Source organism: Engystomops pustulosus, chromosome 3 (genome assembly GCF_040894005.1).
Source record: "Engystomops pustulosus chromosome 3, aEngPut4.maternal, whole genome shotgun sequence".
Classification (NCBI taxonomy): domain Eukaryota; kingdom Metazoa; phylum Chordata; class Amphibia; order Anura; family Leptodactylidae; genus Engystomops; species Engystomops pustulosus.
This window is the reverse complement of record NC_092413.1, coordinates 223,216,551-223,288,639: the sequence shown is the minus strand read 5'-3', so window position 1 is coordinate 223,288,639 and position 72,089 is coordinate 223,216,551. Positions and strand designations below refer to the sequence as shown.

General features: G+C 43.4%; 2 protein-coding genes across 2 annotated transcripts; both read right to left on the bottom strand.

The window, feature by feature from the left end:
- Positions 1–28,186: 28,186 nt before the first annotated feature.
- Positions 28,187–28,942, bottom strand: LOC140122979 (olfactory receptor 2A14-like). The gene has a single exon (XM_072144228.1). It carries the CDS (start codon positions 28,940–28,942, stop codon positions 28,187–28,189), a length of 756 nt encoding a protein of 251 aa, XP_072000329.1.
- A 39,664-nt stretch (positions 28,943–68,606) lies between these two features.
- On the bottom strand, positions 68,607–69,545 carry LOC140122978 (olfactory receptor 2A12-like). Its single transcript, XM_072144227.1, has one exon. It carries the CDS (start codon positions 69,543–69,545, stop codon positions 68,607–68,609), a length of 939 nt encoding a protein of 312 aa, XP_072000328.1.
- Between the last annotated feature and the right edge of the window lie 2,544 nt (positions 69,546–72,089).

Sequence of the window (72,089 nt, the reverse complement as noted above, 5' to 3'; positions counted from 1 at the left end):
AAAAAGGCATCTAAGCCCTTCTTGAAGCTCTCTGCTGTCCCTGCTGTGACCAGCGCATGAGGCAGGCTATTCCACTGATTGACAAAACTGTTATACAATTTAGAAAGTTTAGGACCATCTCTCCGGTCTCGAACAAGTTGCTACTTGCCATAGATACCTCTAAGTCCCATTACTTCATGTGCAATAATAATTAATTTTTTCTTGTTTTAACCCCTTAAGGACGCAGTCAGTTTATAGCTTAAGGCTCAGCACCAGTTTTTGTATTCTGATTTGCGCTGCTGAGATTGTTTGTTTTTTCATCACATGTTGTACTTCATTTTAATGATTTTGGCTGATAAGTTTTGCATTTATTAAAAAAAAAAATGTGAAAAATTTTAAAATGCAGAATTTTTGGAAAAATGTTGTCATGGGTGTCCCTGTGATCCACGTATCGGATCGCAGGCACACCCGTGCCCCTACCTCGGCGCCCCATCCCCCAGCCCTTATTTACCTCTCACCGCTCCTACTTCCAGACTGGCTTGTCGGAGAGCACATTCCCGCTACCTAGGGCACCCGTGCCGGCTCTCGAAGATTTTAAGTGCCAGTGCACCTCTGATTGGCGCTGGCACTTCTGGGTTTCCTATATAAGCAAGCTGGTCCCAACATTCCCTGCTGGAGCTTTGAGCTCACAGACTTAGAGAAAGCTTCCCTTGTGATTGTTCTTTTTCCCTTTCCTGTTCTGCTTTGATCTCCAGTTGTGACCTCAGACCTGACCTCTGACTTCGCTCCATTGCCGCCAGTGCTGACTATCTGTCTGTTCCTGACTCCAAGCCTGCATCCCGAATCTGTACCTCTACCTTGGCTGCCACCATGGGCTAGTCGTACGCCGCAGCAAGACCATCCTGCTTTGCGGCAGCTCTGGTGAGAACCGGGTGCCACTTAAATTCCGGGCCCAGGTTTCGGCTAGTGTCATCTCCCGCAGTAGTCCAGGGTGTTCACTGACCCTTAGTCCTTACAAATTTGGCATTTTCAAAATTTGAAATGATCTAATTTTCAGGCAGATAGTTTTAACACCTAACTTAGTTTCTGTATAACATTTCGCATATGTCAACTTTACATTTTCATTATTTTTGAAATGTCTGGTTAACTTATTTAGATGTCACACGGCTACAAATCGAATATCAGTTTTCCATATTTTCAAGGAAATTTCAGAATTGACTTTTTTAGGGATTATTTTTTGTTTTTAATGAAATTTGAGATATATAATATTATAAACCCCCTAATACATCAAAACGTTTTCAATTCTGCACCCCTCAAACTATCAGGAACAGCTTTTAGGAAGATTGTTAACCCTTTAAGATCTTCATAGTAATTAAATCTATATGTAGGTGAAATTTAGTAAGGTTTAATAGTGTTGGTAAAACATTTATTTAGCCCTAAAATTTACTTGTTACTAAGATAAAAATAGAAAAAAAAACATCTTAATATTTGTTATGCACTTTCTCCCCTGTACGGAGACACCCCACATGTGGACGTTACTTGTTGTAGGGGCGCATGACGAGGCACAGAAGGGCAGGAGGGCCCTGCATTATCCATAAAATCTAGTGTTTTTTAGGTGGTTCATGGTGCATTTTTAAGTACAGATCATTACGATAACCATGATACTAAATTTCTTTATTTTTGTTTACATTTACCGTATATACTCGAGTATAAACCGACCTGAGTATAAGCCGAGACCCCTAATTTTACCACCAAAACTGGGAAAACATATTGACTCGAGTATAAGCCGAGGGTGGGAAATGCATTGGTCACAGACACCCCCCCCCCCCAGTATATAGCCAACCAGCCCCCTATAGTATACAGCCAGTCCAGCCTGCCCCCAGTTGTATACAGCACTGCTCCCAGTAGTATACAGCCTGCCCCCAGTAGTATACTGCACATTTTTTGTGCTGAAAAACTCGGCTTATACACGAGTATATATGGTAACTAATTTTGTACATTAAAACCTCATTCCCCATTGGGAAAAAATCTTACATTTTTGGATCACCATTTTCCAAGTAGCTTAACTCTTTAAATTTTTGGTCTATATAGTTGGATGAGATCATTTTTTTGCGGGGCATGTTGTGCATTATAAATAACAGTACAGTTTTTTTGTATTGATACAGTTTTTGATCACTTTATTTATTTAATTTATGTGGGAAAAAATAAGTATAAATCATGTACAAGTTTAAGTACATTTTTATTATGCCGTTCATCGTGTTGTTATAATAATGATTTAGTTTTATTGTACGAGTCATTAGGGATGTGGCAATACTATGGATGTGGGGTTTGTATGGTGATTTTCTTATGTAAAGGGTCATGTGTAACGGACCTTTGGGGTTATTAGTTCATTTTTATTTAATCATTTGATAGGCTGATGCATTGCATGTAGGGTCTCGTAACAGGACCTTACAGGCATTTAACATTGGACAGCCATGGGGGTCTTAGCTCAGACCCCGTGTTTGCCATAGCAATGATAGACACCTCTTCAAAGTGCTGTGGGGTGCTGATAGCGCAGCCATTTAAATGTAGCTGAATTTAAAGAATTGACTCCCCGCAATTGGCGCTCGCTACGTCCACAGGTGTTACTAAGGGCTGTCAGTGGTAGACATCCCACGACTTCTGATGCTGTTTCAGCTCCAGTGCAGATGTGAACCGGCATCGGCTCAGCTACATACTAGTACGTTGTTTAGCACCAACTGTGGCAGCCTGTGCCGAACTAGTGGGAGAAGGGAATCTGTCATTTAGATGTTTAATTGACTTCCTTTATATGTGTTTCAAAGATGTCTCTTTCCATGGGATTAGATCCACTGTTCTTCGAAAAAACAATTTTGTTGCCCTCTGTTACTAAAGATCTAGTCATGGAGGTGGGAACATACAGTCAAGCTACCCTGCCTCCTAATGGTACCACCAGCTTGGAGCAAAGGGGGGAAGATTTATGTATTTGGTCTAAATTTCTTTTTTTCTACGGAAGGCCATGATTGTGTGCCCCTTATTACCCAGGAAACAGTGGGATTTTGAGGAGCACTCACCTTGTGCTCTTCGTGTGGTAATCATGATGAAGGTAAATTTTGCACAGGATATGCTGATACATTAAAAGCAGAAGCACTTCCACATCACATTAAACAACGGGGTATTGCCACCCAAATATAGCGTTACTTCAATCCTTGAGGGGTCTTGTTTTTCAAATGGGCCACCCTTTGGAAGTTTTTTACTGCCCACCTATATTAGGGGCTCAGCCAACATGACATAGCGCCTGAAATCTGTTCCAGCAGTTTGTGATCATATGTGGGATATTACTGCATTCAGGAGGAACTGTGTAACACACTGTGGGGTGCTTTTACTTCTTTAACCCCTTCTTAAAATAAAAATTTAGGGGCCAAAGCAAATTTTTTTTAAAAAAAAGATTTTCACTTACACAAGCTAATGTAAATTATTTCTATAAAACATCTGTGGTGGTAAGAAGCTCGTAGATAAATTCGCTGTGTGGTGTTGTTTCCATAAAAGGACCATTTATAGGAGGGGGGGGGGTCATAGTTCTCGAAGCTTAGGAACCTTTTAAATACCGTATATAATCGACCCTGAAAACAACATCATCGCAATCTGCATTGTAAAATCTCAATGGCTCCATCTGTTCTGATGTGGCCCCTAAAGTAGTTTACATTGACATGTGGGGTATTGCTCTAATTGTAAGAAACTGTACAACGAAATCTGAGATATGTTTTCTCACTTTATCCTGCATGAACAGTAAATTTTAGGACTAAATAATCCTTTTATTGTCAAAATTTAAAAATTCCAAATAGAACCTCCATTTTGTTTAAATTCTTGTGAGATGCTTGAAGGGTTAACAAGCTTAGCAATGATATTATAAATAGTTTGAGGGGTGTAGTTTTAAAAATTGGGTTATTTTCAATAAATAGAACTTTGAAAACCCTTACGAGGATGAATGGTGCTCTAAAAACTTTGAATATGAATGGCAGCTCCCTTGACATCAAGCATGACCTACAAGAAGCCTTATGACATGATGCGGGATTAAAACTAAAGCATTATATCTATTCCAGTGGGAACAGACTCCCAACTGTAGCGCTGTTTCATCCTGATTGGGTCTCATCAGTACAGTGGAAGGATCTGGTTTGGCTGGGTGAAAGGCTTGTGACTAGGTTCGGGAAGTAAGAGTTCTCCTTACGGAGACTGCCAACTTGGGCCACTATGTAGGTGGAGCCTCATAGCCATGGATGTTCCACTAGGGGGTTTCTGGAAAAATATGCAAAGTTTTCCAGGATGGGATAAGGAAAACCACACCTGGGAAAAGGAAAATCACAGGTGAAAATGAGCTTAGTCCTTAAAGGGTTAAAGACTTGCTCTAATTGTTATGCTTTTTGCAAAATTAAAAAAGCTTTTAATAGAAGACCCCTTATAAAGACTGAAAGAATGAGGGTCTCAAGCCATCGTGTTGTGGTGAATCAGGTGAAGAGATTTAAGAATAAAGAACTCCTTAGTTGAGGGCTTGAGACATCACAAAAGGTTAGATATGTGAAGATATTATTTCAGAATTCAAAAGTGAATTGTTGTTGTCGGTATATACTTCTAGAATTGCAAGGACGTGGGTGTTCCGGCGATTCACTAAGGTAGTGCACCCGATGTCCACCAGGTGTCGCTGCTGCGCTGAAGTCTGCTGGAGTTCGCTGGAGTTCACCGTCCTATCTTGGGTGCAGGTAAGCGTGTGTCAACCGACACATTTTTTTTAAAAAAATTCAGCGTTTTTTCCGAATCCGTCGGGTTTTCCGACGGTCAGGCCCCGATTTCCGTTGTGCGCATGCCGGTGCCGATGCGCCACAATCCAATCACGTGCGCCAAAAACCCGGGGCAACATAGCGATTTGCGCCCTTAGTAAATGACCCCCATTATGTTCAGTAACACTGTAGAATCATTTTTATGTTACATGTTGTTCTAGCTCGAAGGTCAGAAATTGAGCTGTGCAGCTGGTTCATGCATTCATCATAGGACAAGCATCCACGTCTTTTCACACCAATCAAAGTAGAAAAGGAGGAGATTTGTCATGGAAAATGAGACACTGCCCTCGTGTTTTGTGTCCTAGTGTTTGGTGTATTTTGCTATTTTATTTGTACTTTAAGAAGCTAGAATCTTGTTGAGAGTACAACTGATCTTGGCAGGATTTGATTCTCCGAGCTTGTGATATTAGTAACTAGAGATGAGCGAGCACTAAAATGCTCGGGTACTCGTTATTCGAGACGAACTTTTCCCGATGCTCGAGTGCTCGTCTCGAATAACGAGCCCCATTGAAGTCAATGGGAGACTCGAGCATTTTTCAAGGGGACCAAGGCTCTGCACAGGGAAGCTTGGCCAAACACCTGGGAACCTCAGAAAAGGATAGAAACACCACGGAAATGGACAGGAAACAGCAGGGGCAGCATGCATGGATGCCTCTGAGGCTGCTTAATCGCACCATTATGCCAAAATTATGGGCAACAGCATGGCCATGACAGAGTGACAGAATGAGGCTAGATAGCATCTAAAACATCCAATAATTGACCCTGACACTATAGGGGACGGCATGCAGAGGCAGCGTCAGCAGCGGCTGGCTAGAGAGTGGCATGGCGACATACCCTAAATGGACTCAGGCTTCAAACCAATGGGTGGCAGAGAGGAACCAAAGGAGGTGAGCAAGAAGCGCTCAAATAATATCGGTACATGATAAAAGTTTGCCAGTATATTTTGTGGATTACACAGCAGGGTGGCGACAAAGTTAACATGGAAGCCATGAAAACAACCCAAAATTCTGCCTGACACAGCTTGTTTGATAAGGGGACCATGTATGGAGGCAGTGAACTAGTAGTAGATTAAAGGTGCTGCAGTTAAAACTATGTTAGTTGGATCTTGGCATGGAGCTGGCGCTCCGCTGCCAGGCGAGCTTTCGCCAATCCAAGCCCCTGTCTCTAGGCTACTCCCCAAACAGCACTTCTGAGAACCTTTTGTATAAGATCAAGTGTAGTAGCGTTCTTATAAGTTTAGGATATGGCGGGTGAGGGGAATGTAAACAGATGCGCAAGAAGCGCTGAAATAATATTGGTAAATGATTGGCATATTTTGTGGATTACACAGCAGGGTGGCGACAAAGTTAACAAGTTTTCTTGTGGAAGCCATGAAAACAACCCAAAATTCTGCCTGACACAGCTCGTTTGATAAGGGGACCATGTATGCCTACAGTTCATGCCAGTCGCTGCACTGGCTGAAAGTCTCCTTTCGAATACAGTTTAAAATAATAACCCTCATCCATAAAGCTCTGTATAATGCTGCACCCCCCTACCTCTCCTCTCTTATCTCAGTCTATCGCCCAACCCGTGCTCTTAGATCCGCCAGTGATCTTAGATTAACCTCTACCCTAGTGCGGACCTCCCACTCGCGTCTCCAAGACTTCTCTAGAGCTGCACCAATTCTATGGAATGCTCTGCCCCGGACTATCAGACTAATACCTAACCTCCAAAGTTTCAAACGTGCTCTTAAAACCCATTTCTTTAGGCAAGCCTATAACACTCATTAACTGCATGAAGTTTTAACTCTTCTACTAACCCGTCCTGTGTCGTCCTCCCATCTGTTATCCAGCAACCAACAGGCACCAGACTTCTCTGCAGTCCCATTCACCCTGGACCTGGTATATAAGATGACGGCTGAGTGGTTCAAGCGACAGCAATTCCATTTATTATATTTTGTTCTATTCCCTAAGAAGAATGGCTTGACCATTAAATATTCTTTTACCTCGTGTTACCCCATCATCTTCATAAACCGTAAGCTCTGGCGAGCAGAGACCTCACTCCTGTTGTTCCATACAAATGTTGTGCTCTGTTACATTACATTTGTATTTGTTTCCTATGATTTGTAAAGCGCTACGGAATATGATGGCGCTATATAAATAAAGATTATTATTATTATTATTATTATTATTATGGAGGCAGTGAACTAGTAGTAGATTAAAGGTGCTGCAGTTAAAACTATGTTAGTTGGATCTTGGCATGGAGCTGGCGCTCCGCTGCCAGGCGAGCTTTCGTCAATCCAAGCCCCTGTCTCTAGGCTACTCCCCAAACAGCACTTCTAAGAACCTTTTGTATAAGATCAAGTGTAGTAGCGTTCTTATAAGTTTGGGATATGGCGGGTGAGGGGAATGTAAACAGATGCGCAAGAAGCGCTGAAATAATATCGGTAAATGATAAAAGTTTGCCAGTATATTTTGTGGATTACACAGCAGGGTGGCGACAAAGTTAACAAGTTTGATGTGGAATGCCCTGTAATAGCTCTTGGGCGGTGTGCCTTTTATCGCCTAGGCTCAGCAGTATGAGCACCGCCTGCTGTCGTTTAGCGACGGCACTGCTGCTGTGCCTAGAGCTACCGACTGATGGCGCCATGCCCACGGATGGTAATTCGGAGGAGGAGGAGGTGGTATAGTAGGCCTTTGAGACCTGGACCGAGGTAGGCCCCGCAATCCTCTGCGTCGGCAGTATATGACCAGCCCAAGGGTCAGACTCGGTCCCAGCCTGCACCAAGTTAAGTGTAGTAGCGTTCTTATAAGTTTGGGATATGGCGGGTGAGGGGAATGTAAACAGATGTGCAAGAAGCGCTGAAATAATATCCCTAAATGGTAAAAGTTTGCCTGTATATTTTGTGGATAGCACAGCAGGGTGGCGACAAAGTTAACAACTTTGAAGTGGAATCCATGAAAACAACCCAAATTTCTGCCTGACACACCTCGTTTGATAAAGGGACGATGTATGGAGGCAGCTATATGGACGACTTTTGGAGGTAGCAATGGAGACAACGTGTGGAGGCTGCTATGGAGACAATTTAATTTGGATAGTGCCTGTATGTGGCAGTCCAAAAAAGTTTTCAAACCAGAGGAGCAGGTAGGTGGCCCTCCAGAAAAATGAAACAGATTGAGTGCCTGTATGTGGCAGTCCAAAAAAGTTTTCAAACCAGAGGAGCAGGTAGGTGGCCCTCCAGAAAAATGGAATAGATTGAGTGCCTGTATGTGGCAGTCCAAAAAAGTTTTCAAACCAGAGGAGCAGGTAGGTGGCCCTCCAGAAAAATGAAATAGATTGAGTGCCTGTATGTGGCAGTCCAAAAAAGTTTTCAAACCAGAGGAGCAGGTAGGTGGCCCTCCAGAAAAATGGAATAGATTGAGTGCCTGTATGTGGCAGTCCAAAAAAGTTTTCAAACCAGAGGAGCAGGTAGGTGGCCCTCCAGAAAAATGGAATAGATTGAGTGCCTGTATGTGGCAGTCCAAAAAAGTTTTCAAACCAGAGGAGCAGGTAGGTGGCCCTCCAGAAAAATTGAATAGATTGAGTGCCTGTATGTGGCAGTCCAAAAAAGTTTTCAAACCAGAGGAGCAGGTAGGTGGCCCTCCAGAAAAATTGAATAGATTGAGTGCCTGTATGTGGCAGTCCAAAAAAGTTTTCAAACCAGAGGACCGGGTAGGTGGCCCTCCAGAAAAATTAAATGCATAAAGTACTATAGCTAGATCCAGTGGGCCCTGTCAAAAAATAGCCAGTTTCCTCTGCTTTAGTGTACAAAGAGGAGGAGAAGGAGAAAAATGAGGAGGAGGAGGAGTGCATAAATTATTCAGGTTGAGCTTCCTTCACCTGGTGGAGATTGGAAATTATGAGAAATCCAGGCTTTATTCATCTTAATAAGCGTCAGCCTGTCAGCGCTGTCAGTCGACAGGCGTGTACGCTTATCGGTGATGATGCCACCAGCTGCACTGAAAACCCGCTCGGACAAGACGCTAGCGGCAGGGCAGGCAAGAACCTCCAAGGCGTACAGCGCCAGTTCGTGCCACATGTCCAGCTTTGAAACCCAGTAGTTGTAGGGAGCTGTGTGATCATTTAGGACAATGGTATGGTCAGCTACGTACACCCTCACCATCTTTCTGTAAAGATCAGCCCTACTCTGCCGAGACTGGGGACAGGTGACAGTGTCTTGCTGGGGTGACATAAAGCTGGCAAAAGCCTTGTAAAGCGTACCCTTGCCAGTGCTGGACAAGCTGCCTGCTCGCCTACTCTCCCTCGCTACTTGTCCCGCAGAACTACGCACTCTGCCGCTAGCGCTGTCAGAAGGGAAATAGTGTTTCAGCTTGTGCACCAGGGCCTGCTGGTATTCATGCATTCTCACACTCCTTTCCTCTCCAGGGATGAGAGTGGAAAGATTTTGCTTGTACCGTGGGTCCAGGAGAGTGAATACCCAGTAATCGGTGCTGGAATAAATTCTTTGAACGCGAGGGTCACGGGATAGGCAGCCTAGCATGAAATCTGCCATATGCGCCAGAGTCCCAACGCGCAAGAATTCACACCCCTCACTGGCCTGACTGCCCATTTCCTCCTCCTCCAACTCCTCCAACTCCTCTTCTTCTGCCCATACACGCTGAACAGTGAAGGTCTGAGCAATGCTCCCCTCTTGTGTCTCGCCAACATTCTCCTCCTCTTCCTCCTCATCCTCCTCCACCTCCACCTCCTCCGATATGCGCTGAGAAACAGACCTAAGGGTGCTTTGGCTATCAATAAGGGAATCTTCTTCCCCTGTCTCTTGTGACGAGCGCAAAGCTTCCGACTTCATGCTGATCAGAGAGTTTTTCAACAGGCCAAGCAGCGGGATGGTAAGGCTGATGATGGCGGCATCGCCACTGACCATCTGTGTTGACTCCTCAAAGTTACTCAGCACCTGACAGATATCAGACATCCACGTCCACTCCTCATTGTAGACTTGAGGAAGCTGACTGACCTGACTACCAGTTCTGGTGGAAGTTGACATCTGGCAGTCTACAATCGCTCTGCGCTGCTGGTAAACTCTGGATAACATGGTTAATGTTGAATTCCACCTCGTGGGCACGTCGCACAACAGTCGGTGAGCGGGCAGTTGGAGGCAGCGCTGCGCTGCCCTGAGAGTGGCAGCATCTGTGCTGGACTTCCTGAAATGCGCACAGATGCGGCGCACCTTCGTGAGCAAATCAGACAGATTGGGGTATGTCTTGAGGAAACGCTGAACTATCAGATTTAACACATGGGCCAGGCATGGCACATGTGTCAGTCTGCCGAGTTGCAGAGCCGCCACCAGGTTACGGCCGTTGTCACACACAACCATGCCTGGCTTCAGGTTCAGCGGTGCCAGCCACAGATCAGTCTGCGCCGTGATGCCCTGTAATAGTTCTTGGGCGGTGTGCCTTTTATCGCCTAGGCTCAGCAGTTTGAGCACCGCCTGCTGTCGCTTAGCGACGGCACTGCTGCTGTGCCTAGAGCTAGCGACTGATGGCGCCATGCCCACGGATGGTAGTTCGGAGGAGGAGGAGGGGTGGGAGGAGGAGGAGGCATAGTAGGCCTGAAAGACCTGGACCGAGGTAGGCCCCGCAATCCTCGGCGTCGGCAGTATATGACCAGCCGCAGGGTCAGACTCGGTCCCAGCCTCCACCAAGTTAACCCAATGTGCCGTCAGCGATATATAGTGGCCCTGCCCGGCAGCACTCGTCCACGTGTCCGTGGTCAGGTGGACCTTGTCAGAAACGGCGTTGGTCAGAGCACGGATGATGTTGTCTGAAACGTGCTTGTGCAGGGCTGGGACGGCACATCGGGAAAAGTAGTGGCGGCTGGGGACCGAATACGGAGGGGCGGCCGCCGCCATGAGGTTGCAAAAGGCCTGGGTCTCTACTAGCCTATAGGGCAGCATCTCCAGGCTAAGCAATCTGGAGATGTGGACATTAAGGGCTTGGGCGTGCAGGTGGGTTGCACTATATTTCCGTTTCCGCTCCAGCGTCTGGGGTATGGAGAGCTGAACGCTGGTGGATGCTGTGGAGGATCGTGGAGGCGACGATGGGGTTTTTGTGCCAGGGTCCTGGGCAGGGGGCTGACTATCAGCTGACACAGGGGAAGGAGCAGTGGTGTGCACGGCCGGAGGTGAACGGGCTTGGTGCCACTGAGTGGGGTGTTTAGCATTCATATGCCTGCGCATACTGGTGGTAGTTAAGCTAGTAGTGGTGGAACCCCTGCTGATCCTGGTTTGGCAAAGGATGCACACCACAGTCCGTCGGTCATCCGGTGTTTCCTTAAAGAACCTCCAGACTTCTGAAAATCTAGCCCTCGCCGCGGGAGCCCTCGCCACGGGAGCTTCACTACGTGACACATTTGGCGCTGATGCACCTGCTCTGGCCCTGCCTCTCCGTCTGGCCCCACCACTGCCTCTTCCAACCTGTTCTGGTCGAGGACTCTCCTCCATCTCAGAAGCACTGTGTTCACCCGGCCTCTCAACCCAGCTTGGGTCTGTCACCTCATCATCCTCCGATCCCTCAGTCTGCTCCCCCCTTGGACTTCCTGCCCTGTCAACAACTTCACCACTGTTTGACAACCGTGTCTCCTCATCGTCGGACACCTCTTTACACACTTCTTCCACTACGTCAAGAAGGTCATCATCACCCACAGACTGCGACTGGTGGAAAACCTGGGCATCGGAAAATTGCTCAGCAGCAACCGGACAAGTGGTTTGTGACTGTGGGAAGGGTCCAGAAAACAGTTCCTCAGAGTATGCCGGTTGAAATGCCAAATTTTCCTGGGAGGGGGCAGACTGGTGGGGAGGAGGCTGAGGTGCAGGAGCTGGAGGAGTGCCGATTTCGGTGACATAGGTAGACTGCGTGGAAGACTGACTGGTGGACAAATTGCTCGAAGCATTGTCGGCAATCCACGACATCACCTGTTCGCACTGTTCTGGCCTCAACAGTGCTCTACCACGAGTCCCAGTAACTTCAGACATGAACCTAGGGAGTGTAGCTCTGCGGCGTTCCCCTGCTCCCTCATCAGCAGGTGGTGTCTCACCCCACCCAGGACCACGGCCTCTGACCCCTGCAGTAGTTGGACGCCCACGTCCCCGCCCTCGTCCTCTACCCCTAGCCCTCGGGTTAAACATTTTGAAAATGAAAGTTATAACTTTAATTTTGTTTTAACTTTTTTTTGTGTTTTTTTGTGTTTTTTTTTTTTTTTTTGTGTTTTTTAGTTTTTAAAACCAAACGATGCTATCCTATTGCTATGGCTATTTTCTAGCCAAGTATGAAAGCACACTGCTATGCCAGATGAGATGACGCTGAGTTATAAAAAATAAACGTAAAATAAAAAGAAACTGCCAGACTGTGCCTAATTGAAATCCAACCCCTAATAAATTTTCCCACTTCGGTCTTTGCGATGGATATGTGCGTCACTAAGCGCTAAACACAAAGGTCGCAAGTCTCACTACGAATTCCTCACAATTTGCTAGTAGATGCACTGCAGCAAGTACAGCCACCAGCAGATCAACCAGAAATAAAATATATATAACGCTATTGTAGGCGTAAGTAAGCCGTTTGGATTCTCCTATGGCTATTTTCTAGCCAAGTATGAAAGCACACTGATGAGATGACGCTGAGTTATGAAAAAATAAACGTAAAATAAAAAGTAAATGGCAGACTGTGCCTAATTGAAATCCAACCCCTAATAAATTTTCCCACTTCGGTGTTTGAGGTGGATATGTGTGTCACTAAGAGCTAAACACAACGGTAGCAAGTCCCCCTGCAAATTCCTCACAATATGGTACTAGCTGCAAATAAAAAAAAAAAAGTATAACGTTATTGTAGCCCTAAGAAGGGCTGTTGGGTTCTTGTAGAATCACTCCTGCCTAACAGTAAGCTAATAGAACACCCTAACGCTTTCCCTGCAGCAGCAGCAGATCTCTCCCTAACGGCATCCAGACAGAGAATGATGCGAGCAGCGCGGGCAGGGGCTAGTCTATTCCAGGGTCACCTGATCAGGCCAGCCAACCACTGCTATCGACGTGTAAGGGTACCACGTCATGCTGGGTGGAGTGCAGAGTCTCCTGGCTTGTGATTGGCTCTGTTTCTGGCCGCCAAAAAGCAAAACGGCGGGAGCTGCCATTTTCTCGAGCGGGCGAAGTATTCGTCCGAGCAACGACCAGTTTCGAGTACGCTAATGCTCGAACGAGTATGTTCTTATCTCTATTAGTAACCTGTTATTTGGAACCGCATGGAAATCAAAGGCGGAGTGCAATTTCACCACAGTTCCCGTTCATGATATTATTGATGCATTGATCCCAAAAATAAAAATAGAAATTTACTTAATCACAGAGGTGCAAAAGAGGCATAGCAAAATACTGGATTAAAACTTAAAGGGGTTGGTCCACTTTCAGCAAATAATTGATATTAATTGTATTATAAAAATTATACAGTTTTCCAATATACTTTCTGTATCAATTCCTCATGGTTTTCTATATCTCTGCTTGTTGTCAGTCCATTGGAAGCTTCATCGTTTACAACTAGTGGGTAGATATCTGTCCCTGGTCATGTGATGTCCCACAGATGTACGAGTCATTATAACAAACAGCTCTACAGGTCGTCTGTAACAGCACATGACCAGGGATATAACAAGCCATACACTTGTGTGACATCACATGACCAGGGATATAATGAGCTGTGCACCTGTGTGACGTCACATGACCAGGGATATAACAAGCCATACACTTGTGTGACATCACATGACCAGGGATATAATGAGCTGTGCACCTGTGTGACGTCACATGACCAGGGATATAATGAGCTGTGCACCTGTGTGACGTCACATGACCAGGGATATATAACGAGCCGTGCACCTGTGTGACGTCACATGACCAGGTATATAACAAGCCATACACTTGTGTGACATCACATGACCAGGGATATAACGAGCTGTGCACTTGTGTGACGTCACATGACCAGGGATATAACGAGCCGTGCACCTGCGTGACATCACATGACCAGGGATATAAAGAACCGAGTGCCTGTTTTACATAACATAACCAGGGATTTAACGAGCTGTGACGTCAAATGATCAGGGATGTCATGAGCCGTGCCACTGTGTGTCATTACATGACCAGGGACAAATTTCTAAACTCTGGAAGTAAAAAATGAAGCTTCCATTAGAATGACAACAAGCAGAGATTTAAAAAAACAGTAAGGAATTAATACAAAAAATATATTGGAAAATTATATAATTGGAAATTATTTTGCGACATTTGCTAGTGAAGCCAAAAATGTTTGGCAAGTCCTACAAAAATAATGACCCATCCTACAGATAGATGAAGGCCTACCAGGGATCATCAGTGACAACCCTCTTTAAGAAGAGATCGCTCATTACGGACCACGTACTCAACATTGTCCCCCCAAACATGAAGGTACATGGGGTGTTACAAAGAAGTCTGGTATGTCCGCAATTATAAATAGGCAAATAATTTATGAGCAATGTCACAGGAGATATATTTGAAATAGCTGATTCAATTAAATATAAAGCATCTGAGTGAGTAGATATACTGGTTTGGTTTTAATTCCGTATCATGTTATTAGGCTTCCTGATGGTCATGCTTGATGTCAAGGGAGCTGCCTTACAAGGTAGCTAAAAGAGGTGTGGATTTCCTTATTTCTTGACTCCAAACTGTAGACAGCACTGTTTTGACCTGCTTGGGTCTCTTCTCGTTTGGCTGAGTGAGAGGCTTAGAAATGTTAGGCTACATTCACACCGGTGCACGGGAGAGGAGTGGGGTGTAAGTGCTGCTCACCCCCTCCCCTCTCCATAGAAATACATGGCGCACTGCGTTGTAATATAGGGTAAGACAGGACATGTCCTATCTTTTCCTGGGTATGGAGCAGTACGGTGACGCAACCAGCACGTGTGCTGCTCCATGCACCCATTGCCAGCCTATGGGGAACGTAAAGTGGCCATACACTCACCGGCCACTTTATTAGGTACACCATGCTAGTAACGGGTTGGACCCCCTTTTGCCTTCAGAACTGCTTCAATTCTTCGTGGCATAGATTCAACAAGGTGCTGGAAGCTCCTCAGAGATTTTGGTCCATATTGACATGATGGCATCACACAGTTGCCGCAGATTTGTCGGCTGCACATCCATGATGCGAATCTCCCGTTCCACCACATCGCAAAGATGCTCTATTGGATTGAGATCTGGTGACTGTGGAGGCCATTTGAGTCCAGTGACCTCATTGTCATGTTCAAGAAACCAGTCTGAGATAATTCCAGCTTTATGACATGGCGCATTATCCTGCTGAAAGTAGCCATCAGATGTTACAGGGTACATTGTGCTCATAAAGGGATGGACATGGTCAGCAACAATACTCAGGTAGGCTGTGGCGTTGCAACGATGCTCAATTGGTACCAAGGGGCCCAAAGAGTGCCAAGAAAATATTCCCCACTCCGTGACACCACCACCACCAGCCTGAACCGTTGATACAAGGCAGGATGGATCCATGCTTTCATGTTGTTGACGCCAAATTCTGATCCTACCATCCGAATGTCGCAGCAGAAATCGAGACTCATCAGACCAGGCAACGTTTTTCCAATCTTCTACTGTCCAATTTCGATGAGCTTGTGCAAATTGTAGCCTCAGTTTCCTGTTCTTAGCTGAAAGGAGTGGCACCCGGTGTGGTCTTCTGCTGCTGTAGCCCATCTGCCTCAAAGTTCGACGTACTGTGCGTTCAGAGATGCTCTTCTGCCTACCTTGGTTGTAACGGGTGGCGATTTGAGTCACTGTTGCCTTTCTATCAGCTCGAACCAGTCTGCCCATTCTCCTCTGACCTCTGGCATCAACAAGGCATTTCCGCCCACAGAACTGCCGCTCACTGGATGTTTTTTCTTTTTCGGACCATTCTCTGTAAACCCTAGAGATGGTTGTGCGTGAAAATCCCAGTAGATCAGCAGTTTCTGAAATACTCAGACCAGCCCTTCTGGCACCAACAACCATGCCACGTTCAAAGGCCTCAAATAACCTTTCTTCCCCATACTGATGCTCGGTTTGAACTGCAGGATATTGTCTTGACCATGTCTACATGCCTAAATGCACTGAGTTGCCGCCATGTGATTGGCTGATTAGAAATTAAGTGTTAACGAGCAGTTGGACAGGTGTACCTAATAAAGTGGCCGGTGAGTGTATATACGTGCCCCAATGGTCGTGTGAATGTAGCCTTAAACATACTGCAATCTCCAGGCATGTCTGTACCATACATTGTGATGATGTCTCCTGCTACACCTTCTATTCTTGATCTAATGTATGCTACATCTTGACTATGGCTTTAAACTCCATCAAAACTTGTCAAAACCTGATGCTGTATGGGCAGCCTTAGAAATGGCTCTGCAAGGGGTGTTTAACATTTTTTTATTTGAAAAAAAGAAAAACGCAGCACATTTTCAAGAGCACCTACGCCATGAGAAGATCCACCCCCCTGGCTAGCCGGCATCGTGTCCATTGTACTCATCTAAGCAGATCAGAACTGTAAATGTTGTCAGAAAACTTTTGTTGTTGGGAGTTTATTACCTAAACCATTGGCTATATTGATCTGTATGTTGTGTATTGGTGCCCCAAAAAAACCTTTCTGCCACAGAGAGGGACAACGTGTCCCTTTACCAGTCACTTCATTTTAAACAGTTCTGCCTCAGGGTCCGAGGAAACATGCGAAGGAAAATTCTATCAGTTTTGTGATGAAAGTAAAATGTATAGTATGTAAAACGCAGAATGTATAAAGACCATCATTTTGAGTGAGTGAAAATTCACAATTTTGCAAACTCATTGCTCGAATATCGCCCCAAAATATTTTATGTCAATGGCAAGAATACATGCAAGGTCCATCAAGGCTTTGGTTTCAGGCTCTGCAAATGATGATGGAATATTTTAAAATATAAAAAAACTTGCATTTCAATTGATGATCAATAAACCAGAATTCCCCACTGACTCCTAAACATGTCCTATCCTATGTCATGGAGGACTTTCCCAACATCTTCATAATGGCTCCTTTGACGTCTCTATTATTTAGACTGTAAATGAAAGGATTGAGCATTGGAGATATAATGACATAAACGATTGAGACGTATTTCTCCTGGTTTGATGAAGCTTCTGTAGAAGGTCCTAAGTAAGTGACCATCCCGGAGCCAAAGTACAAAGCAACCACCGTGATGTGGGAGGTGCACGTGGAAAAAGCTTTAGACCTTCCTGATGTGCTGATCTTCAATATAGAACATATGATACAAGAATAGGACATCAGAATAATTATAAAGGGGAAGAGAAGTGAAATAAAACTGAAGAAGAATGTGACAGTCTGAATATTATGGGTATCTCCACAGGCTAGCTTTAAAACTGATAAGGCCTCACATACGAAATGATTGACGGTGTTGGGGTAGCACAATGTTACCGGCATGGTAAGTGATGGGAGAAAGACAAAGGTGAAACTGAATACACATGCGAATATGGCAAGACCACGGCAAACGCTCCACCTCATGACAATGGGATAGTGGAGAGGATGGCAGATGGCCACATACCGGTCAAGAGCCATGACGGCAAGAAGCAAGCACTCATTGACTTCTATCCACATTAAAAGTATAAGCTGTGCACTGCAGGCAATGAGCGATATGGTTCTCTGGGTCGTGACGAGGTCTATGAGTAACCGGGGCACAGCACACGAGATATTACATAAATCTATGAAGGAAAGATTAGTGAGGAAGAAATACATCGGGACACGTAAGTGAGGATGGATGAGGATGATACATATGATTAGAACATTTCCAAAAATTGTCACAATATAAATAACCAAAAAAACAAAAAACAACAGAAAGTTAATTTTCATATTATTAGTAAAACCAAGAAGAACCAACTCGGTAGCAATGGTCCGATTCATTGTATCCTATAAGAAGAGGAACATTCCCTGGTGGCTAAGAGACCTTTTTACTTCATCTTTTGTCCCATAATGTGTTACTGAGGTTTTGCTTTAAATTCCCAAAGCCAGAATTTTTTTATTTTTCATCCTAATTTTAATCCTAAAAAAATGAACAAACGAATTGTAATACTTGCTGCTAGTAATGTAATTAAGTTTCTTGTTCCCGAATTTACATCAAGACTTCTGTTAAACCAAAACGAAACTTCTTGTCAAATTAAGTGTAACTTTAGTAAGAGAAAAGAATGTTCTGAAAATCATTTTTTATATTAAAACAGAAGTTACTACTGGTATACAGTTAGCGATTTTTCAACAAGAATTTTTGCAAAGAAAAACAGTGTAACACCTGCAGTTGGAGTTGGAGCAGGTGTTTAACCTCTTAAATTCCATGGTTAGCATTATGATTCCTGGGGAACGCCACTTTTGACGGGGCGCCGATCACTGGTCCAATCAAGATCTCAGGGCTCTCCACAGGTAGTGCCTGTATGATCCTGTCTGAGACAGGATCTTATAGTCACGTTGCGGCACATTTTTCTTCTTCCTTTCAATTTGGTATGTAATGGAAAAACTAATATTTTATAGATTACTAAAAACCATTACATACTAAAGCGCCAAAGTGGCTACTGCACTGCTCTCCTTCACTTCTGCGCCTCATGCGCCCATACAAAAAGTAACATCCACATGTGGGGGGTCTCTGTGCTCGAGAAAAATTGCATAACAAATTTTAAGATGGGATTTCTCCTTTTATCACTTTCGAATGTGTAAATTTTAGGGCTAAATGAACGTATTACTGACAATATCGGACCATTCTAAATTTCCCCTCCATTTTGTTTTAGTTGCTCTGAAGCTCTTAAAAGGGTCAACAATCTTTGTAAAAGATGTTATTAATAGTTTGAGTGGTGTAAATTTGATAATCGAGCGATTTATAGGAGATTTTAAATAATATATATTTCAAAGCTCATTTAAAGCAAAAATTATCATCAAAGAGTCTATTCTGAAATCTACTTGAAAAAATGGAAAAATGATGTTCAATTTTTAAGCCGTGTTTCCCCCAAATATAATATATCCAGACACTTTAAAACATAAAGCAGACATATGGGAAACGTTAGTTAGGAACTAATTTGGGTGGTAAAACTATCTGTCTGAAAACGAGATAATTTAGAATATTAAAAATGGCGAGTTTTTAAAAAAAATTTAGTTTTTTTAAAATAAATAAATGTGAAACACATCAACCAAAATTTACCAAAGATATGAAGTACAACATGTCAGGAAAGAAAAAAAATCTCAAAATCACTTTGGTAAGTTAAAATTTTAAAAGCTTAAAAGTTATAACCCTATAAAGTGACACATGTCAGATTACAGAAAATGGGGCTGAGCCTTAATGTGCAAACTGGCTGCGTCCTTAAAGGGGTTAAAAATCAAAGTGTCATTGATCTTATGTTGATCGCTAGTTCCAGGAACCCAATTTTTCTGCTTGTTTGTCAGATTAGTAACATTGTAGAAGTAACCTTAGCATTACTAACAGTAGTAGTTATAGCAGTATTAGCAGTATTAGTAATGTATACATACTTTAAAAAATTTCTATCTTTTAGAGAATCCAAATAATTGAGCTGCTCATTAGTCACAGATATCAACAACCTTCTACTGCAGAATTTGTGAAGTGCTGGAAGAATTAGAAATTTACCCACAAGAAAAAGTTACTCTTCAAAGCAAATCCCCAGACTCAGGGAAGAAAAGTAAAGGCCAAAAACGAGGTTAAAAAACGAGAAAAACTAGATACAAGCAATAATGTAAAAATGTAAAAACATTAGTATGAACTTAGAATTACTAAACCTCATCAAGCTGTGCCTCTATCATGACATCAAGCCCAAATCTATTAACAAAATCCACACAAGAGTCCAACGTTCATCAGGAGAACCAACAGGAAAAGGATCAAGAACATTCTCAAATCTTAGTCTAGAAAACCGGAATTTTCTAAAACACACAAAACATTCAAGAATACAATAAAAAGTCTTCTAAGACAACATATCTGGATGGAGCTGCACATTGCTAGTGCTGATATAAAGATGGTAAGAAACAGTTAAGGATGATTTTATTGTATATATAATAGTGTAAATACATTATGTGGCACAGAGCTTCGTACAGCACCGGCAGCCACGATGTCTATACCTACTGGAAGCTTATAAAGCATGGAGTAACACACAGTCACCCCCTGAGGTTCGTTAATGTTTCCACTAACTATCCAGTAAACAAGTCTAAACGTTCCATACAGGGAATTGTAATTGTCACGTTTTATTATTGTATTTTATGAAAATAATATAATCTTCAAAACCAAAAACTCCTACATCAAGAACCAGCCTCTCACTGTTAATCATTTTAGATGCTTAAGGACTAGAGATGAGCGAACATACAGCATTAGCGTACTCGCAACTACTCAGTGCTCGGACGAGTATTTCGCCAGCTCGAGAAAATGGCATCTTGCGGTGTTTAGAATTTTGGCGGCCAGAAACAGAGCCAATCACAAGCCAGGAGACTCTGCACTCCACCCAGCATGACGTGGTACCCTTACACGTCGATAGCAGTGGTTGGCTGGCCAGATCAGGTGACCCTGGAATAGACTAGCCCCTGCCCACGCTGCTCGCATCATTCTCTGTCTGGATGCCGTTAGGGATAGAGCTGCTGCTGGTCACGGATAGCGTTAGGGTGTTCTATTAGATTAGTGTTAGGCAGGAGTGATTCTACAAGAACCCAACAGCCCTTCTTAGGGCTACAATAACGTTATATTTTATTTTTTTTGCATGTGGCAGTTTTACTGGTAGTGCAGCTAGTACCATATTGTGACGAAATTGCAGGGAGACTTCCAAACATTCTATTTAGCTCTTAGTGACACACATATCCATCTCAAACAGCTAAGTGGGACAATATATTAGGGGTTTGATTGAATTAGCCACAGTATGCCGATTTTTTATTTTTTTTTCAAAAGTGAAAGTCACAGGCTTAGAAACTAAAGTAGGTTAGAAACTAGCCATAGCAATCATCTTCTGTGGTTGCTGTCTGATTTCTTCTGCTCGTTTTGCTCTATAAAAAAAAAAACCACAAAAAAAAAAAAAAAAATTACAGTTTATGTTTCCGTTTTGTCTATAAAATAGACTTTAATTTTGAAAATGTTGAACCCGAGGGCTAGGGGTAAAGGACGAGGGCCTGGGCATCCAATTACTGCAGAGGTCAGAAGCCGTGGTCCTGGGCGGGGTGAGACACCACCTGCTGATGAGGGAGCAGGGGAATGCCGCAGAACTACACTCCCTAGCTTCATGTGTCAACTTACTGGGACTCATGGTAGAGCACTGTTGAGGCCAGAACAGTGCAAACAGGTGATGTCATGGATTGCGGACAATGCTTCAAGTGATTTGTCCAGCAGTCAGTCTTCCACGCAGTCCACCCATGTTATCCACCCAAGTGAGCACTCCTCCAGCTCCTCCACTTCAGCCTCCTTCCCCCCAGCCTGCCCCCTCCCAGGAAAATTTGGCATTTGAGCTGACATACTCTGAGGAACTGTTTTCTGGACCCATCCCAGAGTCCCAAACCACATGTCCGGTTGCTGCTGAGCTCTTTCCCAATGCCCAGGTTTTCCACCGGTCGCAGTCTATGGCTGATGATGACATTGTTGACGTAGTGGAAGAAGTGTGTAAAGAGGTGTCGGACAATGAGGAGACACAGTTGTTAGACAGTGGTGAAGTTGTTGTCAGGTCAGCAAGTCCAAGGGGGGAGCAGACTGAGGGATTAGAGGATGATGAGGTGACAAACCCAAGCTGGGTTGATAGGCCAGGTGAAGACAGTGCTTCTGAGATGGAGGCGAGTCCTATACCAGAACAGGTTGGAAAAGGCAGTGGTGGGGCCAGACGCAGAGGCAGGGCCGGAGCTGGTGCATCAGTGCCAAATGTTTCTCGTAGTGATGCTCACATGGAAACCTGTGCCACACCAGGATCAGCAGGGGTTGCACCACTACTAGGTTAACCACCACCAGTATGCGCAGGCATATAATTGCTAAACACCCCACTCAATGGAACCAAGGCCGTTCACCTCCGCCCGGGCACACCACTGCTCCTTCCCCTGTGTCATTTGCTGCCTCTGCTAGTCAGCCCCCTGCCCAGGACCCTGGCACAAACACCTCCCGGGCGAAAACCACACCTTCGCCTCCACAATCCTCCACATCGTCCACCAATGTCTCCATGCGCAGCGTTCAGCTGTCTAACCCCAGACGCTGGAGCGCAAGAGGAAATACAGTTCCACCCACCCACACGCCCAAGCTCTCAATGTCCACATCTCCAAATTACTGAGCCTGGAGATGCTGCCCTATAGGCTGGTAGAGACCGAGGCCTTCCGCAACCTCATGGCGGCGGCCGCCCCTCGGTATTCTGTCCCCAGCCACCACTACTTTTCCCGATGTACTCTCCCAGCCTTGCACCAGCACGTGTCAGACAACATCACCCGTGCCCTGACCAACGCCATTTCTGACAAGGTCCACCTAACCACAGACACGTGGACGAGTGCTGCTGGGCAGGGCCACTGTGTATCACTGACGGCACATTGGGTTAACTTGGTGGAGACTGGGACCGAGTATGACCCTGGGGCCGCTTATATACTGCCGACGTCGAGGATTGAGGGGCCAACCTCGGTCACGGTCTCTCAGACGTACTATGCCTCCTCCTCCTGCCACCCCTCCTCCACCTCCTCCTCTGAATTACCATCCGTGGGCATGGCACTATCAGTCAGTAGCTCTAGCCTAAGCGTTAAAAGGCATACCGCCCAAGAGCTATTACAGGGCATCACGGCGCACACCGATCTGTGGCTGGCACCGCTGAACCTACAGCCAGGCATGGTTGTGTTTGACAATGGCCGTAACCTGGTGGCGGCTCTGCAACTCGGCAGACTGACACATGTGCCATGCCTGGCCCATGTGTTATATCTAATAGTTCAGTGGTTCCTCAAGACATACCCCAATCTGTCTGATTTGCTCACGAAGGTGCGCCACATCTGTGCGCGATTTTCAGAAAGTCGACCACAGATGCTGCCACTCTCAGGGCAGCGCAGCACCGCCTCCAACTGCCCACTCACCAACTGTTGTGCGACGTGCCCACGAGGTGGAATTCCACATTAACCATGTTATCCAGAGTTTACCAGCAACGCAGAGCGATTGTCGATTGCCAGATGTCAACTTCCACCAGAACTGGTAGTCAGGTCAGTCAGCTTCCTCAAGCCTACAATGAGGAGTGGACATGAATGTCTGATATCTGTCAGGTGCTGAGTAACTTTGAGGAGTCAACACAGATGGTCGGTGGTGATACCGTCATCATCAGCCTCACCATCCCGCTGCTTGGCCTGTTGAAAAACTCTCTGGTCAGCATGAAGTTGGAAGCTTTGCGCTCGTCACAAGAGACGGGGGAAGAACATTCCCTTGTTGATAGCCAGTGCACACTCTGGTCTGTTTCTCAGCCCATATCGGAGGAGGTGGAGGAAGATGAGGAGGAAGAGGAGGAGAATGTTGGCGAGACAGAAGAGGGGACCATTGCTCAGTCCTTAACTGTTCAGCGTGTATGGGCAGAAGAAGAGGAGTTGGAGGAGGAGGAAATGGAGAGTCAGGCCAGTGAGGGGAGGGAATTCTTGCGCGTTAGCACTCTGGCGCATATGCCAGATTTCATGCTTGGCTGCCAATCCCGTGACCCTCGCGTTCAAAGTATTTATTCCAGCACTGATTACTGGGTATGAGCAGGCAGCTTGTCCAGCACTGGTAGGGGTACGCTTTACAAGGAATTTGCCAGTTTTATGTCACCCCAGCAAGACACTGTCACCTGTCCCCAGTCTCGGCAGAGTAGGGCTGATCTTTACAGAAAGATGGTGAGGGATTACATAGCTGACCATAGCATCGTCCTAAATGATCACACAGCTCCCTAAAACTACTGGGTTTCAAAGCTGGACATGTGGCCCGAATTGGCGCTGTACGCCTTGGAGGTTCTTGCCTGCCCTGCCGCTAGCGTGTTGTCAAAGCGGGTTTTCAGTGTAGCTGGTGGCATCATCACCGATAAGCGTACACGCCTGTCGACTGACAGCGCTGACAGGCTGACACTTATCAAGATGAATCAAGCCTGTATTCTGATGATTTCCATTCTCCACTAGGTGAAAGCAGCTCATCCTGAATAATTCTCATGTATGCACTCCTCCTCCTCATTCTCCTCCTTCTCCTCCTCTTTGTACACTAAAGCAGAAGCAACTGGCTATTTTTTGCCAGGGCCAACTGGCTCTAGCTATAGTACTCTATGTATTTAATTTTTCTGGAGGGCCACCTACCCGGTCCTCTGTTTTGAAAATTTTTTTGGACTGCCACATACAGGCACTATCCAAATGTCATTGTCTCCATAGCAGCCTCATTCGGTCACTCTGTCATGGCCATGCTGTTGCCCATAATTTTGGCATAATGGTGCGATTAAGCAGCCTCAGAGGCATCCATGCATGCTGCCCCTGCTGTTTCTTGTCCATATTCGTGGTGTTTCCATAATTTTCTGAGGTTCCCAGGTGTTTGGCCAAGCTCCCCGTGCAGAGCCTTGGTCCCCTTGAAAAATGCTTGAGTCTCCCATTGACTTAAATGGGGTTCCTTATTTGAAACAAGCACTCAAGCATCGGTAAAAATACGACTCGAGTAACGAGCACTCGAGCATTTTAGTGCTCGCTCATCTCTAGTGAACACATTAAAAAAAAAAAAAAAAAAATACAGCAAAATTATGATTTTTATGCATCCAACAAAAACTTAAAACACCATAGATAGTGATCAAAAAGTCACAAATACCCTGCATGACACTAATAAAAAGTAAAACTTGTCCTGCAAAAAATAAGCCGCATAAACAGCAAAATTATTAAAATAATAAAAATATTATCCAAAGAAAGTAGAGTATGACCGGCACTCAAAAATTGCTTTAAAACTCAAGGCTTTATTCCATATCCATTAAAATCGAGTGTACATTCGCAGATAGCAGACGACCTGAAATAATAAAAATAATAAAAATAAAAATATTATGCCGCTTTTTAGACGGCAATGCAAAATCAAGGCATTTTTCTCTCCAAATTTGTTTTCATTGTGTAGAAAAAGTTAAACATAAAGCAGTGATAAAAATGGGATATCACATTAACAATACTGACCACTGGAACATAAGTGGCATGTTATCTATGCTATTCGGTGAATAAAACACACATAAAAACATAAAAATTAATTACTGAATACATTTCTTTTGCGACCCTCCTCTAAAAAAAGTTAATAAGGGTTCAACAACAGGGTATTGCACTCCCAAATATAGTGCTACTGCAATCTTTGAGGGGTCTAGTTTTTACAATGGGTCCCCCCTTTGGAGGTTCTTACTGCCCTGCTATATCAGGGGCTCAGCCAATGCAACATGAAATCTGTTTCAGCAAAACCCACCAATAGACGGTCCATCCCTTCCATGTGATCACGTGTGGGATATTAAGCCATTCAGGAGAATCTAGGTAAAAAACTACGGGGTACATTTACTTCTTTCACCTAGGGTTGTTTATAGGAGTACGAGGGGGGGGGGTCACTGTACTCATAGCTCAGGAACTTTTTAAAATAAATAATCGCATCTGAAAACAACATCATCAAAATCTGTTACTAAAAGCTCAATGGCTCTCTCCGTTCTGCTGTGGACCATAATTTAGATTACATTGACATGTGGGGTATTGCCGTACTCTTAAGAAACTGCACAACTGTCAAAATGTAAAAAATCCAAAGAGAACCTCCATTTTGTTAAAATTCTTATCAGAGATGCTTGAAGGCTTAACAAGCTTATCAACAGCTGTTCTGAATAGCTTGAGGGGTGTAGTTTTAAAAATGGGGCGATTTGTAGGAAGTTTCTAATAAATGGAACTTTGAAAACCCATACGAGGATGAATTGTCCTCTAAAAATATTGAATCTGAAATTTACTTAAAAATGTGGAAAATCGCTGTTGGAACTCTAAGCCTCCTAACGTCCTAATAATATGAATGAACATATGCAACATTGGGGATCATTTACTTACTTGGTCCAGTCACGATCCCCCGGCGCGTTGTTCGACGAGGATTCGGGTTCTGCCGGGATTCACTAAGGTCGTGCGTCCAATATGCTGCAGGTTAAAATGCCCGTGTGGCAAACTAAACCCCAAGTCAGAATTAGGCGTAACGAACATCGGTCTGCTATTAGAGAACATATGAAATCAAGTATATATGTGGAAAGGAAACTTACATAAATGAAAAAGAGAGAAAAAAGTTTGGAGAGACAACGGTTACTCGTCATTTTAAAGACAACAGACATTAAGTATCAGAATTACAGTACCGTATTTTTTGCCCTATAGGGCGCACCGGACTATAAGGCGCATTAGTCCGATGCGCCTTATATATGTAATAATTCCATATATAAGGCGCATCGGACTATAAGGCGCGGGGTCCGGGGGCGTGGCGGAAGTCCGGGGGCGGAGCGGAGACCCGACGGGACGCGACGCCGAGACGCGACGGGGAACGCGGGGAAGGTGAGCGGGGAAGGTGAGGGGGAGGTGGAGGAGGGCAGCGGACCATACTTACATAGGTCCCCGCTACCGGAGACAGCAGATCTCCAGCGGGAACTGCAGACCACGCGGCAGAAGTTGGTCTGCAGTTCCCGCTGGAGATCTGCTGTCTCCGGTCTCCGGTAGCGGGGACCTATGTAAGTATGGTCCGCTGCCCAGCGCCATACATAGGGCGCACCGGACTATAAGGCGCACTTTGGATTTCCACGGAAATCCAAGGCTTTTAAGTGCGCCTTATAGTCCGGAAAATACGGTAGTTTATACTAGAGGAGATATCAGGATGTGATGACAGCCAAATAACCAACCGTTTGTTACAACGTTAGGTTTATTGGATTTATAAATTGGAGACGTTATATCCTAAGGGTATGAATGAAAACTGTAACTTTAATGTAAATTTGTAATTGTTTTGCTGTAGATTCATTTGTTTTTCTAAAAAGGAACTATTTGGTTGACATGTGTATTACCGGTGCTAGGTGCATAACAGGTGGTGAAGCGACTTACCGAGCATGTCTGAAGAAGGGGGGCGCTCCCCCCGAAACGTCACGTCTCACTTGTTAGACTCATGATCTTGTCTGTTGGAGCGTCTCCGCCCGCTATCCACTATGAGCCGTAATACCGCACATGTAGGAGGACTGTGATATACTTCGGAAATGAAAGAAGAGAAGGTATTTACCTATCCAAAACACAGTTACAAATCATTTTCCTCCAGAAGGTGTGGCTCTTAAATAACAGTCGACTGCTGCAATACTATTCTGAATAAAAGAATAAAAATTGACAAAGTAAAGATTTTTTGTATTTTACCTTAATTTTTCACTAAAGAATAAGATTAAAAAAATTGTCTGCTTGGTTATTTTCTCTGACAGCGCTGTTTTGACCTGGTTGGGTTTGGCTGAGTGAGAGGCTTTTGATGTGAAATGTTAGAAATGTTAAACATACTGCAATCTCCAGGCATGTCTGTACCATACTTGGGGATGATGTCTCCTGCTATACCTCCTGTCCGTGATCTGTATTGCTTCTTGACTATGGCTTTAAACTCAATCAGAACTTGATGGTGTATGTAGAGAATGGGCTCTATAAGAGGTGTTTACCATGGTCTACTGGTGCATTGTTCGGTCATTGAAAAGGAAAATGCTTGATTCTTTTTTTTTTTGAGAAAAAGAAAAACCTGACACATTTTCAAGAGCGACTACACCATGAGAAAATCCGGCCCCTGGCTAGCCGGCATCGTGTCCATTGTAATCATCTCAGCAGATCAGAACTGTAAATGTTGTCAGAAAACTTTTGTTGTTGGGAGTTTATTACCTAAACCATTGGCTATAATGATCTGTATGTTGTGTATTGGTGCTCCGAAAAACCTTTCTGCGACACAGGGGGACAACGTGTCCCTACACCAGTCACATCATTTTAAACAGTTCTCTCGCAGAAGCGGGGAAGGGTCTGAGGAAACATGTGAATGAAAATTCAGTTTTGTAATGAAAGTAAAATGTGTAGTATGTAAAACGCAGAATGTATAAAGACCATCATATTGCGGGAGTGAAAATTCACAATTTTGCAAACTCATTGCTCGAAAATCACCCCAAAATATTTTATGTCAATGGCAAGAATACATGCAAGGTCCATCAAGCCTTCGGTTTCAGGCTCTGCAAATGTTACACTGACCAAAAGCATCTGAAGAACTTAAGATTGATTATGGAAAATTTTAACATATAAAAAAACTTTGTATTTTAATTGATCATCCATAAGCCAGAATTCCCCACTGACTCCTAAACATGTCCTATCCTATGTCGTAGAGGACTTTCCCAACATCTTCATAATGGCTCCTTTGACGTCTCTATTATTTAGACTGTAAATGAAAGGATTGAGCATTGGAGATATAATGACATAAACGATTGAGACGTATTTCTCCTGGTTTGATGAAGCCTCTGTAGAGGGTCCTAAGTAAGTGACCATCCCGGAGCCAAAGTACAAAGCCACCACCGTGATGTGGGAGGTGCACGTGGAAAAAGCTTTAGACCTTCCTGATGTGCTGATCCTCACTATAGAACGTATGATACAAGAATAAGACACCAGAATAATTATAAAGGGGAAGAAAAGTGAAATAAAACTGAAGAAGAATGTGACAATCTGATTATTATGGGTATCTCCGCAGGCTAGCTTAGTCACTGATAAGGCCTCACATAAGAAGTGATTGACGGTGTTGGGGTAGCACAATGTTACCGGCATGGTAAGTGATGGGAGAAAGACAAAGGTGAAACTGAATACACATGCGAATATGGCAAGACCACGGCAAACGCTCCACCTCATGACAATGGGATAGTGGAGAGGATGGCAGATGGCCACATACCGGTCAAGAGCCATGACGGCAAGAAGCAAGCACTCATTGGCTCCGATCCACATTAAAAGTATAACCTGTGCACCACAGGCAATGACCGATATGGTTCTCTGGGTCGTGACGAGGTCTATGAGTAACCGGGGCACAGCACACGAAATATTACATAAATCTATGAAGGAAAGATTAGTGAGGAAGAAATACATCGGGACACGTAAGTGAGGATTGAAGAGGATGATACAAATGATTAGGAAATTTCCAAAAATTGTCACAATATAAATAATTAAGAAAACAAAAAACAACAAAAAGTTAATTTTCATATTATTAGTAAAACCAAGAAGAACAAACTCGGTGGCAATGGTCTGATTCATTGTATCCTATAAGAAGGGGAACATTCCCTGGTGGCTAAGAGACTTCATATTTTGTGCCATCATGTGCTGCCGCTGTTTCGCTTTAACTTCCCAAAGCCAGAACTTTTTATTTTTCATCCTGACTTTAAACCTTAAAAAAAATGAACAAACTAAGTGTAATATTTGCCACAAGTAATGAGCCTTTATTATGTGTCTTGTTCCAGAATTAACATCAAAACATCTGTTAAACCAAAATGAAACTTCTTGTCAAATGAAGTATAACTTTAGTAGGGGAAAAGAATCTTCTGAAAATAATTTTTCATATAAAAAACAAAAATTACTACTAGCATATAGTTAGTGATTTTTCTTTTGTTTCAGTTTTTTTTTTCATCAAGCATTTTGCACATTTTTACAAAGAAAAAAAGTGTAACTCCTGTAGTTGGGGCGGGTGTTTAACCTCTTACATTCCATGGTTAGCATGATAGTGGCATTCTCTCCCAAAGCCACTTTTGAGGGGGTGCCGATCACTGCAATTGCAACCCTGAGGTCCAATCAGGACCTCAGGGCTCTCCACAGAGACTGCCTGTAGGATCCTCTCTGAGACAGGAAGCCAGTAAGTCTTTGCTGCAAATTGTAGCAAAGCCTTACTGGTAACACCCGGTAAGCACGTCACGGGTTGTCATGGGCTGAGCCCTCTACATAGCCAGTAAGTATAGTCTTTGCTACAAACTGCAGCAAAGACTTACAGGTAACACCAGCAGTCGGTGCTAGCACCGATCATGGCTGTTAACCCGCACATCGCTGTAGGTAAAGCTGCCAGAGGCTTAATAGTGCATAGGCATGATAGTGGCATTTAAATGCCTCCTGGAGAATTCTCTTTCAATGCCACTTTTGAGGGGGCGCCGATCACTGCAATGGCACAGACAGTGCCAGTAGGATCCTTTCTGAGACAGGACTTTATAGTCATGTTGCGGAACATTTTGTAGTTAATGGAAAAACTAATATTTTATAGATGACTAAAAACCTATGGGCCACATTTATCACTTGTTTTTTCTGTTGTTTTTGCGCCTTTTCGTTTAGGCGCACCGTTTTTGCGCCCTGTTTGCGATTAAACGTCAAACTAGCCGCACAGCTAAAATAAGCAGCTTTCCCTCATCTATCGTTCAATTCCAGATGTTTTGCTGAGCCTAATGATATTCATCACGTGCGACTTTTGCATTTAGGCGCAAAAACGGGCGCAAAAACACTCCAGCTCGAAGGTGGCGTTATCTGAGAAGAAAGCACTGAGCCCCTTTGCAGAAGAGCTCATTTCTAGCAGCAGAGCTCAGCCAGACACTAGTACATATAATAGATACATTAGATACTCTGCAGACAGGAGCTGCAGACTCTATTTACAGTTCATCACCTTCTATTTACAAAATATTCTGCAAAACGCTGAGCTCACAGCAAGAGAGGAGAGAACTTTGCACAAGTTTGCAGAAGCTTGCAGAAGTTTGCAGATACGACATACAAGTGTCCCCCATGTAATTCTGCACAGTGTCTGAGGGGGATATTGTGCAGAATTACAGGGGTGCAGCAGGAGACCAGCACTGGGGGATCCCCTCCAGGAGAAGCCACTGCTGAGGAGGTCACTGGGTGCTGGGTGTCACACACCTGGGTGCTGCTGTGAGGCTCATTCTCATGCTGGGCTGTGGGAGAAGCAGAGAGGAGCTTGTAGCAGGATGACATGTAACTGCCCGAATCTAACATTGCGCCTAAACTGCACAAAAATTGCGCCTAAACTGTGTTAAAGTAAAGTGATTAATAAGAGGCAGGAAATATACTTATCACAGATGGTTGTAGCTTGTGATAATTCTGGCAAAACAGTGCGCCAGAATTTAGGCGCAACTACTACACTTAGGCGCACAAAAGTGATAAATGTGGCCCATTGTATAGTAAAGGGGCAACGTGACTACTGCACCGCCATCCTTCACGTCTCCACCTCATTATGCGCCCATACACAAGTAACGTAAGATTTCTCTTTTTATCACTTTTGAATGTGTAAATTTTATGGCTAAATGAACGTATTACTGACAATATCGGGCCATTCTAAATTTCCCCTCCATTGTTTCAGTTGCTCCGAAGTTCTCAAAAGGGTTAACAAGCTTTGTGAAAGATGTTATTAATAGATTGAGAGGGGTGTAGATTTGATAATGGAACGATATATAGGGGATTTTTAATATTATGTATTTCAAAGCTTGTTTAAAACAAAAATGATCCTTAAAAAGTCAATTCTGAAATCTACTTGAAAAAACTGAAAAATGATGTTCAATTTGTAAGCCGCGTGACATCAAAGTAAAATATCCAGACACTTTTAAAATTATAAAAACTTAAAGCAGAGATATGGGAAATGTTAGTTAGGAATGTATTTGGGTGGTAAAACTATCTGTCTGAAAACAATATTATTTTGATTTTTAAAAATGGCGATTTTTAAAAATAAAAAATTTGGGTTTTTTTACTAAATAAATGTTAAAAACATCAACCAAAATTTAGCAAAGATATGAAGTACAACATGTGATGAAAAAAAAAAAATCTTAAAATCACTTTGGTAAGTTAAGATGTTGAGAAGTTATAACCGTGTAACGTGACGTAAAGTGACCTCTTCGATCTTATGTTGATCGCTAGATTGCGGAACCCAATTTCCCTGCTTGTTTGTCAGATAACAACAATAAAAATGTAATAACAATGTAGCAATAACCTTAGCATTACTAACAGTAGTAGTTCTAGGAGTATTAGCAGTATTAGTAATGTATACATATTTTTTTTTAATTTTACCTTTTAGAGAATCCAAATAATTGAGCTGCTCATTAGTCACAGATATCAATGACCTTCTGCTACATCATTTGTGAAGTGCTGGAAGAATTAGAAATTTACCCACAAGAAAATATTACCCTTCAAAGCAAATCCCCAGACTCAGGAAGAAGTAAGAAGAAAGTAAAGGCCAAAAACGAGGTAAAAAATGAGAAAAACTAAATACAAGCAATAATGTAAGAATGTAAAAACATTAGTTTGAATTACTAAACCTCATCAAGCTTTACAATTATCCGGACATCAAGCCCAAATCTATTATAGATCCACACAAGAGTCCAACCTTCAGCAGGAGAACCAACAGGAAAAGGATCAAGAACATTCTCAAATCTTAGTCTAGAAAACCGGAATATTCTAAAACACACAAAACATTCAAAAATACAATAAAAAGTCTTCTAAGACAACATATCTGGATGGAGCCGCACATTGCTAGTGCTGATATAAAGATGGTAAGAAACAGTTAAGGATGATTTTATTGTATATATAATATTATAAATACATCATGTGGCACAGAGCCTCGTACAGCACCGGTAGGCCACGATGTCTATACCTACTGGAAGCTTATAAAGCATGGAGTAACACACAGTCACCCCCTGAGGTTCGTTAATGATTCCACTAACTATCCAGTAAACGAGCCTAAACGTTCCATACAGGGAATTGTAATTGTCACATTTTATTATTGTAATTTACGAAAATAATATAATCTTCAAAACCAAAAACTCCTGAATCTCACTGTTAAACATTTAAGTTTAAGAAGTAAAAATCGAATCTTTCTATAGCAGGACAGCAAGCAGAGATCTAGAAAACCCGAGAGGAATTGATACAGAAAGTTGACTGGAAATTTGTCTAATTTTCTATTATGCAAACAATAACATTTATTTGTTGAAATGGAAATGACCCTTTAACTAATTTTGTTAACCCTTTAACGACCTATGACTTAATAGCACGTCACGGGTCGGCTGCGGGTGCATGCAGAGGGCACCGCCATCTTGCAGAGGATCGTCGCTCCCCGAGGCTGACTCGTATTAACCCTTTCATTACAATGTGCTATCAGCACATTTTAATGAATGAGGAGTAAAATCCCCATATACTGTCATACTGTAGTATGGCAGTATATGGTTGAATCGATCAGACAACCGAGGGTTAAAGTACATAGGGATTCTAAAAAATAGTAAAAATTAAAAAAAGTTTAAAAAAAATTATAATAAAGAAACCTAAAAATTCCCTAGAACTGATATAAATAAACAGTAAAAATCAGAAACACATTAGCTATCACGGCATCCGAAAATGCCCGATCTATCAATTTTTAACTGCGTTTAACCCCATAATGGAAAATAGCGCCCGAATTTGAAAATGGCAGGCTTTTGCCATTTTGAAAAATATAAGAAATTCAATAAAAAGTGATCAAAAGGTCGTAAAGTCCTAAAAAAATGATAGCATTGAAAACTAAATCAAAAATCGCAAAAAATGACACCACCCACAGCTCCGTATACCAAAGTATTAAAAAGTTATCGGCGCCAGAAGACGCCAAAATCTTTTTTTAAAAATTTGTACAAGTGATTTTAATTTTTGTAAATGTATGAAAACATAATAAAACCTATACAAATGTGATATCTCTGTGATCACACCGACCAAAATAATAAAGCAGACCTGTCATTTGGGGCGCACAGTGAAATCTGTAAACTTTGCATTCAGTTAACCTGTTGGTAACACAATTTTGTCAAAATACGTGTTCACAAGTGGAGCCCTTGGATTGAGTTTCCAAATGCAACCAAAGATACCACGTGTGAACGTGGCCTCAGGAACCACAAATCCTTATCCCAGAGAATTTGTAAACTTTTTATCATGTGGTATTGGGGGCATATTAACCCCTTTTCCCCGATGGCCTTTTCCCATTTTACTTTCTGTTTATCGGTTTCCAATTTCAAAAATCAATAACTTTTTATTTTTTTGTGTACAGAGCTGTGTAAAGGCTTGTTTTTTGTGTTACAAATTGTACTTTCTAGTGACAGTATTTTATATTCCATTCCTTGTGCTGGAAAGTGAAAATACAATTGAAAATGCAGTAAAATTTTCCAGTAAAAAATTTTGCAGTAAAAGTCCAAATGGCATCTCTAATATATTCTTTGGTTCGGTTATATAGGTTTTATTAGGTTTTAATAGATTTTCAAAAATGAAAACCTTTTGTAAGAAAAAAAAAATATCTTCACTTTGCCATATTGTGACCCCGAATAACTTTTTCATACTTAGGAATTGGCTAAAGTGTCATTTTTTCCGGGACAAGCTGACACCTTTTTAGGGACTGTGCAACCTTTTGAAAAATTTTTATAAAAACACAAAGTGCCAATACCGACCTTTGGGTGCATTTTTCCGTTAGGGGTTCATGCCATTAATAATTGTTTTTATATTTTTTTTTATAGATAACCCTGTTGGTTATGAAAGTATTTGAACCAGGACAAAAAAGTATATACAAGAGGGTGTCCATGATATAGGTTCATACAAGTTTATTTGGAAAATTACAAAGACATGATTAAAAGCATTTAAAAAGCACTCGTGGTGCATAAGACAAAGAACAAAACATTAGTCCTAGCAGGTAAGAGATATCGAATAAGACAGTGATGTAGGCAAAGGATGCAGAAAATGTCACAAAGTAAATTCAAGATAAATAAAAATATAAGGATGAATTCATATTGTCATCGTATGCAACGAATAATGTATGCACGAGTGCAATTAATGGTCCATAGTTACCTACATAAATATAATGTACATACATGTAATGTATTTGAACGTTTAATGTTACAATATCTTTCGGGGCAGGTTCAGTCATTTATGGATTCTCTCCAGTTGGCATACTGGAAATGTGTTGGGGGTGGAAGATGCGTTAATTCATTTACTGCACAGGACGCAATCATCGCTGGAGAAAACAAATTCTTGTGTCCGCATCACTTTCTTTCATCTGCATTTCACACAATCAGACCAAACATCCTGTGTGCGAAAATTGTGGAGATGGGTCAACGACTATCTAATTGCATGACCCCAGTATGTAAAACTAGGAAGTTCATTCTCGGACAGTCGGTACTGCAGCATCGGGGGACCACAGGGCACAGTCCTATCGCTTCTTCTGTGTTTACACGGCTGACATAAGGCACAATAGAGGGAATGTTTTCTGCAGAAATTTGGTGATGATACGGTTGTGCCAGGTTGTGTCCGTGATAACGATGAGTCGGTGTATTGTAGTACAGTGAACTGTTTTGTAAAGTGGTGTAAGGGAAATGGGCTACTGCTTAATATTGGGAAAACTTAAGAATAAGTTTTGGATTTTTGATGGAAAAAGAGTGATGTCTTTCTGCCTGTCTGCATAGACGAGCTTGAAGTTTCTGAATATAACTTCTTGGGGGTCTACGTAGATAAGAAACTTGATTGGGACTTTCATGTTAATCAACAGATGAAGCAGGTTGCACTTCTTGCGTTCTCTATAATCTTTCAATGTTTGTAGTCGCTTGGTGTGTAGCTTTTATCGATCCATGTTGGAATGTGCGTTACAGCCGGGTCTGTAGTAGGAATCCTATAGGAGTCCTGGGAGCTAGTTCTGAATATGCAAGAGTTTGGAAGGTTCAATAAGATTAATGGGGACCCGAGAAACCCAAATGATGACATATTAGCGGGTCAGCACAGTGGGGGTCATTTACACGCATTTTCGCCGGGTTTCCCATATTTTTCCATTTTGGCGCATGTGGTCGGATTGTGGCGCATCAGTGCCAGCTTTCACGGGGCCATCGAAAAACCTGACGGATTCGGAAAAACTGCGGAATTAAAAAAAGAAATTGTGTCGTAAATATAGCACTCACATACACCGAGACGGAGGAGGTGAATTCCAGTGGACTTCAGCGCAGCAGCGACACCTGGTAGACATCGGGTGCACGACCTTAGTGAATCGCCAAAAGACCTGAATCAGCGACGGAGGAAAGCGCCGCTGGATCGCGATAGGACCGGGTAAGTAAATGACCCCCAGTGTGTTCTGTGATAGATATAACCACTGGAGATGTAAGAGGATAGTTATGTCCCATCTTCTATTGGATTGTATAGTGATGGTAAAACCTGCAGACAGTAAGTGTTTGCTGTATAGTGGTGTATTAATTTGAATAAAAGCATAGTGAGCCCTAAGAGGTCCACAAGTAACAATGCCATCCTATAGTAACACCATAGGCAACACAAAAATATAGGATGTACAACCAAACTTTATTCAAAAATTCATAGTAAATATTAAATAGTAAACATTGTATGTAGTATGGCAGTATATGGTAGGATCGATCAGGCAACCTAGGGTTAAAATAGTAAAAATAAACATTAAAAAAAGTTAAAAAAAAAATTATACAAAAATATAAAATTTCCATCATCCCCCTTTTCCTAAAGATGATACAAATATAAATAAACAGTAAAAATCATTAAAAAATCATTTAAAAAATATAAAAAATGCTATAAAAATTGATCAAAAGGTTGTACAGTCCTAAAAATTATAACATTGAAAACGTCATCAAAAGTTGAAAAAAATGACATCACCCACAGCTCCTACACCAAAGTATAAAAAAATTATCAGCGCCAGAATATGGCAAAATCCAAAAATCTTTTTTTGGACAGGAGGTTTTAATCTTAGTAAATGTATGAAAACATTATAAAATCCATGCAGATTTTGTATCCCCGTGATCATACTGACCCAAAGAATAAAGTAGACCTGTCATTTGGGGCGCAGAGTGAAAGCCGTAAAATCCAAGCCCACAAGAATACGGCGCAAATGCATTTTTTCACCAATTTCACAGCATTTGGAATTTTTTCCCAATTCCCAGAATATTAAATACCACAATTTTGAAGTGTAATTTGTTACACAGAAAATAAGCCATAACACAGATCGGTATATGGAAAAATAAAAACGCAAAAACGAAAAAGGGCCTCGGCGGGAAGGGGTTAATGTTGTGTCATTCATTGCATTGTTCTTTTTATGGAGTAGTCTTCAATAACCGTATTTCCTCTTCGAGGATAATAAAGTGATTATTTTTATTATTTGTATATGCATTACAGGGGAAGTGGGTGCATTCAACTTTCTGTTTTTCCTTCCTTTAAACATTTTAAAAATGTTTTTAGTTCTTCAGTTCTTTTCTTAGTTTAGTCAAACACCCTGAGGTTGAGATCATTGCAGTCAGAGAGGCACCAAAATGTGATACTAGATTGGCATCCTCTGATGAGCTCATGGGGGATATCTTATTTCTTTTCATCTTATCTCATCCTTACATGTCAACTCAAGATGTGAGGTAAGAAAAAGACACAACTTAACACATCATATTTACAGAAATTAAAGCTCAGTTGGATCTCTTTGTCTGGCAATGTATAGCTGAAGGTCACATATAGCTTGGGTTCAAGTCTAAGGCTTCAAGTATAAGGGTTCAGGTATAAGGCTTCAAGTATAAGGGTTCAGGTATAAGGCTTCAAGTCTAAGGGTTCAAGTCTAAGGGTTCAAGATAAGGCTTCAAGTATAAGGCTTCAAGTAGAAGGCTTCAAGTAGAAGGCTTCAAGTAGAAGGGTTCAAGTGTAAGGGATCAAGTATAAGGCTTCAAGTCTAAGGCTTCAAGTCTAAGGCTTCAACTCTAAGGCTTCAAGTATAAGGCTTCAAGTAGAAGGCTTCAAGTAGAAGGGTTCAAGTGTAAGGGATCAAGTAGAAGGGTTCAAGTATAAGGCTTCAAGTCTAAGGCTTCAACTCTAAGGCTTCAAGTCTAAGGCTTCAAGTCTAAGGCTTCAAGTAGAAGGGTTCAAGTAGAAGGGTTCAAGTAGAAGGGTTCAAGTCTAAGGCTTCAAGTAGAAGGGTTCAAGTAGAAGGGTTCAAGTAGAAGGGTTCAAGTCTAAGGCTTCAAGTCTAAGGCTTCAAGTAGAAGGGTTCAAGTAGAAGGGTTCAAGTCTAAGGCTTCAAGTCTAAGGCTTCAAGTCTAAGGCTTCAAGTAGAAGGGTTCAAGTAGAAGGGTTCAAGTCTAAGGCTTCAAGTAGAAGGCTTCAAGTAGAAGGCTTCAAGTCTAAGGCTTCAAGTCTAAGGGTTTCAGTCTAAGGCTTCAAGTTAAGGCTTCAAGTATAAGTCTTCAAGTGTAAGGGATATAGTATCCTGTCTTGGTGGTGCTATACATTCTGTCTATAGGTTATATCAATATTAAATCAATTTTATAAGGGCTTTTTTGACTTCTCTATTATTCAAACTGTATATGAGGGGGTTTAACATTGGAGATATCATAACATAAAAAATAGAAACATATTTGTCTTGGTTTAATGATTGCGCTGATGGTGGGGTTAAATATGTGACCATGGCGGTTCCAAAATATGTTGCCACCACAGTGATATGTGAGGTACAGGTGGAAAAAGCTTTAGACCTTCCAGTGTCTCGGATTTTTGATACAGTAACTATAATACAAATGTATGACAAAATAATCAGCAAAAATGGTAAAACAACAGCAAATAAACCTACACTGAATATAACAAGCTCTTGAATGGAGGTATCATCACATGATAACCTCAGCACCGACAAGACTTCACACATGAAATGGTTAATCTTGTTGGGATAACACACAACTATGGGCATCGCAAATGATGGGATGATGATATTTATAAAACTGAATAACCAAACAAAGGCTGCGAGATAGTAACACATACTCCACCTCATAAGGACTGAGTACCGGAGGGGGTGGCAGATGGCAATGTACCGGTCATAAGCCATGACAGCAAGAAGTTGACATTCAGAACCTCCAATCAATAATAACACTTTGAATTGTATGAGACAACCTATGACCGATATTGTCCTACAAAAGGATAAGAGGTCTACCAGCAGCTTCGGGATGGCGGATGAGGAGTAACACAAGTCTATGAAGGATAAGTTCACAATAAAGAAGTACATTGGAGTGTGTAAGGAGGGCTCCACTATGATGACACATATTATAAGACAGTTTCCAACTACAGAGAATATATAGATCAAGAAAAATACAGGAAACAAAAAGATGTCGGTCTTAAAGTCATTGGAAAATCCCAAAAGAATCATTTCAGTGGCCAACGTCTTATTGTTCATGATCATCCACAATTCCTAAAACAAAATCAAATAGAATTTTATTTGCATATTATTGGACTGTTAAACAGGTAAAATGTGTTTATCTTTCCTAAAATGTCATTCGTACATTTATTAAAAAACACTTGGATCACCTTCATTCAGCTATGGTGAAAATTCATGGAATGGGCAACCCACTGCTTGGGGTCACTCACCTATATAATTCGGCTATATTTCCATGTTATCCCTTTTACTAAATTTTGTGTAATACACAGTAAATACTTATTAACCCCTTCCCGCTGATGTCCTTTTTTGTTTTTGCGTTTTCATTTTTAACTCCCCACCTTCAAAAATCTATAATTTTTTTTTTATTTTTCCATGTACAGAGCTGTGTACAGAGCAAATTCCATGAAATTGGTGAAAAACGCATTTGCGGCGTATTTTTGTGGGCTTGGATTTTACGGCTTTTACTGTGCGCCCCAAATGGCATGTCTACTTTATTCTTTGGGTCGGTACGATTACGTGGATACCAAATTTTATAGGTTTCATAGTGATTTCATACATTTACAAAAATTAAAACCTCTTGTACCGCGGGTGTTATCGGTAAGCCTTTCGGTAAGATTTACTGGCTATGAAGAGGGCGTAGCCTGTGAGCCCTCTCCATGCACCCGCACCAGGCATGTGAAGTACCATTACGTCACATGTCAATAAGGGGTTAAAAGCCTGAAGCCCCACAAACATTATAATTAAAGTCATGGGAGCAAAATATGAAAAACAGTCAAAGTGATGAATGGCCGTTATAGGAGGTCATTAGGCCAACCTACAATTTAACGGTGACATTGTTGATCAAGAGATGGCAAAAAATGTAACCCTATAGGACTGAGACAATTCATTCCATATTAGGGGGAAAATCCTTCCTGACTCCATGTTTGGCACGGGTCTATCTCCCACTTGTAGGAAAGACCCAAAGCTTGAAAGGGATTGACATGATATTTTATATAAGAACCCACAAATTTTGAGATTCCTTCGTAATATGAATACAATGGGCGTCATTATTATCCATTTTTCTTCCTATTTTTTTTTGAGAATTTTCTTCGGCACATTGCAATTTTTGCACCTTTTTGGGGACTCTTTAAAATGTTCACTGAGGTTTATATGAAGACAAACACATTTATTTTCTATTCCGGATGTTCTAAATGTCACAAATGACATTAATCTTTTCAAATTATCTAAAATTTGAGACATTTTTTTGGCGCAAATAACTCCAGACAAAACCATACTGAAGGAAAACTTAGAAAATGTGAAGTGACTTGAAACATTTGTGAGACATTTTTGAGAAAATTACAACAACTGTCGCAAAAAGATCTGGAAAAAAAATGATTTAACACATGGAAAAAGTAAAAAAGCCAAAACAAGCAAAGATAATATAAATGACCCCCAATGTCTAAATGTTTATTTGGTGAAGAAATACGTTTGGCTGGAAATATAACTTGGGAAATGTACAAAATTACAGATTTTTTGGTAAGTTTTTTGCTGTAATGGGACCAAGGATTATCAATAAAGCTTCATTACAGACACTTTACAGTCTGAGACTAAAGAAAACCATCCAGAGACTTCACCAGAGGTCACAGTAGGCAGAGGGTTTCGTCTTTAACTAGGGGTCATCTGTAAGTTGGGTGTCTTTAAATAGGGGACCGCCTGTACTCAATACAAATTTTAAAGAATGTTCCGCAACACAACTAATGAATGTCCATTAGGAGTACTGATGGATTACCTCTGAATATGTTCTGTATAATGTATAGGAATTAGGAGGTAGCTATATATCATTGAAATATATAATTAATACAGCGCAAGAAAAAAAAATGCAAAAAAAAAACATTGTTAAAGTTCATGTGAAATTCTTCAATCTCTGAACAAAGTTAAAAAAAACAAACAGTAAAAATGTACAAATTTAAAATGAACAGAAAATCTGCTCTACAGATGGAGAGAGTCATGATGTGGCCCTGCAGTTTATATAATATATCATTTATATCATTTCTAGAGCACAGGGATTGGAATCGACTCTGGAGAATAATTATATTTGTGTAATAAAAAAAAATATATTTAATGAATTATAATTGCCACAAGATATCGATCAAGGTGAAAATGCTTAAAAAGATTTTACAATAACTACAATTATCCACTATTCCTGGAATATGTGCAGTGTCCTCCCATCGAGGCCTGGCCACAGTGTGGGGGCAGCTGGATTCCCTAGTACCTGAGTGGCTGGCTTGTAGTGCGGCCTAGCACCAGAGTTATGTCACATTTGGATTGATCTAGGAGATGAGGCCTCATCCCGGGCCATCACATTTAGAGGCGTTACCTCAGCCCTGGTCCAGTGGTTAGGGGTTGGCTAGTAGGAGCCAAGAAAAGCTCAGCTGTGTGGGCAGCAATCTGGATGCAATCTCTGCGTTATTTGAGACACCGGTCTTGTAGTGGGGTATCTCCTTAAAGAAAGACAGCAGCAAGCCGAGTGATGGTCGCTAAAGACTCACTAATTCTGCACTTTACAAATAGCAACATTAAATATAAACATCATAGACTCTTAACCCTTCAGTTAACAGAGATAAGATCTTACAATAATACCATATTGTAGGATATCCAGGAAGTGGAACTAATTTATTAGTAATGACTCATTCCATCCAGCGGGCCATTACTTGTCGGTCTGTGAAATGTCCGCCAGTAATCGGCAAAACAGGGCACCGAAACCTTATGCACACTGGAACTTCCAGAAACATGAATCATCCTTGCCTCCTCTGATCTATCGGAGGTCGTATTAAAATCAACCAAATGTATTCCTTATTCTATGTTATAATGACCCTTTAAGCTGTGTAGATTACTATTTAAATGTGTGTTTCTAGTAGCTCTGCGGTGCTAGAATACACAGAGATTCTACGTGACTAATTATTTTTTTTAAAGAGAAAAACATTTATTGCAAACGAAAACACAGAAATCGAGGATCAAGCAACAAAAACCCCAAATCATGATACCAAAATACAGATAACCAAGCGGATAGAGTTCCAGAGGTGCTGGCGTGATGGCATGGATTCAGAGTCACAGTGCAGTTGGCAGGATGGCATGGATGCAGAGTCCCAGTGCTCTTGGCAGGATGGCATGGATGCAGAATCCCAGTGCTCTTGGCAGGATGGCATGGATGCAGAATCCCAGTGCTCTTGGCAGGATGGCATGGATGCAGAGTCCCAGTGCTCTTGGCAGGATGGCATGGATGCAGAATCCCAGTGCTCTTGGCAGGATGGCATGGATGCAGAATCCCAGTGCTCTTGGCAGGATGGCATGGATGCAGAGTCCCAGTGCTCTTGGCAGGATGGCATGGATGCAGAGTCCCAGTGCTCTTGGCAGGATGGCATGGATGCAGAGTCCCAGTGCTCTTGGCAGGATGGCATGGATGCAGAATCCCAGTGCTCTTGGCAGGATGGCATGGATGCAGAATCCCAGTGCTCTTGGCAGGATGGCATGGATGCAGAATCCCAGTGCTCTTTGCAGGATGGCATGGATACAGAGTCACAGTGCTCTTGGCAGGATGGCATGGATGCAGAGTCCAAGTGTTGCTGGCAGGATGGCATGGATGCAGAGTCCCAGTGCTGTTGGCAGGATGGCATGGATGCAGAGTCCCAGTGCTGTTGGCAGGATGGCATGGATGCAGAGTCCCAGTGCTGTTGGCAGGATGGCATGGATGCAGAGTCCCAGTGTTGCTGGCAGGATGGCATGGATGCAGAGTCCCAGTGTTGCTGACAGGATGGCATGGATGCAGAGTCCCAGTGCTACTGGCAGGATGGCATGAATGCAGAATCCCACTGCTCTTGGCAGGATGACACGGATACAGAGTCCCAGTACTGTTGGCAGGATGGCATGGATGCAGAGTCCCAGTGTTGCTGGCAGGATGGCATGGATACATCATTGGGATGCCATGTGTAAGAGCTGCTGGCAGAATGCCACTGTCCGAGAGCTGCCACCGGAATGCCATGTATATAGCGTCCCAGAACTACAGCCAGGTGCCACATATAGATATAAAGTCCCAGAGCTGCTGATGGGATGTTACAGATACAGAGTCCCAGAGCTACTACGAGAATTCCACAGATAAAAATTTCCAGAGCTGCTGGCAGGATGGATGAGGCCATGAACACCTTTACGGAAAATAGCGTCCAAACTCTGAATCCCCACTTTTTCCCCATTTTTCCAACCCTTAATATTTGATGGAACTATTGAATGGCTATATAGGTCCCAAATCAATATAAATTATTATGCTAATAGTTTGTTTGTTCTCTCACTCAGTGTTTGCGTGGGTTTCCTCCAGGTCCTCCGGTTTTCTCCCACACTCCAAAATATACTGGTAGGTTGATTAGATTGTGAGCCCCATGGGGCTAGGCAAACTCTGTGCAGCGCTGCGTAATCTGTGTGTGTTGTATAATTAAAGAATTATTATTATTATTATTAGAACCTTCCATAGGTATGTACACCAAAATGTGAAAAGGTTATTGGCCTCAGAATGTGTCAAAATGGAAAATATTTTTTATGTACAAAACAATTATTTTTTAAAATCTATTAAAACCTAATAAATCATAACGACCCAAAGAACTAAGAGAAAGTGTCATTTGGAGCGTAGAATAAAACCCATAAAAACAGGGACCAAAAGAAAACACCGCAAACGTGCTTTTTCACTGCACTTGGAATTTTTTTTTCCAGCTTTCCAGTACATTGCAAGGAATATTAAATGGTACCACTTAAAAGTACAAATTGTCCTGCAGATAACAAGCCCCCACACATCTCTGTGAATGTAAAAAAAAGTTATTTCTTTTGGAATTAGGGGAGTAAAAGAAAGAAATGCAAAAAACGAAAAAAGGGCTGAGTTCTGTAAGGGTTAAACGATTGATTATTTATTACAAAATATAAAAGACATAGCAAACAAGATACAACTTTGTGTACACTTTGATCATGCTGCCCCAAAAAATTAGGGGAAGTGGCGTTGGGAAGGCAGAGTTAAAGCCATAAACACAAAGGATGTAAGAAAATTGCACAACTGCTTCTTTTTGTCAACTTCACTGCGTTTGGATTTTTTTCCAGCTTTCAGTACATTTCATGGAATGTATAGAAATAGAAAATACAATGAGTCCTGCAGAAAACCAATATTCATTCAGCTCAGCGGAAAAATAAAAAAAGTTGGGGTTTATGAAATCTGGGGAGTGAAAAAGGGAAACACAATGGAAAGTTCATGATAAGTAACACATGGGGGCAGATTTATCAAGTGTCTGAAAGTCAGAATATTTCCAGTTGCCCATGGCAACCAATCACAGCTCCCCTTTAAAATATCCATGAGCACTGGTGAAATGAAAGCTGAGCTGTGATTGGTTGCCATGGGCAACTGGAAATATTCAGACTTTCAGACTGCTTGATAAATCTGCCCCATGGGCTCAGTTTTGAGAGGTGCGTGTTTCAGTGATGAGTGGTCACCCTCCTAAATCATCTTCAGGTAAAAAATTTGAAAGAAAAAGCTGCCCTGCTCCCCATATATGACAATTTTTTTATATACAAGCTTGTCACAACTCATTTGGACATGCATAGGTCTGTGTCTGTCAATGAAAGGACCCTCACCCTCAAAATTAGGCCAGAAGTAGAATTGAGCGGACCCCAACCACAAAGTTCAGGTTTATAATGAAATTAGTGGGTTTGAGTCCCCTGGACCCGACTACAAACTTCATTAGTTCTGGTTATGAGTTAGGTTCAACTCTCCTACCATCAGGGTGGCACGGTGGCTGAGTACGGGTGGCATGGTGGCTGAGTGAGTAGCACTTCTGCTTTGCGGCACTGGGGTCCTGGGGTCGAATCCCACCTAGGTCAACATCTGCAAAGAGTATGTATATTCTCTCTGTGTTTGTGTGGGTTTCATCCGGGTCCTCCAGTTTCCCCCCATCCTCTAAAAACATACTGTTAGGTTGATTAGATTGTGAGCCCCATGGGGACAGGGACCAATTTGCCATGTTTTGTGCAGCGCTGCGTAATCTGTGTGCACTATATAAATAAAGAATTATTATTATTTAAATGGCTGTGGCTGTACGCGTCTTCGGGAGCAGAGATTCTCCCCAAAATGGTTAATACCAGCATGAGCGTGCCCACTGCCATTCAAATGCTGCTAGAGATTTTCCCAGCACCATTTAAAAAGTTAACATCAGACTCAAACAGGGTTTTTAAATTCAAGTATATCCAAATTCTAAGGAGTCCTCTCATCACAAATCCCAAAAGTTCTTTCTTTTCCATTTAGCACTTGTGGGAACAGAACATCCCATTATCCTCTTCTGACTATGAAGAAGAGGAGATTTTCAGCTCAAAGGGGGTGCCCAAGAATAAAAAAAATTCTTTATGGTTGGCTAAAATGCGTCATCCCGACCACATTAGCTTCTTCTACAGAAAAGTTGAAGTAGGCATGTGGCTGTTGTCGGGGTGGCACCATCAGAGACCTGGAGAGCACCACAGGTGCACCACAGGAGGTTTATTTTTTTTATAGGTTATGGACCCATTGCGGCACTTAGCCAACTAAGCTTTGTGCTTCTTTTAAGTGTGTTGATCCCATTGGTTTCCAGCCTTTACGTGATCTAGAGTCTGCTTTGATGATAGGTGACAATAGCTAGATGTGGGTCAAAAGACATCGGTGCATAGCATCAGACCAGACTGAACAAGTCAAAGACTGGGAGAGAACTTGATATGTGTTGGCATCACAGATTTATAGATCAAACCAGGGTCATCACCAAAACTTATTTATTTGTTGCTTCTTAAATTTCAGATTTTTGGCTTTTTTTCTATCAGCTGGAGATTTGGATAACCTGGGACAGCTTGATTCCTAGGAAAGTGTAGAGGAAAAACCCAATATTCTAGATTTTGGGTCCAATATCTCAAAATGGTTATGAATAGAGATGAGCGAACATACTCGTCCGAGCTTGATGCTCGTTCGAGCATTAGCGTACTCGAAACTGCTCGTTGCTCGGACGAATACTTCGCCCGCTCGAGAAAATGGCAGCTCCCGCCGTTTTGCTTTTTGCCGGCCAGAAACAGAGCCAATCACAAGCCAGGAGACTCTGCACTCCACCCAGCATGACGTGGTACCCTTACACGTCGATAGCAGTGGTTGGCTGGCCAGATCAGGTGACCCTGGAATAGACTAGCCCCTGCCCGCGCTGCTCGGATCATTCTCTGTCTGGATGCCGCTAGGGAGAGAGCTGCTGCTGGTCAGGGAAAGCGTTAGGCTGTTCTATTAGCTTACTGTTAGGCAGGAGTGAGTCTACAAGAACCCAACAGCCCTTCTTAGGGCTACAATAACGTTATACATTTTTTTTTTATTTGCTTGTGGCTGGGCTTGCTGGCACTAGTAGTGCAGCTAGTACCATATTGTGAGGAATTTGCAGGGGGACTTGCTACCGTTGTGTTTAGCTCTTAGTGACACACATATCCACCTCAAACACCGAAGTGGGACAATTTATTAGGGGTTTGATTAGAATTAGGCACAGTCTGCTGATTTATTTATTTTTTTTTTACCTTTATTTCATTCTATAGCTCAAACTCTTCTTGCAAAGCAGTGTGCTTTCAGTGTCGGCTACAAAATAGCCATAGGAGAACCCCAACGGCTTACTTAGACCTACAATAGCGTTATATTTTCCTTTTTTTTGTTTGCTTGTAGCTGGGCTTGCTGGCATTAGTAGTGCAGCTAGTACCATATTGTGAGGAATTTGCTGGGAGACCTGCGACCGTTGTGTTTAGCTCTTGGTGACACGCATATCCACCTCAAACACCAAAGTGGGACAATTTATTAGGGGTTTGATTAGAATTAGGCAGAGTCTGCTGATTTATTTTTTTTTTTTTACCTTTATTTCATTTTATAGCTCAAAGTCATCAGGCACAGCACAAAATCCAGTTGTGTGCTGTCAGTGTAGGTTAGAAACTAGCCATAGCAATAGGATAGCATCGTTTTGGTTAAAAAAAAAATAAAAATAATAAAAAAATAAACACAAAAAAAAAAAATTAAAAGTTTACACTTTAATTTGGAAAATGTTTAACCCGAGGGCTAAGCGTAGAGGACGAGGGTGTGGACGTGGGCGTCCAACTACTGCAGGGGTCAGAGGCCGTGGTCCTGGGCGGGGTGAGACACCACCTGCTGATGAGGGAGCAGGGGAACGCCGCAGAGCTACACTCCCTAGGTTTATCATGTCTCAAGTTACTGGGACTCGTGGTAGAGCACTGTTGAGGCCAGAACAGTGCGAAGAGGTGATGTCGTGGATTGCGGACAATGCTTCTAGCCATTTGTCCACCAGTCAGTCTTCCACGCAGTCCACCCATGTCACCGAAATCAGCACTCCTCCGGCTCCTCCACCTCAGCCTCCTTCCCCCCAGTCTGCCCCCTCCCAGGAAAATTTGGCATTTGAAGCGGCATACTCTGAGGAACTGTTTTCTGGACCCTTCCCACAGTCACAAACCACTTGTCCGGTTGCTGCTGAGCAATTTTCCGATGCCCAGGTTTTCCACCAGTCGCAGTCTGTGGGTGATGATGACATTATTGACGTAGTGGAAGAAGTGTGTAAAGAGGTGTCGGACGATGAGGAGACACGGTTGTCAGACAGTGGTGAAGTTGTTGTCAGGGCAGGAAGTCCGAGGGGGGAGCAGACTGAGGGATCGGAGGATGATGAGGTGACAGACCCAAGCTGGGTTGATAGGCCGGGTGAACACAGTGCTTCTGAGACGGAGGCGAGTCCTATAGCAGAACAGGTTGGAAGAGGCAGTGGTGGGGCCAGACGGAGAGGCAGGGCCAGAGCTGGTGCATCAGCGCCAAATGCCCGTAGTCAAGCTCCCGTGGCGAGGGCTAGATTTTCAGAAGTCTGGAGGTTTTTTAACGAAACACCGGATGACCGACGGACTGTGGTGTGCAACCTTTGCCAAACCAAAAATACCACCAGTATGTGCAGGCATATGAATGCTAAACGCCCCACTCAATGGCACCAAGCCCGTTCACCTCCGGCCGGGCACACCACTGCTCCTTCCCCTGTGTCATCTGCTAGTCAGCCCCTTGCCCAGGACCACGGCCCAAACACCTCCCGTGCGAAAACCCCATCTTCGCCTCCACGATCCTCCACAGCATCCAGCAGCGTTCAGCTCTCCATACCCCAGACGCTGGAGCGCAAAAGGAAGTATAGCGCAACCCACCCACACGCCCAAGCCCTCAACGTCCACATCTCCAAGTTGCTTAGCCTGGAGATGCTGCCCTATAGGCTGGTAGAGACCGAGGCCTTTCGAAACCTCATGGCGGCGGCCGCCCCTCGGTATTCGGTCCCCAGCCGCCACTACTTTTCCCGATGTGCCGTCCCAGCCCTGCACAAGCACGTGTCAGAGAACATCATCCGTGCCCTGACCAACGCCGTTTCTGACAAGGTCCACCTGACCACGGACACGTTGACGAGTGCTGCCGGGCAGGGCCACTATATATCGCTGACGGCACATTGGGTTAACTTGGTGGAGGCTGGGACCAAGTCTGACACTGGGGCTGCTCATATACTGCCAACGCGGAGGATTGCGGGGCCTACCTCGGTCCAGGTCTCAAAGGCCTACTATGCCTCCTCCTCCTCCCACCCCTCCTCCACCTCCTCCGAATTACCATCCGTGGGCATGGCGCCATCAGTCGGTAGCTCTAGGCACAGCAGCAGTGCCATTGCTAAGCGACAGCAGGCGGTGCTCAAACTGCTGAACCTAGGCGATAAAAGGCACACCGCCCAAGAGCTATTACAGGGCATCACGGCGCAGACTGATCTGTGGCTGGCACCGCTGAACCTGAAGCCAGGCATGGTTGTGTGTGACAACGGCCGTAACCTGGTGGCGGCTCTGCAACTCAGCAGACTGACACATGTGCCATGCCTGGCCCATGTGTTAAATCTCATAGTTCAGCGTTTCCTCAAGACATACCCCAATCTGTCTGATTTGCTCACGAAGGTGCGCCACATCTGTGCGCATTTCAGGAAGTCCAGTACAGATGCTGCCACTCTCAGGGCAGCGCAGCGCCGCCTCCAACTGCCCGCTCACCGACTGTTGTGCGACGTGCCCACGAGGTGGAATTCAACATTAACCATGTTATCCAGAGTTTACCAGCAGCACAGAGCGATTGTAGACTGCCAGATGTCAACTTCCACCAGAACTCGTAGTCAGGTCAGTCAGCTTCCTCAAGTCTACAATGAGGAGTGGACGTGGTTGTCTGATATCTGTCAGGTGCTGAGTAACTTTGAGGAGTCAACACAGATGGTCAGTGGCGATGCCGCCATCATCAGCCTCACCATCCCGCTGCTTGGCCTTTTGAAAAACTCTCTGGTCAGCATGAAGTCGGAAGCTTTGCGCTCGTCACAAGAGACGGGGGAAAAAGATTCCCTTGTTGATAGCCAAAGCACCCTTAGGTCTGTTTCTCAGCGCATATCGGAGGAGGTGGAGGAGGATGAGGAGGAGGAGAATGTTGGCGAGACAGAAGAGGGGACCATTGTTCAGTCCTTCACTGTTCAGCGTGTATGGGCAGAAGAAGAGGAGTTGGAGGAGGAGGAAATGGGCAGTCAGGCCAGTGAGGGGAGTGAATTTTTGCGCGTTGGGACTCTGGCGCATATGGCAGATTTCATGCTAGGCTGCCTATCCCGTGACCCTCGCGTTCAAAGAATTTATTCCAGCACCGATTACTGGGTATTCACTCTCCTGGACCCACGGTACAAGCAAAATCTTTCCACTCTCATCCCTGGAGAGGAAAGGAGTGTGAGAATGCATGAATACCAGCAAGCCCTGGTGCACAAGCTGAAACAGTATTTTCCTTCTGACAGCGCTAGCGGCAGAGGGCGTACTTCTGCGGGACAAGTAGCGAGGGAGAGTAGGCGAGCAGGCAGCTTGTCCAGCACTGGCAGGGGTACGCTTTACAAGGCCTTTGCCAGTTTTATGTCACCCCAGCAAGACACTGTCACCTGTCCCCAGTCTCGGCAGAGTAGGGCTGATCTTTACAGAAAGATGGTGAGGGAGTACGTAGCTGACCATACCATCGTCCTAAATGATCACACAGCTCCCTACAACTACTGGGTTTCAAAGCTGGACATGTGGCACGAACTGGCGCTGTACGCCTTGGAGGTTCTTGCCTGCCCTGCCGCTAGCGTGTTGTCCGAGTGGGTTTTCAGTGCAGCTGGTGGCATCATCACCGATAAGCGTACACGCCTGTCAACTGACAGCGCTGACAGGCTGACGCTTATCAAGATGAATAAAGCCTGGATTTCTCCGGATTTTCATTCTCCAACAGGTGAAAGAAGCTCAACCTGAATAATGTATGCACTCCTCCTCCTCATTGTCCTCCTTCTCCTCCTCTTTGTACACTAAAGCATAGGAAACTGGCTATTTTTTGCCAGGGCCAACTGGCTCTAGCTATAGTACTCTATGGATTTAATTTTTCTGGAGGGCCACCTACCCGGTCCTCTGTTTTAAGCAATTTTTGGGAGTGCCACATACAGGCACTAAATCTATTTAATTTTTCTGGAGGACCACCTACCTGCTCCTCTGGTTTGAAAACTTTTTTGGACTGCCACATACAGACACTCAATTTATTTAATTTTTCTGGAGGACCACCTACCTGCTCCTCTGATTTGAAAACTTTTTTGGACTGCCACATACAGGCACTATCCAAATTAAATTGTCTCCATAGCAGCCTCCACATGTAGTCTTTTTAGCTGGCTCCACACGTTGTCTCCATTGCTACCTCCACACGTCATCGCCATAGCTGCCTCCAAAAGTCATCCATATAGCTGCCTCCATACATGGTCTCCTTATCAAACGAACTGTGTCGGGCAGAATTTTGGGTTGTTTTCATGGCTTCCACATCAAACTTGTTAACTTTGTCGCCACCCTGCTGTGTAATCCACAAAATATACTGGCAAACTTTTATCATTTACCAATATTATTTCAGCGCTTCTTGCACATCTGTTTACATTCCCCTCACCCGCCATATCCTAAACTTATAAGAACGCTACTACACTTGATCTTATACAAAAGGTTCTTAGAAGTGATGTTTGGGGAGTAGCCTAGAGACAGGGGCTTGGATTGGCGAAAGCTCGCCTGGCAGCGGAGCGCCAGCTCCATCTCAAGATCCAACTAACATAGTTTTAACTGCAGCACCTTTAATCTACTACTAGTTCACTGCCTCCATACATCGTCCCCTTATCAAACGAGCTGTGTCAGGCAGAATTTTCAGGTGTTTCACCAGATACATAGTGGAACGCGGCCCATCTGTCGCCGCCATGCTGGAGACCTGAAGTTGCAATCATAGCAGCGCAATATGGATGCCCCATACTGTCGCTTTTAATCATGGAACCATTTCCGTAAAAACAATTAAAAATAGAACCACTATGCTATTCCATTATTCCTAGGTGAAATATTCAAACGACCCGGCCTGCTTTGAAAATTATAATTTTTTCAAAGTAAACGCTTCTGGCCCCCAGGCCCATTTTGGGTGGGGAGGAGCCGAGAGACAGGGGCTTGGACAGGCGAAAGCTCGCCTGGCAGTGGACCGCCAGCTCCATCCCAAGATTAGGCAGCCTCAGAGGCATCCATGCATGCTGCCCCTGCTGTTTCCTGTCCATTTTGCCTCCACGATCCTCCACAGCGTCCACCAATGTCTCATTTCAACTCTCTATACCCCAGACGCTGGAGCACGAGAGGATATGCAGCACATCATCCCCTTATCAAACGAGCTGTGTCAGGCAGAATTTTCAGGTGTTTCACCAGATACATAGTGGGACTCGGCCCATCTGTCGCCGCCATGCTGGAGACCTGAAGTTGCAATCATAGCAGCGCAATATGAATGCCCCATACTGTCGCTCTTAATCATGGAAGTCGTCTCCATGGCTGCCTCCACATGTCGCCCCCTTATCAAAAGAGCTGTGTCAGGCTCATTTTTCGGGTGTTTCACCAGATACGTTATGGAACTTGGTCACTATGTCGACACCATGCTGTGTTATCGACTAAATATACCGTCAACCTTTTGTTCACATAGGAAATCATTTCAACTCCTTTGGTGAAACCTGAGTCCATTTAGGGTATGTCGCCATGAGACTCTCTAGCCTGCCACTGCTGCCGCTGCCTCTGCATGCCGTCCCCTATAGTGTCAGGGTCAATTATTGGATGTTTTAGATGCTATCTAGCCTCATTCGGTCACTCTGTCATGGCCATGCTGTTGCCCATAATTTTGGCATAATGGTATGATTAAGCAGCCTCAGAGGCATCCATGCATGCTGACCCTGCTGTTTCCTGTCCATTTCCGTGGCGTTTCCATCCTTTTCTGAGGTTCCCAGGTGTTTGGCCAAGCTTCCCTGTGCAGAGCCTTGGTCCCCTTGAAAAATGCTCGAGTCTCCCATTGACTTCAATGGGGCTCGTTATTCGAGACGAGCACTCGAGCATCGGGAAAAGTTCGTCTTGAATAACGAGTACCCGAGCATTTTAGTGCTCGCTCATCTCTAGTTATGAAGGTTATATATTACATTTCGAAGTTAAGCAGAGTAAATAAAACCTAAAAATGCACAAATACTTGGTTTGTAAGGACGTCAGAGAGGAAGAGGCAAAGCATTTACCCATGAACAGTATTAATCTCTGTGTTACTTTTCTGTTAATTTGTCAATCACAAACAGGTCATCGTTCTTTAAAATCATGATCCATTAACAAATATGAAAAAAATTGAATTGCCTGGAATTTTTATTAATGGGCTATCGGTAGGTTAGCCAAAAATTGTTCATTGTGATTAGATGTTCTGGCTGATGTAAACAAGGGTGACGGAATCAGTTGCCTCGTGTAGGGGCTAAAAGTGGTTGCTGCACACTAATAGTAATAACTGTAGCCATACAGGGACACAAGGGAGCCAACAATGTCTGGCTCGGCGACCTGTTTACCATTGCCGAAAGATAATCAGTGTAGGGTCAGGTAATGTCCCAGTAATCACCTGCAAATGTCTATGCTGCAGAAAGGACATGAATATACATTCCTGGCAAACTCATAAAAATAATTCCCAAAGATACTGTTAAAACTCGCTGAATTACTCTAACAGGATCCAATTTCAAGCTCCTTGCTTGAAAACTGCACCTATAGCTTCTTGTGATTGACAGCTCCCTTTCAAGATCTTTACTTAGAGAAAGCTGAATGTTAGTTTGAGCATGTTTTGTGCGCAGTGTGGCATGAGTGATGGATGGATGGCTAAACCAGTCAGTGCTGGGGGTAGTGTCCATTACTCCCTTTATATTCTGCCCAGTCCCATCAGAGGGTGCTGGTTATTTCAGTCTTCTCTTTGCTATATCTTGTGCTATTGCTACTTTTGCTATTCTGTCTATCCAGTTTCTGCCATGTATATTGACCATTCTATAGCTTTTTCGATTCTGTACTTTTGCCTTCTTCGTTTTGACCTGTCTGTATCTGTTGTTTGTCCATCAGTGTCATGTATCTCTCTGTGAGACCCAGCTTTCCCTATCCCAGACTTGTTTGTTTCTGGCTTGACACTTTTCTGTGTACTAGTGTGAACACTGGTCTGTCTGGGATTTCCTGTTATCTGTCTGCTCTACCATCCAGCAGCTGCCAAAGTAAGTTTTCGGTGTCACCTTGTAGGGTCTTTGGGGGTCTTTATGCGGGTTCCTATCACAACCTACTGTGGTTCTATCTGACATAAATTGAGGTTAGAAAGGGTTCAAATATTATAGGCATTTGCAGTTTTGCAATAATTTTTTAAAATTGGTACTAAATCTTCAACCTCAAGCTAATGAAATACATGTTTTTTGTAAAATTCTATTATCAAATTAAAGAAAAATAATTAATAACTGGACATATAGTAACTCACCTTTTCAAAGCAAATAACCATAAAAACAAACAGAATATAAAAGGAAAAAAAAATCTACAAACAATAAAAACTACAGAACACAGCACAAAACGACTGCTTCTTCTCACAGTCTGGTGAATGTCACCAAAGAAACGTGTATATAAAGCTTCACGTGATGTCTCCAGAGCCCCCGACCCCTCCTGCAAATACACAGTAATATTAGCATCACATCACATTAGAGAGCTATTTTATTATTTAGTGTGGTAACTAGAGATGAGCGAACATACTCGTCCGAGCTTGATGCTCGATCGAGCATTAGCGTACTCGTAACTGCTCGTTGCTCGGACGAGTATTTCGCCCGCTCGAGAAAATGGCAGCTCCCGCCGTTTTGCTTTTTGGCGGCCAGAAACAGAGCCAATCACAAGCCAGGAGACTCTGCACTCCACCCAGCATGACGTGGTACCCTTACACGTAGATAGCAGTGGTTGGCTGGCCAGATCAGGTGACCCTGGGATAGACTAGCCCCTGCCCGCGCTGCTCGGATCATTCTGTGTCTGGATGCCGCTAGGGAGAGAGCTGCTGCTGCTCAGGGAAAGCGTTAGGGTGTTCTATTAGCTTACTGTTAGGCAGGAGTGATTCTACAAGAACCCAACAGCCCTTCTTAGGGCTACAATAACGTTATAATTTTTTTTTTTTTTATTTGCAGCTAGTACCATATTGTGAGGAATTAGCAGGGGGACTTGCTACCGTTGTGTTTAGCTCTTAGTGACACACATATCCACCTCAAACACCAAAGTGGGAAAATTTATTAGGGGTTTGAGTAGAATTAGGCACAGTCTGCCAGTTTCTTTTTATTTTACGTTTATTTTTTTCATAACTCAGCGTCATCTCATCTGGCATAGTAGTGTGCTGTAATACTTGGCTAGAAAATAGCCATAGGAGAATACAAACGGCTTAATTACGCCTACAGTAGCGTTATATATATTTGATTTCTGGTTGATCTGCTGGTGGCTGTACTTGCTGCAGTGCATCTACTATCAAATTGGGAGCAATTTGGAGTCAGACTTGCGACCACTGTGTTTTAGTGACGCACATATCCATCGCAAAGACCGAAGTGGGAAAATTTATTAGGGCCCGGGGTTGTATTTCAATTAGGCACAGTCTGCCATTTCCTTTTTTATTTTACGTTTATTTTTTTCATAACTCAGCGTCATCTCATCTGGCATAGTAGTGTGCTGTAATACTTGGCTAGAAAATAGCCATAGCAATAGGATAGCATCGTTTGGTTTTAAAAACTAAAAAACACAAAAAAAAAACAAAAAAAGGTAAAAAAAAAATACAAGTTATAACTCTCATTTTCAAAATGTTTAACCCGAGGGCTAGGGGTAGAGGACGAGGGCGGGGACGTGGGCGTCCAACTACTGCAGGGGTCAGAGGCCGTGGTCCTGGGCGGGGTGAGACACCACCTGCTTATGAGGGAGCAGGGGAACGCCGCAGAGCTACACTCCCTAGGTTCATGTCTGAAGTTACTGGGAATCGTGGTAGAGCACTGTTGAGGCCAGAACAGTGCGAACAGGTGATGTCGTGGATTGCCGACAATGCTTCGAGCAATTTGTCCACCAGTCAGTCTTCCACGCAGTCCACCCATGTCACCGAAATCGGCACTCCTCCAGCTCCTGCACCTCAGCCTCCTCCCCCCCAGTCTGCCCCCTCCCAGCAAAATTTGCCATTTGAACCGGCATACTCTGAGGAACTGTTTTCTGGACCCTTCCCACAGTCACAAACCACTTGTCCGGTTGCTGATGAGCAATTTTCCGATGCCCAGGTTTTCCACCAGTCGCAGTCTGTGGGTGATGATGACCTTGTTGACGTAGTGGAAGAAGTGTGTAAAGAGGTGTCCGACGATGAGGAGACACGGTTGTCAGACAGTGGGGAAGTTGTTGTCAGGGCAGGAAGTCCGAGGGGGGAGCAGACTGAGGGATCGGAGGATGATGAGGTGACAGACCCAAGCTGGGTTGAGAGGCCGGGTGAACACAGTGCTTCTGAGACGGAGGAGAGTCCTCGACCAGAACAGCTTGGAAGAGGCAGTGGTGGGGCCAGACGGAGGGGCAGGGCCAGAGCTGGTGCATCAGCGCCAAATGTGTCAACTAGTGAAGCTCCCGTGGCGAGGGCTCCTGCGGCGAGGGCTAGATTTTCAGAAGTCTGGAGGTTCTTTAAGGAAACACCGGATGACCGACGGACTGTGGTGTGCCACATTTGCCAAACCAGGATCAGCAGGGGTTCCACCACTACTAGCTTAACTACCACCAGTATGCGCAGGCATATGAATGCTAAACACCCCACTCAGTGGCAACAAGCGCGTTCACCTCTGGCCGTGCACACCACTGCTCCTTCCCCTGTGTCAGCTGATAGTCAGCCCCCTGCCAAGGACCCTGCCACAAAAACCCCATCGTCACCTCCACAATCCTCCACAGCATCCACCAGCGTTCAGCTCTCCATACCCCAGACGCTGGAGCGGAAACGCAAATATAGTGCAACCCACCCGCACGCCCAAGCCCTTAATGTGCACATCTCCAGATTGCTAAGCCTGGAGATGCTGCCCTATAGGCTAGTAGAGACCGAGGCCTTTCGCAGCCTCATGGCGGCGGCCGCCCCTCGGTATTCGGTCCCCAGCCGCCACTACTTTTCCCGATGTGCCGTCCCAGCCCTGCACCAGCACGTGTCAGACAACATAATCCGTGCCCTGACCAACGCCGTTTCTGACAAGGTCCACCTGACCACGGACACGTGGACGAGTGCTGCCGGGCAGGGCCACTATATATCTCTGACGGCACATTGGGTTAACTTGGTGGAGGCTGGGACCGAGTGTGACCCTGCGGCTGGTCATATACTGCCGACGCCGAGGATTGCGGGGCCTACCTCGGTCCAGGTGTTTGAGGCCTACTATGCCTCCTCCTCCTCCCACCCCTCCTCCACCTCCTCCTCCGAACGACCATCCGTGGGCATGGCGCCATCAGTCGGTAGCTCTAGGCACAGCAGCAGTGCCGTCGCTAAGCGACAGCAGGCGGTGCTCAAACTGCTGAGCCTAGGCGATAAAAGGCACACCGCCCAAGAACTATTACAGGGCATCACGGCGCAGACTGATATGTGGCTGGCACCGCTGAACCTGAAGCCAGGCATGGTTGTGTGTGACAACGGCCGTAACCTGGTGGCGGCTCTGCAACTCGGCAGACTGACACATGTGCCATGCCTGGCCCATGTGTTAAATCTGATAGTTCAGCGTTTCCTCAAGACATACCCCAATCTGTCTGATTTGCTCACGAAGGTGCGCCGCATCTGTGCGCATTTCAGGAAGTCCAGCACAGATGCTGCCACTCTGAATTCTTACGCGTTGGTACTCTGGCGCATATGGCAGATTTCATGCTAGGCTGCCTATCCCGTGACCCTCGCGTTCAAAGAATTTATTCCAGCACCGATTACTGGGTATTCACTCTCCTGGACCCACGGTACAAGCAAAATCTTTCCACTCTCATCCCTGGAGAGGAAAGGAGTGTGAGAATGCATGAATACCAGCAGGCCCTGGTGCACAAGCTGAAACAGTATTTCCCTTCTGACAGCGCTAGCGGCAGAGTGCATAGTTCTGCGGGACAAGTAGCGAGGGAGAGTAGGCGAGCAGGCAGCTTGTCCAGCACTGGCAAGGGTACGCTTTACAAGGCTTTTGCCAGCTTTATGTAACCCCAGCAAGACACTGTCACCTGTCCCCAGTCTCGGCAGAGTAGGGCTGATCTTTACAGAAAGATGGTGAGGGAGTACGTAGCTGACCATACCATCGTCCTAAATGATCACACAGCTCCCTACAACTACTGGGTTTCAAAGCTGGACATGTGGCACGAACTGGCGTTCTACGCCTTGGAGGTTCTTGCCTGCCCTGCCGCTAGCGTCTTGTCAGAGCGGGTTTTCAGTGCAGCTGGTGGCATCATCACCGATAAGCGTACACGCCTGTCGACTGACAGCGCTGACAGGCTGACGCTTATCAAGATGAATAAAGCATGGATTTCTCCTAATTTCAAATCTCCAGCAGGTGAAGGAAGCTCAACCTGAATAATTTATCCACTCCTCCTCCTCCTCATTTTCCTCCTTCTCCTCCTCTTTCTACAGTAAAGCAGAGGAAACTGGCTGTTTTTTGACAGGGCCCACTGGCTCTAGGTATAGTACTTTATGCATTTAATTTTTCTGGAGGGCCACCGACACGGTCCTCTGTTTTAAACAATTTTTTGGAGTGCCACATACAGGCACTCAATCTATTCAATTTTTCTGGAGGGCCACCTTTCCGGTCCTCTGTTTTAAACAATTTTTTGGGACTACCACATACAGGCACTCAATCTATTCCATTTTTCTGGAGGGCCACCTACCTGCTCCTCTGGTTTAAAAAATTTTTTGGACTGCCACATACAGGCACTCAATCTATTCCATTTTTCTGGAGGGCCACCTACCTGCTCCTCTGGTTTGAAACATTTTTTGGACTGCCACATACAGGCACTATCCAAATTGAATTGTCTCCATAGCAGCCTCCACACGTTGTCTCCATTGCTACCTCCAAAAGTCGTCCATATAGCTGCCTCCATACATCGTCCCTTTATCAAACGAGGTTTGTCAGGCCGAAATTTGGGTTGTTTTCATGGATTCCACATCAAAGTTGTTAACTTTGTCGCCACCCTGCTGTGTTATCCACAAAATACACTGGCAAACTTTTACCATTTACGGATATTATTTCAGCGCTTCTTGCGCATCTGTTTACATTCCCCTCACCCGCCATATCCTAAACTTATAAGAACGCTACTACACTTGATCTTATACAAAAGGTTCTTAGAAGTGCTGTTTGGGGAGTAGCCTAGAGACAGGGGCTTGGATTGGCGAAAGCTCGCCTAGCAGCGGAGCGCCAGCTCCATGCGCATCATGCGCTTCTTGCGCATCTGTTTACATTCCCCTCACCCGCCATATCCCAAACTTATAAGAACGCTACTACACTTAACTTGGTGCAGGCTGGGACCGAGTCTGACCCTGGGGCTGGTCATATACTGCCGACGCAGAGGATTGCGGGGCCTACCTCGGTCCAGGTCTCAAAGGCCTACTATACCTCCAAATCCTCCCACCCCTCCTCCACCTCCTCCTCCTCCGAATTACCATCCGTGGGCATGGCGCCATCAGTCGGTAGCTCTAGGCACAGCAGCAGTGCCGTTGCTTAGCGACAGCAGGCGGTGCTCAAACTGCTGAGCCTAGGTGATAAAAGGCACACCGCCCAAGAGCTATTGCAGGGCATTCCACATCAAACTTGTTAACTTTGTCGCCACCCTGCTGTGTAAGCCACAAAATATACTGGAAAACTTTTTTCATTTACGGATATTATTTCAGCGCTTCTTGCGCAGATGTTTACATTCCCCTCACCCGCCATATCCCAAACTTATAAGAACGCTACTACACTTGATCTTATCCGAAAGGTTCTTAGAAGTGCTGTTTGGGGAGTAGCTTAGAGACAGGGGCTTGGATTGGCGAAAGCTCGCCTGGCAGCGGAGCGCCAGCTCCATGCCAAGAACCAACTAACATAGTTTTAACTGCAGCACCTTTAATCTACTACTAGTTCACTGCCTCCATACATCGTCCCCTTATCAAACGAGCTGTGTCAGGCAGAATTTTGGATTGTTTTCATGGCTTCCATGTTAACTTTGTCGCCACCCTGCTGTGTAATCCACAAAATATACTGGCAAACTTTTATCATGTACCGATATTATTTGAGCGCTTCTTGCTCACCTCCTTTGGTTCCTCTCTGCTACCCATTGGTTTGAAGCCTGAGTCCATTTAGGGTATGTCGCCATGCCACTCTCTAGCCTTCCGCTGCTGCCGCTGCCTCTGCATGCCGTCCCCTATAGTGTCAGGGTCAATTATTGGATGTTTTAGATGCTATCTAGCTTCATTCTGTCACTCTGTCATGGCCATGCTGTTGGCCATAATTTTGGCATAATGGTGCATTTAAGCAGCCTCAGAGGCATCCATGCATGCTGCCCCTGCTGTTTCCTGTCCATTTCCGTGGTGTTTCCATCCTTTTCTGAGGTTCCCAGGTGTTTGGCCAAGCTTCCCTGTGCAGAGCCTTGGTCCCCTTGAAAAATGCTCGAGTCTCCCATTGACTTCAATGGGGCTCGTTACTCGAAACGAGCACTCGAGCATCGGGAAAAGTTCATCTCGAATAACGAGTACCCGAGCATTTTAGTGCTCGCTCATCTCTAGTGGTAACCCCTAGGGATTCCCAAAGTTACTATAACGGCATTAAATGGGACATATATTTATTTTGTATGAGGACTTGCTTTTTATATAACATGTTCTATTTTCTACTACTTTGGGCCTCAAGAATCTGCATTTCTACAAATTAAGAGTGAGAACTTTTATATTTTCCATCACTGTAGCCAAATAATATATTGTTTTTTTGTGGAACGATTTGTAGGTTATTGTAGCGTCATTTTAGGGTAAAAGTAACTTCTTGATTAAATTTTGTTGACTCATTTTTTTTTTCTCTTTCTGGGGGTGAGAGTAGAAAAAACAGTAAATATTCCAGAAGACATGGAAATTATATAAAACTGCACAATCACATTAAGGTGGGACTTCAGCAGGAATAAAATAGAAATTAGCTGGGATCCGATCCAGGATGTCAGCGCGTGTGCCCAATCATCACAAGACTAAAACTTTTCCCCACCCAGGAGGCCGGTGCTCCACTCAGATTAGGCTGAATATAGTGACCAAGCCTAAAGCCCATTTGTGCCCTCTATAAAAAAAACATGTATTTACATTTCTAGGGGATTAAAGTGATTTGCAGAAAAAACTTTCTTGAAAAATAGAATTTGCATAGTTAGATACATTTTTTAAATATAGATTTAAAGGAAACCTACCTTCACGGATCTACCTAATAAGGTAGATCCGATAGTGGGTTGATGCTTATACCCTCGTCTCCTGCTATGGTACCACTTGTACTACTAACAAAACCACTGCCACCAATGTCTTGCATATGTATGTGTGGGTGTATATATATACCCTACTTAAGAACACCTGACTTACAGACGACCCCTAGTTACAAAAGGACCTCTGGATATTGATAATTACTATACTTTAGCCTTAGGCTGCAATAAACAGCTAGAACAGTTATTAAAGGCTTTTGTAATTAAGCTTTATTGTTAATCCTGGTTCTTATGACAATCCAACATTTTTAACCCCTAGGCACACCTGGGCATTATAGTACATCCCTGTGGGTAGATACTCCCCCCCCCCCGTGCTATAACATCCTGCTTCTGGCATCGGATCACGAACGGAGCCGACACCAGAAGCAGCGACTGTCAGCAGTCTAATACAGCTGACACCACGCTGTAACACCCGCGATCTTGTAAGGGTCTTCCTCCTATAGATCGGACCCCCCCCCCCCATGCTATAACGTCCTGTTTCTGGCACCGGATCATGAACGAAGCCGACACCAGAAGCAACGGCTTTCATCTGTCTAATACAGCAGACACCGCGCTGTAATACCCGTGGAGTGTAAGGGTCTTCCTCCTATGGATCGGATCCCCCGCGCCGCTTACAGGGGGATCTGATCCCCTTCAGGGCAGCCCCGAGGTCTGCCATGTGTCCCGGAGCTGCCGATCTCCCTGGCAGTCTCAGTTACACTGTTTTACAATGAAAAAGTATTGTAGAGCAGTGTATTGGACTTGAACCAGCAATCACAGCATCGCTGGTTCAAGTTCAAGTATGTGTAAGTAAAAAAAAAGTTAAAAACACTAAAGTTCAAACATTGGAATAAATAGAAAATAAATACTTAACAATATAAGCCCACTTTCCCATAAAGGCACTTAATTAAGTATAAAAAACACAAACACACAAAAAACCCACATATTTGATATTGCCACGTCCGTAACAATCTGTATAATAAAACAGAATCATTACTGGACCTGCACAATAAATGCCGGGGGGAAAAACCGCAAAAAACTTTCCGTAAAAAGATGATTTTTAATTAATACCTTTTTAAAAAATGCACTTAAAAGTGAAAAAAAATGTTCCGCACTCTAAAATAAGCCCACGAAAAAGAACAACTCTTCTCACAAAAAATAAGCCCCTAAACAGATTTGTCAGCCAAAAAATAAAAAAGTTCTGCATATGAAAATATGGTGGTGCTAAAATGAACAAGATTTTCTCTAAATTAGTTTTTATTCTGTAAAATTGAACACAATACACACCCCCACATATTTAGTATAGCTGCATCCGCAACAATCTGCATAATAAAACTGAATCATTATTACCGCATATACTCGATTAAGCCGACCTGAGTATAAGCGGAGACCCCTAATTTTACCACTAAAAACTGGGAAAACCTATTGGGAGTATAAGCCGAGGGTGGGAAATGCATTGATCACAGCCCCCCCCCCCAGTATATAGCCAGCAAGCCCCCAGTAGTATATAGCCAGCAAGTCCCCAGTAGTATATAGACAGCCTGCCCCCAGTAGTATACAGCCAGCCTGCCCCCAGTAGTATACAGCCAGCCCAGCCTGCCCCCAGTAGTATACAGCCATCCCAGCACAAAAAAACCCCAAAAACTTATGTACTCACCCTCCAGTGGCCCCGATGCGCAGCGCTGCTCCCCCGATGTCCACGCGGCTCCTTTTCTGTCTTCCGCGCCTGTCTTCTGTCTTCGGTAACATCCTGCAGGGTGCGACGACGCTCTTCCTGGCCGGCAGGCGCATAGTATAAGGAAAAAAGAAAAAAGTTTTTTTCAGCTCACCCATTTCTTGAAGCCATGTGTTGAAAGCAGGTGCTCGGACAAGCTGAGCCGATTCAGTACAGGTGCAGAGGAAAAACGGGTGAATCCAGCAACCAGGCAGAAAACATAATAGAACATAAGTGTAAAACTTGATTTTATTTCATCCTTTTAAAAAATTGGTTACAAAGGTACCATGGTAACGACAAAAACTGACGCTTTACGAACTAAATGCTGTTCTTATTCATAGTCAACACATCACCATACTATGCTAAAAGTTGTATGGAAATTACATTTTTTTCAGTAAAAATGGGAAAAAAAAATCTATATAAATGAGGTCTTTCCATAATCGTGGCAAACCCATAGAATAAAAATAATATACTATTTTTATGTTATAGAAAAAACTATCACAAAGAAACTCTTGTGAAATCAGCTCACCCTCTACGTTCAAACGTTCCTCTTTGTCTTGACTCTGGACACTCCAGCACGGACAAACCTCGGTCACAGGTGCAAGCAGCGTTAAACAGGAAAAAGAATTGTTTCCAGCTGGACATCAGACGTCAGTTTTAGGATAAAATATAGCAAAATTTTATTCGGAATCCATTAAAAAAGGTACAATGATACATGACACAGCATAAGGAATAAAATAGCATCAAAGCTTACGCGTTTCGGTATTACCGAAACGCGTAAGCTTTGATGCTATTTTTTTCCTTATGCTGTGTCATGTATCATTGTACCTTTTTTAATGGATTCCGAATAAAATTTTGCTATATTTTATCCTAAAACTGACGTCTGATGTCCAGCTGGAAACAATTCTTTTTCCTATTTTTATGTTATGGTTAATGGCCAAAAAACCGCACAAAAAAATCTTCCTAAAAATTGATGATTTTCATTTCCTCCGCCAACAAAGAGTTAATAAAATCTCACCAATTAGCTATAGATGCCCCAAAATTATGTACCAGAAAAGTGCATCTCAGGTGGCAAAAAAACTAAAAAAAATTATAGCCTGTACAATGTGACAAATCTGCTCTGGATGGCGCCTCCTTCCCTTCTATGCCCGGCCGTGCGCCCATACAGCAGGTTACCACCACATGTAGAGTATCCGTGTACTCGGGAGACATTGGGTATCAAACTTTGTGGAGCCTTTTTTCATTTAATCCATTGCAAATGTTTCATTTTCCACCCAAAATGAGTGTATTGTCGAAATATATTTCAATTTGTAAACCGCACCTCCATTTTGTTTTAACCCCTATAAAACACCTAAAGGGTTAACAAACTTCTTAAAAGTGGTTTTTCATACGTGTAGGGGTGTAGTTTCCATAATGGGGTAATTTACGAGTCTCGCTATTATTTAGGCCTCTCACAGTCAATTAAAAGTTCAGCAGGTCCATCTGAATACGGGTTTTGGTGAATTTCCCAAAAAATTTTAAAATGGCACCTAAATTCTGAGCCTCATAACACGTGGAATCTAAAAAAAAACCATGGCAACATAAAGCAGACATTTGGGAAAATCTGCATCAAAAGTAGAGAATTCAGAACTTTGAAAATAAAGAATTTTTCCAAATTTTTGCCAAATTTAGCTTTTTTTTCATAACTAAACACAAAAGATTTCATCCAAATTTTTAAAACTAATTTGAAGTACAATGTGTCACGAGAAAACAATCTCAAAATCCCCTGGATATCTCATAGCGTTCCAAAGCTATAAGCACTTTTAGCGACACAGGGCAAAATTGAGTCCCGTAGGGGGTAAAATCCAAATATCACAGAGACCAAAAATGTTTGGTTTGGAGCTACAATTCTAAAATATACATTTTCGACTTACATACAAATTCAACTTAAGTACAAACCTACAGAAACTGGGGTCTGCCTGTATATATGCTGTCTAATACATGTAAAAAAATATGCATGTATAAGTTGTTTGTTTAGTAGGAAATAAATGGTGGAATAGCACATATATATATATATTTGGTGGAGACGTGAGTTTTGAGCAAAGTAGTGGTGATAAGTGCACATATATTTGATCTATGGGTCATTTTGGTTAAGGAACCAAATTTAACTTGGATTATATTTTTAGGATAAAGATTTAGGATAAGGACAAATAAAGTTTTTTCTTAAAAAATGTTTCCATTGGGCTCCTACGTGTGGGCAGAGCTTCAGATCTTTACACCTACTGCATAGTGTCCTCCGTGCTTCTCTTTACCATCATGTTTCTAATAGATCTGGCAAAGGGCTCCTTCAGTGTTTTTCACATCTGGGAATCATTGTATGTAAAAAAAAGTATGTAAAATCACCAAACAAAACAATGACAGATGTGTTCTTCGCACTGATGAGGCAGTTAGGTTCTCACTGTTATGTTTTTTTATCCAATGTTAGACTTTCAATTTTTTGTGGATGTCAAAATAACCCAGAAAAGTGGAAGGATAACAGACGTAAAAAAAAAGAAAAAGCAAACAAAAATGAAAACAAAGCTAAAACAAAACACGACAGGCACGCAACGGACTTGCCAGTGTGAATTCATCCAAAGTATCAACGCTCAGACAATCAGAATGATGAGTACTTGCTACTGCCTACTGGTCATTACAGCGGTTTTCCAATAAAGCAAGTTAGGACATCCACAGGATACGGCTTAAATTGCTGATTGGTGGAAGTCTCAATGACGGGACCCTCACGTGTCAATAGAATGGGTTCCTGATGTACCCCCTGTTGCACCCCTTGTCAGCTCCATGAGGTGACCAGAGAAGCTGGTCATGCATAGATGGGCTGTTCGCTCATCTCTATGGAGCTGACGGAGATTGCCAAACCCTGTTCTCGTGATCCATGGGGGTTCCATCACTAAGACCCCCCACAATCAGCAAGTTAGGCCCCATCCTGTGGATATTTGTTGGAAAACCCCTTCAAAACTATGTTTAATTGTTTTTTTAACCTCCTGCACTACAACTAAGGGTATCATTTAGGAAATTTTCCCATTACTGTTTTGGAAAAGTTGGAATTTTTTTCTATATCAGTCGTTCTCATTTCTGGTATTTTTAGAACCCAATGTACTAATTAGCGCTCCTTTTTCAGGTGGGTGTTCCCAAACTTCAGTTTTCTGTCACTAAAGACCCTAATTATCATACTTGGTGCCACAACGAATAGGACTACTTAGGAAAGGTGGAAGCAGAGGAAAAAATGCAACTGCTCCAGAATCATGGAAGTGGAATCTATCAAAGTGTAAACTGTAGGAGCTTTTGAAGTAAAAAGATAGACATCTTTGTTAAGGGAAAAAGTAAAGGAACAACAATGACACAGCAGTCTCCTGTGGAAGGGAGTGGAAGAGCCCATCATGAAAACAACATAGAAATGCAACTGGTGAGTCCAGTGGAGGAGGGGTCTATTATTAAACAAGGAGATCCCGCAAACCCCATTCAGCAGGTAACTATTTCACCATACCACTGACACAATCTTTACTTAAAGGGCATCTACCACCAGGAGGAAGGACTGTATACAAAACAGCCTGAGGGGCTCCAGGCTCCATATGTGCTTATGGAGTCTGGAGCTCCTCAGGCTCATTTGCATACAGTCTTTCATCCTGGTGGTAGATGTTCTTTTAATCCCTTTCAGACGCTCTCCGTACGCATCGGTTTTGTGGGTGCATGGAGAGGGCTCAATGGTTGATCCCTCTCCATAGCCGGTAAGTCTACCAATCTACCGATCGCCACCGGCAGCTTTGTGATTTGTAATGAATAAGGAGGAAAATCCCTACCTCCCTTATTCAGTAGTATGGCAGTGTATGGTAGGATCGATGAGACAACAGGAGTTAAAGTACCCTGGGGGTCTGAAAAATAGTAAAAATTAAAAAAAGTTAAATAAAAAATATAATAAAAAAACATAAAAATTCAAATCACCCCCCTTTCCCTAGAACTGATATAAATTTAAACAAAAACTAAAAATCATAAACACATTAGGCATCGCTGCGTCCGAAAATGCTCAATCTATTTTTTTTTCACTGGGTTTAACCCAGAAACAGATTATAGCGCCCAAAGTTGAAAATGGCACTTTTTGCCATTTTGAAAAATATTAAAAGTTCAATAAAAAGTTATCAATCAACTGTACAGTTCTAAAAATTATAGCATTGAAAACGTCATCAGAAGTTGCAAAAAATGACACCACCCACAGCTCCGTGCAACGAAGTCTGAAAAAGTTATTAGCGCCAGAAGATGGCAAAATCAAAAAGAAACATTTTGAAAGGAGGTTCTAATTTTTGTAAATGTATAAAAACATTAAAAAACCTATATAAATTTGTTATCCCCGTGATTTCACCGACCCAAAGAATAAAGTAGACCTGTCATTTGGGGCGCACATTGAAAATCGTACAATCCAAACCCACAAGAAACCGGCACAAATGCGTTTTTTCACCATTTTCACTTTATTTGGAACTTTGTCCCACTTCCCAGTACATGGCATCGAATATTAAATACCATCAATATGAAATACAATTTGTTATGCAGAAAACACGCCATTACAGAGCCCTTTACATGTAAAAAATAAAAAAAAGTTATAGATTTTTGAAGGTGGGGAGTGAAAAATGGAAATGAAAAAAAAACAAAAAGGGCCAGGTCTTTAAGGGATTAAAAACCTTCAATTTTCTCTTTATTCATAGCTCAATGATACAAAAGTTAAAATCCTTTACTGACCTGTAATATTCCATGTATTGGCTCCACCATATACAGACACAAGAACAAACAAGGGAATAGAAGAGCGACACAAAAATTCTGAGTTTGCTGGTGGTCAATCAATAAAAATGCACCAGAATCCCGAGAAACTCCACCTCACATCTCAAAAGTTTTTAACTGTCGAAGAGGTCCCATAATACAATCCTAAGTGAGGATATGCTACAATAACTATGGATAAGAGAGGTGCAGCTTTTGGGAGATACCATTGTTTCTTTTTTTCTATTTATAGAATTCTATTTTTCTATATTTCTGCTTTTTTTCCATTCACAAGGAATTATTGTCCCAGCCAAGAATCCCACATTTTACACATTGGGGCTCATTTACTAAGGGTCTGAATTGCGTACTTTGGGCGGGTTTCCCAACGATTTCTGTTTTATGCTGAATTGCCCCAGGATTTTGGCGCATTGGCGCCGGCTTTCAATCGGGGGGCGTGGCCGTCAGACAACCTGATGGATTCTAAAAAACCGTGGAATTTAAAAAAGAATTTGTGTCGCAAGATCAGCACTTACATGCATCAGGAAGAAGAAGGTGAACTCCGGCGGACCTTGGCGCAGCAGCGACACTTGGTGTATATCGGGCGTACGGACCTTAGTGAATCCTGGCAGACCCGAATCAGCGTCTGACAACGCGCCACTGGATCACGACTGGACCGGGTAAGTAAATGTGCCCCATTGGGGCTTATTTACTAAGGGTCCCACAGCCAAATTTTTGTCAGGTTTTCCAACTTTTCGGGGGTCGCACCGGGGATTGTGTTGCACGAGATCGTATTTTGGCACATCAGCGCCGGCTTTCACGCAACAGAAATCGGGGGGAGGGCAGTTGGGAGCGTGGGATTTAACATTTAAATTTGTGTCGCAAGCCATTTACTTACATACACCGGGAAGAAGAAGTTGAACTCTGACGGACTTGATCAAGGCAGCCACCAACCAGGAAATCGGGCACACAATCTACCTGAATCAGGGCAGAGTTCATCTTAGTTGGACAGTTCGGATCGAGGATTGTGCAGAAATGTGCCCCATTTTGTTCTTTGAACACAAAGGTCTCCAAAAAAGGGGATGTACAAATCTCCCAATGGATGCATAAGAGTAATGGAAGACATTACCTGTAGACTGGGTGGTTTAATAAATTTGACAACCATGTAATATTCCTGGTCCCTTTATGTCTCCTGAAAGAACCTTTAACCTTATAGCAAGAGATTGGGATTAAACATATGTGTACGTTTCTAAACAAATCCCTTTAAATAACCTTTTTATTGTTTTCTTTACTTCCCCGTTGTTCACACTGTAAATAAGTGGATTAAGAAAAGGAGCAATAATGATATAGAATATGGAGACATATTTCCCACGGCTTGAGGACTTCTCCTGTGGTGGCCCCAGGTACGTGGCCATACCGGTTCCGAAGTACATGGCTACAACAGTCACATGAGAGGTACAGGTAGAAAAAGCCTTAGCTCTTCCTGCTGCCTTAATCTTTAATACAGAGAAGATAATGCAAATATAAGAAATTATAATAAAGGCGAAGGGGAAGAGGATGGTCACAAAACTTAACGAAAAGATAACACGTTCCTTGGTGTAGTTTCTGTCACATGATAAGTTCAACACAGCAAGAGATTCACACATGAAGTGATTGATCTGGTTGGGGTAGCATAAGGCTACCGGCATCAGTAACAATGGGAGCATGATGGCCACGAAGCTGAATATCCAAATCAGAGCAGTAAGTCTGTGACAGACGCTCCACCTCATCAGAACTGGGTAGTGGAGAGGTAGACATATGGCCAAGCATCGATCATACGCCATGAGAACTAGGAGCAGACACTCCGTAGACCCTATAAGTAGTAACATGTTGACTTGGACGAGGCAAGCCATCAAGGATATCGTCTTTTCAGCAGAGAGAAGGTCCACTAACATTTTGGGTACGGCAGACGATGAATTGCACAGATCTATGAAGGAGAGCTTGCTGATAAAGTAGTACATGGGGGTGTGCAGCCGAGGGTTGGTGATGACAACGTGTATTATAAGACCGTTAACTATGATGGTCATCACGTAAATCAGGAAAAACAAGACAAACAAGAACAGGTTGATGTCAACGTCTTCGGAGAAGCCTAATAAAATGAACTCATATGCAAGTGTTTTGTTCTTCATGCTGTTTTGGAAAAATATGGTAAAATTTTTGACAAAATTAGGGTTCATAAAAGTGATGAGAGTATTGATGGATGAAGGAATCCTGAAGGGAAGAAGGATAATAAAAATCAATACTAACGCTATATTGTAATGTAAAGAAACAGGCAATACTATATCTTCCATAAAACTTTATTATTTATATATTCACAGGACACAAGGTCGTCAGATGTTCAACTCTAGTCCAACTTTAGTATCCTGCGGCAGTGATCCGGAGCAAAGCAAAACCTCAAATATCAAGAGGCCCGTCATAGATATTCGCCCATTCTCACGGCCCTGTCCTTGGCCAAAGATGTTCCGAGTCGATCGGCACTAGAACAAGAGTTTGGGGAAAAAGAAGAGTTGGTTACTCTGTAAATTGTCCTTCATGCTATGTATCTGAATGTATAAAGTTTGTATTGTGCCAAATCTAAATCCCTGCCTGCATTAAGCTGCATAATGATGGAGAGGGCTGATGGGCGGAGGCTTTCCTATACCGGGCAGGTGTCTGCTTTATAATTCCTACTATTAGTTCCCCTTAGGTGATCAGGAGGTAACACCAGAGCTTAAGTTTATACACAATTCATCATTCGGTGACTCGGTCCTGTGTTTGTCAACACTAAAACTTAATTGTGCATTAAAAAAAGTAATTGGCGCAGATTTACTAAAATACCTGGTGTCAGTTTTTTGTCGTACTTTGCACGTTCTTTTATGTGGAAACTGCTTTCACATGAATTTTAGAAGTACCCACATCACATATGTGTCACAGGCTTTTGTGTCAAGGCTGCGCTTTACCCGACGCGACACACATTTCGGCACTGAAGGCGTCCGATGCTCAGCTGGACTGTGCACCACCTTTAACATGCAAAGTCTAACAGAATTGTGTTGCACATCCCACGTTAAAGGTGCACCAAAAAAAACAAACAGTGGTGCACTCTGTCAGAGTAGTGCAGGGGGCGCCAGATTCAAGAAGAAAGGGTGGCACAAATGCTGAATCTGGCGCCCCCTGCACACTACAAAGGACACTGCACATAGTACACATTGCATATGGTACACACTGCATATAGTACACCCAGGGGTGTGCCAAGCCTGTCTGCTGCCTGAGGTGAGCCATAGAGAGACGCTGACCCAACCCCCCCCCCATACATGTAATATATCAGGGAGTGTCAGGACCAGATCCATCATATTGGTTTGGTGTCAAAATAAAGCAATGCAAAATGCATACAGCATATCGCCATGTAGACTAAAATGCATACAGTGTACCGCCATGTAGTATAAAATGCATACAGCGTACCGCCATGTAGTATAAAATGCATACAACATACCACCATGTAGTATAAAATGCATACAGCGTACCGCCATGTAGTATAAAATGCATACAACATACCGCCATGTAGTATAAAATGCATACAGCGTACTGCCATGTAGTATAAAATGCATACAGCGTACTACCATGTAGTATAAAATGCATACAGCATACCACCATGTAGTACAAATGCTGCATATACATACAGCATATATACACATAAACAAACAGTAGATACAGCATATACACACACAAACATATATACACATATACATATATACACACACATACACCTATTCATATATACACACACATACACATATACACACAAATATACATACACACATATTACATATATACACATATTACACATAAATATATATATATATATATTACACACATATATATATATATATATATATATATATATACATATATATGATACAGTAACATGAGCGAGGGTTCAGAAGGGATGGAGGGGGAGCCGGGAGTGGACAGCCGAGAGCCTGGAGAGGCGGAGAGTGGGAAGGCAGCTTGAGCGGGGGCGGGGGAAGCAGGGAGCCGGGAGCCAAGAGCCTGGAAGGGGGGAGTCATGAGCGGAGCGGGGTTGAGAACGGAATGGAGGGGGAGCCGGGAGTGGAGGTATGGGCGGGAGCGAAGGTATGCGGGGAGTGGGGGGCGGCAGCACATTGGGAGCATGGTGCCAGACAGAGCACCGGAAAGTGTTGCCGGCCGGCAGGAGTTTGATGCAGGCAGGCAGGGGGGCGGAAGCTCGGTGTCGGCAGCGTCGGGGAGCAAGGTGGGTTGACGGAGGGCTGCAACGCGGTCCGTCCGGTGTGCGGCCCGGGAGCTCAGTGCCGGCCGATGACGCGCCCCTCATTGAACAGGAGGCGCGCCACCTGAGGCGAGATGCTCAACTCGCCTCATGGCAGGTATGCCCCTGTGTACACCCTGCACATAGTACACACTACACATAGTACACCACAGCACAGGACAATGCACATAGTACACACTACACATAGTAAACACAGCACTGCTTTTAATAAATGTGTGCCATATAATCCAAAATAAAAATGAGCATGACCTATGTTGAGAAGCTATCAGTATAATATCTTGTAATATCTTTGTAAATCCCTCGGGTTAGTCCCATATTCTTGAGTATTAGCATTTTTAGTCTGCATTATCTGTGTAACTGCAGATTTACGGCACATCTAGTCAGGCAG

Bases quoted from the DNA above. Each gene is read 5' to 3' on its own strand.
- LOC140122979 (XM_072144228.1), bottom strand. From the start codon at position 28,942: ATGTATTTCTTCCTCACTAATCTTTCCTTCATAGATTTATGTAATATT.
- LOC140122978 (XM_072144227.1), bottom strand. From the start codon at position 69,545: ATGAAGAACAAAACACTTGCATATGAGTTCATTTTATTAGGCTTCTCC.